This window comes from Miscanthus floridulus, chromosome 3 (assembly GCF_019320115.1).
Source record: "Miscanthus floridulus cultivar M001 chromosome 3, ASM1932011v1, whole genome shotgun sequence".
NCBI lineage: Eukaryota > Viridiplantae > Streptophyta > Magnoliopsida > Poales > Poaceae > Miscanthus > Miscanthus floridulus.
The window spans coordinates 38,066,463-38,138,551 of record NC_089582.1 but is presented as its reverse complement, the minus strand read 5'-3'; the positions used below and the strand labels follow the sequence as shown (position 1 = coordinate 38,138,551).

The 72,089-nt window shown below is 43.4% G+C and overlaps 2 protein-coding genes and 1 pseudogene across 2 annotated transcripts; 2 read left to right on the top strand and 1 right to left on the bottom strand.

Moving 5' to 3' along the window:
- Positions 1-33,464: 33,464 nt before the first annotated feature.
- LOC136543556 (cytochrome P450 76M5-like) lies at positions 33,465-39,075 on the top strand (annotated as a pseudogene).
- On the top strand, positions 35,278-36,797 carry LOC136542882 (ferredoxin-dependent glutamate synthase, chloroplastic-like). Its single transcript, XM_066535517.1, has 5 exons — positions 35,278-35,328; positions 35,431-35,536; positions 35,727-35,823; positions 36,504-36,616; positions 36,696-36,797. The coding sequence occupies exons 1-5, from the start codon at positions 35,306-35,308 to the stop codon at positions 36,795-36,797; spliced, it is 441 nt and encodes a 146-aa protein (XP_066391614.1). The 5' UTR covers positions 35,278-35,305.
- A 20,293-nt stretch (positions 39,076-59,368) lies between the features above and the next one.
- LOC136545483 (sugar transport protein 8-like) lies at positions 59,369-61,373 on the bottom strand. The gene is made up of 2 exons (XM_066537502.1): positions 61,091-61,373; positions 59,369-60,998 (listed from the first exon to the last, which is right to left on the bottom strand). The coding sequence occupies exons 1-2, from the start codon at positions 61,227-61,229 to the stop codon at positions 59,599-59,601; spliced, it is 1,539 nt and encodes a 512-aa protein (XP_066393599.1). The 5' UTR covers positions 61,230-61,373; the 3' UTR covers positions 59,369-59,598.
- Positions 61,374-72,089: the final 10,716 nt, after the last annotated feature.

The window sequence follows — 72,089 nt, the reverse complement described above, 5'->3', positions numbered from 1 at the left end:
TGTCCAAAATACGTTTTCAGTATTTACAGAAATGCCACTAGATTTGTTTTGCTCATAAAACTTCGTTTTAGCTCTGAATTGACCCGTTCAAATTGCATTAGCTTCGTAATTTCATAATCTATGTGTTAGTACCACTGTTAATCATGTTTGCAACTTTTAAATTTTATGGTTAGATTTAATTAAATAAATTGCTATAGAAAATCCCGTTTAAATCATAACTTTTGCGTATTAGCTCCGTTTTTCGTGAACTTCGCGTTGACATGATCGTAGCGAGATGTAGATTCTTTTCATAAACATTTTATCTTGTTTTCTATACTACTAGTGTATTGTTCTAACTATAGGATTGTTTGCTTTGCATGAATGCATTTGGAATGTTGTATGTTGCCGTGTTGGTCATGTTCAGACAGTGAGGAGAACGTTGGAGACCTAGAGTTCTTCGACGACCAGCAGGATGAACAGGAGTTTGTGAACCAAGGCAAGTATAGCATGGGCCTACCTTGATGTCGTATTCACTTTAATCATTTACTCATGTGCATGTGTCTAAATTTGATAACCATAAGGACATCCTAGCTACTTGATGACATGTTCCCTTGACTCCTTTGGGTTAATTGCATATGGTTAGATTGCTAGTGCTCTAACTGAACATGATCTAAACAATGGTTAAAGGTTCTATGGAACTAAAGGTAATACATGCTTTATAACAACTGATCCATAGAGCGAAGGTGCAAATGACTTTGATCATGTTGCTCCTAGCCCTCCATAAGGACTTATCTGTCGGCAAAAGCTGGGACTGACAGTGCAACTGTGAGAGTCATATGGCTCTGACTTTAGCTTAGTAATAGGACCTTTTCTAGCTTGTTAGAGGTTACCTTTATGGCGCAAGAGGGGCTTGCCACGTTGGGTATAGGACTGCCTCTGTTCCTATGTGTATAGCCACGATGGATATGTGCCATAGGAAAGGGGGTTTCCTACATCTGCCTGCCGAGGAAACCTAGCGGCCCTAACTTGTTAGAGAAACCTATGAAATGGCTTCATAGTGTACCCTGCCCGCTCACCTTGGTAGTGACATGGGAGTAATTAACCCGGGCATATGGGAATCACGACTCACGGTGAATGTGCACCACCTCTGCAGAGGGTTACAAACTGTTATAACAGCCGTGCTCATGGTCACGAGCGGCTCGGAAAACTCATAGAATAACTGGTTACTCGTTGTGGTTCATTTATGATGGTATTCGATGATAATATGATATCTGCTTATGTGGGTTTAAATGGGAGCTTAAGCAAAACTTGATTATACTTGTTAATAAAATCTAGACTTACTAAAAGTGCTAACTGCGTTGAACCAGTGTCATCCTTTTTGAGCTACATAACCCTATGTTATCTTGTTAAGTACGGGAAGTACTTACGCTTGTTTACTTTCTATATTTGGATAAAAATCCCGGATAGGTAACAGATGACAACGGGTATGAGGAGTTTCTTGAGGATTATTAGGCTTGTGGTCAACCAGTTGACCTTCCCTGTGATGGAGTTCCACGAGAGAATTTACATTTTATCTTCCGCTGTGTTGTGTAAGACTATGTGTTGTTATTAAACGTGATGTAAGATACACTATGATGATACTTTTTATAATTTGTCAACTTGTGTGTGTGACTGATCCCTGGGCACACATGAGTTTAGTGCATTTAATTTTATCCTTAAAATTAGGTGTGACAAATTGGTATCAGAGCCGTGTTGACTGTAGGACGCAAGCCTAGTTAGAAACGATCGTTTTAACACCTTTGCTCCTCTGGTTTCTTGCTTACTGTCTTATTCTAGTTATTTTATTAAAACATTTATGCTTTTCATACCTAAATCTATTATATAAAATTTTTGATTCTAATTCTATCTCACTTTAAATCTATAGATGTCTCATAACCCGAAGACCGCCCACCTCAGCACTGCTGGCTACCATGCCTTGTTCACCCCACGTGCTCCACAGGTGGAGAAGGAGATTGTGATCATCTTCGATGATGAGGAGATGGCTACCCCAACACCTGCACCTGCTCCTACTTCAGCTGTTGCACCGGTCTATCATGTTGTAGCTACACCCGAGGAGTCATCAGCTACTTCACCTACACTTGTGTCATCCCTAGCTGTCCCTGTGGTGGATGAGGAGATAGGCTGGAAGTGCAAGTACTACTTCAAGCCAGCCCCTGAGACGGCCTACTACCACACCCTCCTCACCCATGTGCTAGATGACTACTACCCCGATCTGCACGCCTCCATCAGCTATCATTGTGTAGAGTACTAGCATCCTTTGGAGGCAACCTTTTGGAAGGTAGAGCTGGTTGTCACTGCTTGGAATGATATAAAGAATGGACATGAGGTGGAGACTGTCCACCGTGCCACTGCCATGAGGGCCCATGCATTGGATGGCATGGAAGATGTAGCGCAGGACGCCTACATCTACTACCATGGCCGTCGTTTTGAGGCCATGAGGGAGGATCGTTTCAGGTTCCTTCCTCGCAATGATCATGAGGGTGTTTGGCTGGTCTTAACACCACCAGAGAGTGACTCAACTCTAGAAGCAACAGTGCAACATGTCCATGCCATGCAGGGGGTGGATCAAGAAGTCAAGGAAGAGCTGCGTGCATCACAGAGGGCCGAGAGATGCCTCCAGAAGCAAGTTGATGAACTACGTGCTCAACTTGGGCAGCCACCGATCTACAAGAAGAAGCGCCGGTCATTCACCATGATTGACACCGCCCCATAGGTGTTAGGTGCCTTGGTTAAGATTACAACGTTGTTAGTTCGTGAGTCATGTTTAGACTTGTTGGTCTTGTGAACTATGATGATTTGATGTTTTAATTTTTGAACTTGGTTGATTTGGAGTTTGGTTGTTTGCTGGAAGTTTGTGGGCATGTCTACAAATTCCTTAGGTTGGAACCTTAATTTTAGATGAAATCTTAATGCAGATGGTTGCTTTATCTTATCTCTGCTGTGCTGTTTTCTGGAGCAGCCTGTGATCTTTATTTTGTACCTCGAAATCTGGGCTATCAAAAATTCTGAAATTTTTGTGGAGATAACTAGACTTCTGTATCTTTCAAATGTCTCTGGAATCACATCAATATCTGTTCAGGTTTGTGAGATCTAGCTGTCACAAGTTGATGTTCCTGCACAGACTAGAACCCAGAATAGATTCGGTTTAGTGCTGTTTTTGACCATGTGTATGTCAGAATCTGTAGAAGTGATCTAAATAAAAGTTATAGCTGATCTCCTAAGATTTCCAACCATTATTGGTACACCTCTGTTGGATCTCTGAAACTCGAGATATGACAGATTTATTAAACTGCTGTATTTGAATCTTGTCCAGAAAATTTTTAGCATTGTTCCTTATCTTTATAAGCTCTGTATAAATGGGAAATCTCTAAAATTTTGCGCATTTGTTGGAAAACAGATGGCCGCAAGAGGAGGAAGAGGCAGAGGCCATGGTCGTGGATGTGATGCTCTCATAAATCCACCAACACCGCCACCAGTGACTATGAAACAATTGATGGGAATGCAAGCGCAGTTAATGCAAGCCATGATGCAACGCTTGGATAACGAACCTGCAAGAGTACCACCACTTGTTCAGGTCAGAGATAAGCATGGAGAGTTTATGAAGGGTCGCCCACCGGTGTTCACCCATGCCTCAGACCCTATGAGGGCAAATGATTGGTTGCGTGCTGTGGAGAAGTAACTTAACATAGCATAATGCAACGATCTTGAGAAGGTGTTGTATGCTTCTGGTCAACTCCAGGGAGCAGCTCTGGATTGGTGGGATTCTTTTCAGTATGGACGTCCCAACAACGCTCCTGTTATCTCCAGGCAGGAATTCAAGGACAACTTCTGGTCATATCATATCCCCGATGGACTGGTGGAATTGAAGCAAGAGGAATTCAGATCCCTTAAGCAAGGATCCATGACTGTGGCGGAGTATCATGACAAGTTTGCTCAACTATCATGTTATGCTCCAAATGATGTAGTTGAGGATAAGGAGAAGCAACGCCGTTTCCTCAAGGGACTTTATGATGGCCTGCAGCTCCAGCTGATGTCCAACACCTACCCTAACTTTCAATCCTTGGTGAACCACACTATTGTGATTGACGATAAGCGCAAAGAGATGGAAGCCAAAAAGAGGAGGCTTCAAGGGCAAGCTTCTGGAAGCAACACCCGCCCGCGTGCCTATCCCCAGTAGGGTTTTCAGCAGAGACATCAAGGACCATCTAAACAAGGAAACCATGGTCAGTATCCTCAGTGTAACCAGTTCCAGCAACGCCCTCAGTACCAGCAACAATATGGTAATCAGCATCCCCCGCAACAGACTGGCAATCCGGCAACACACCAGGGACCGTCCAACAATGCTCCTGTGAAGAGTGATGCACCCAACAACCCCAATGCATGCTACTGCTGTGGAGAAGTAGGTCACTATGCTCATCAGTGTCCAAAGAAGCAGAACTAGCAGGCTCCTCAGAACCAGACTGGCAATCCAAAGTTCAACGCCCGACCACCTTACACTACGAAGGTGAATTATGTGTCATCTGATGTAGCTCAGGAGACGCCCAAGGTCATGTTGGGTACGTTTAGCGTCAACTCTATCTCTGCTATAGTACTTTTTGATTCCGGTGCTTCGCATTCATTTATTTCCCAAGCTTTTGTTAGAATGCATAGCATACCTTTGTGTGCCATGAAAAACCCCATACTAGTAAATTCACCAGGAGGTAGTATGCCCGCTTCTTATTGGAGTCCCTCAACTAGCATTTCCTTAAGGGGGTAGATTTCAAAGTGAAACCAATTGTGTTGAGAACAGCGGGAATTGATCTTATCCTGGGAATGGATTGGATGAAACAACACCGGGCAGTGATTCAGTGTCAGGAGAAATATGTGGTTGTGACATCACTCAATGGAGATAGAATCTATGTAGAAGTGGTAGTGCAAGCTCTGCCTACAGCCATAGTGAACCAGTTGGATGGTGATGCCAATGAACAAGATCGTGTTGTGGAGGAATTCCCGGATGTCTTCCCCGATGACTTGCCAGGTATGCCACCTGACCGTGACATTGAATTCATTATTGAATTATTACCAGGAACTGCACCAATAGCTAAACGTCCATATAGAATGGGGGTTAATGAATTAGAAGAGCTTAAGAAACAACTAAAAGAGTTGCAAGAAAAAGGTTTCATACACCCTAGTTCTTCCCCATGGGGGGCACCTATGATCTTTGTGGATAAGAAGAATGGTAGCCAACGGATGTGTGTGGATTACCGTTCACTTAATGAGGTTAGAATCAAGAATAAATACCCTTTGCCTCGAATTGATGATTTGTTTGATCAGTTGAGAGGAGCCTATGTGTTTTCCAAGATTGATCTCCACTCAGGATACCATCAGCTTAAGATTCGAAACTCAGACATACCCAAGACAGCATTCACTACACAGTATGGCTTGTAAGAGTATACCGTTATATCTTTTGGATTGACCAATGCACCTGCATACTTTATGTATCTGATGAATAAGGTGTTCATGGAGTTTCTTGATAAATTTGTGGTGGTATTCATTGATGACATACAGATATTCTCCAAGACCAAAGAAGAACATGCTGAACATATAAGGCTGGTCTTGCAAAAGCTTAGAGAACATAAGTTGTACGCTAAGCGGAGCAAGTGTGAGTTTTGGTTGAAGGAGGTCTCTTTTCTGGGTCATGTTGTCTCCAATGGTGGAATAGCAGTGGATCTAGGCAAAGTACAAGATGTGTTGAATTGGAAGCCACCAACCAATGTAAGTGAGATTCGTAGCTTTTTGGGATTGGCTAGATATTACAGGAGGTTCATTGAAGGTTTTTCCAAACTTGCTAAGCCTATGACAGCACTGTTGGAAAAGAATGCTAAGTATGTATGGTCGGGTAAATGCCAGGCAAACTTTGATGAGCTAAAGAAGAGATTGACTACAACTCCAGTATTGATTTTGCCCGACTTGAGCAAGAACATCTCTATATATTGTGATGCATCCCGTTTGGGCCTTGGATGTGTGCTTATGCAAGAAGGAAGAGTGGTGGCATATGCATCTAGACAATTGAGGAAGCATGAGTTGAATTACCCTACTCATGACTTGGAATTGGCAGCTATGGTACATGCTTTGAAAATCTGTAGACATTATCTAATTGGGCATAAGAGTGATATCTATACAGATCACAAAAGTTTGTAGTATATCTTTACCCAATCAGATCTGAATCTAAGACAACGTCGTTGGTTAGAATTGATCAAAGACTATAACTTGGAAGTGCATTATCATCCGAGAAAGGCAAATGTCGTAGCTGATGCACTTAGCAGGAAGAGCTATGCTAATGGACTTGGGATGACATTTATGTCAGCAGAGTTGTGTGCTAAAATGAAGTATCTCAACTTGAGTCTTGTCACTAATGCAATGGAATTGGTGATAGATCCTACATTAGAGCAAGAGATACGCAGAGGTCAATTGGAGGATGAAAAACTAAAAGAGATAGCGGGGAAGGTAGTGCTTGGAAAGGCACCAGGATTCAGGATGGATGAGAATGGTACTCTTTGGTTCGAGAAAAGGATATGTGTACCTGAAGTGAAGGCTATCCGTGATGCAATTCTACAAGAGGCACATGAATCCGCTTATTCCATACATCTCGGAAGTACCAAGATGTATTTGGATCTCAAGGAGAAGCATTGGTGGTATGGTTTGAAGAGAGATGTGGCAGAGTATGTGGCTTTGTGTGACACTTGTCAAAGAGTGAAAGCTGAGCATCAAAGACCTGTAGGGTTGTTACAACCAATGAAGATTCCTGAATGGAAATGGGAAGAAGTTGGTATGGATTTTATCATAGGTTTGCCCCACACTCAAAGAGGTTATGATTCAATATGGGTAATAGTGGATCGACTCACCAAGGTTGTTCACTTTTTACTAGTCAAGACTACCTAGATGGGTGCAAGGTTAGTAGAGTTGTACATGGAAAGAATAGTGTGCTTATATGGTGTTCCCAAGAAAATTGTGTCGGATAGAGGCACTCAGTTTACATCGCAATTCTAGCATAAAGTACATAGATCTTTGGGGACAAAGTTGAATTTTAGTTCTGCTTACCACCCAAAAACTGATGGGCAGACTGAAAGGATCAACCAAATTTTGGAAGATATGTTGAGAGCTTGTGCACTACAGTATGGTAATAGTTGGGATAAGAGTCTGTCATACGCAGAGTTCTCGTACAACAATAGTTACTAGAAGAGTCTCAAGATGGCACCTTTTGAGGCGCTGTATGGACGTAAATGTAGAACGCCTTTGTTCTGGAATCGGACTGGTGAAACTCAAGTGTTTGGACCCGATGTCCTTAGAGACGTGAAAGAACAAGTGAGAATAATTAGAGACAACTTAAGAGTGGCTCAGTCCCGATAGAAGAGTTACGCTGATACTCGTAGAAGAGAGCTAACTTTTGAAGTTGGAGATTATGTGTACCTAAAGGTGTCACCAATGAGAAGTGTGAGAAGATTCAATATGAAGGGTAAGCTGGCACCAAGGTATTTAGGACCTTTTAAGATCCTAGAGAGACGTGGAGAAGTAGCCTATCAATTGGAACTGTCTGAAAGTTTATCAGGTGTGCATGATGTGTTCCATGTTTCTCAATTGAAAAAGTGTTTGAGGGTACCAGAAGAGCAGATTCCTTTAGAAGAGCTTACTGTTAAGGAAGATCTTACATATGAAGAGTATCCGATAAAGATCTTGGAAACTGTAGAAAGAGTTACAAGAAGCCGAACTATAAAGATGTGCAAGGTGCAGTAGAATCGGTATACAAAGGATGAGGCCACTTGGGAAAGAGAAGAGGATCTGATAAAGTCTTATCCCTAACTATTTGAGTAAGCAATCACCCGAATCTAAAGGACAAGATTCATCTTAAGGGGGTAGAATTATAACACCCAAAAATTTTAGTCTTTTGAAATAAGAAAATTCGATTTAGTTATGTTATTATGTAGGCATTGAAATATAGGAAAGAAATATTTTTTGTGAAAATAAAATCAAATATAAGGTTAGTAACATGTTGATGCATTCATGCTGCTACACATTTGTTTTTGTAATGATTGGCTTTGACTAGAGTTTGAATTGAATTCAAATTCAACTTGAAAATGAGATTGGAAAATGTATTTGGAAAAAGAAAAGGAATTCTTTTCCCTCCCCTTCCTTTCTTCACTTTCGGCCTGGCTCCATTTTTTTTCTCAACCGCCGGCCCGCTCTCTCTTCTCTCCCTCCGCGCCAGCCGCCAGCCCAGTCGGCCCAGCACCGCCCGCCCTCAACGCACGCGGCCCAGCATCGCTCGCCTAGGCAACCGCTGCCGCCACGCCTCCCTTCCCTCTCTGCAGCCGCTGCCAACCTAGCCCCACCTGTCGGCGCGTCCCACACTTCCCGCAATCGCCCTGCGCCAGTCAAGCCACAAGGCAGCAACCGCCGCCCCGCTCCCGCTCCTCGCGACTTGGGCGCGTCGCCCCACGCCTGGCCTCTACAAAAGGGTGTCAAACCCCTCGCCACTCCCCCTGCTGCTCTCCCCATTCCGATTTCGCGCCCGCCCGTGCACGAGGAAGCCACAACCGCCGCTCCGAAGTCGCCGGGATCCGCCGTCCGCCCCTCCGCGCGAACCGCCATCTCCGAGCCACCGTCGACCCCGTTTCTCCCCGCTGTGAGCTTCACCGTTCTCTCCTCTCTCCCCGTGTAGTTTTTTTCTCATTTTGTGGCCCGTAGACCCCATTTTGCGTGTGCCCGTGAGCTTTTGGCCACCGGCCATGGCGACCGCCACCTCGGACGCGCCCTCCGACCGCCGTATCGGCCTTGGCGAGTTCCCCTTCACCCCCGCCATCTCCCGGTGCCCTCGGTTCTTCGAACCATGGCCCGTGGGCCGTGTTCTGCACGCTTCGGCCGATGTCACTATGCCCGGCCGGAACACTTCTCTTTCTTCCCCAGAGCCAATCCAAGCCATCCATCTCCAGATCTGTGGCCACCAGAAGCCGAACCCCTTCGCGGGTAGATTTGCTAAAGAGCCCTCCTGGTTTCACCTATTGGAACCCGCCGTCCCTAGCGCAGTTTCCAGAGTACGTTTTCTCGTTTTGAAAATGTAAAGTACACTATTTTAGTCCAAAATACATTTTCAGTATTTACAGAAATGCCACTAGATTTGTTTTGCTCATAAAAACTTCGTTTTAGCTCCGAATTGACCCGTTCAAATTACATTAGCTTCGTAATTTCATAATCTACATGTTAGTACCACTATTAATCATGTTCGCAACTTTTCAATTTCATGGTTAGATTTAATTAAATAAATTGCTATAGGAAATCCCATTTAAATCATAACTTTCGCGTATTAGCTCCGTTTTTCGTGAACTTCGGTTTGACGTGATCGTAGCGAGATGTAGATTCTTTTCATAAACATTTTATCTTGTTTTCTATACTGCTGGTGTACTGTTCTAACTATAGGATTGTTTGCTTTGCATGAATGCCTTTGGAATGTTGTATGTTGCTGTGCTGGTCGCGTTCAGACGGTGAGGAGAACGTTGGAGACCTAGAGTTCTTTGACGACCAGCAGGATCAATAGGAGTTTGTGAACCAAGGCAAATATAGCATGGGCCTACCTTAATGTCCTATTCACTTTAATCATTTACTCATGTGCATGTGTCTAAATTTGATAACCATAAGGACATCCTAGTTAGTTGATGACATGTTCCCTTGACTCCTTTGGGTTAATTGCATATGGTTAGATTGCTAGTGCTCTAACTGAACATGATCTAAACAATGGTTAAAGGTTCTATGGAACTAAAGGTAATACATGCTTTATAACAACTGATCCATAGGGCAAAGGTGCAAATGACTTTGATCATGTTGCTCCCGGCCCTCCATAAGGACTTATCTGTCGGCAAAAGCTAGGACTGACAGTGCAACCGTGAGAGTCATATGGCTCTGACTTTAGCTCAGTAATAGGACCATTTCTAGCTTGTTAGAGGTTACCTTTATGGCACAAGAGGGGCTTGCCACGTTGTGTATAGGGTTGCCTCTGTTCCTATGTGTATAGCCACGATGGATATGTGCCTTAGGAAAGGGGGGTTCCTACATCTGCCTGTCAAGGAAACCTAGCGGCCCTAACTTGTTAGAGAAACCTATGAAATGGCTTCATAGTGTACCCTACCCGCTCACCTTGACAGTGACATGGGAGTAATTAACCCGGGCATATGGGAATCACAGACTCGCGGTGAATGTGGTCACGGTCACGAGTGGCCTGGAAAACTCACAGAATAACTGGTTACTCGTTGTGGTTCATTTATGATGGTATTCGATGATAATATGATATCTGCTTATGTGGGTTTAAATGGGAGCTTAAGCAAAACTTGATTATACTTGTTAATAAAATCTAGACTTACTAAAAGTGCTAACTGCGTTGAACCAGTGTCATCCTTTTTGAGCTACATAACCCCATGTTATCTTGTTAAGTACGGGAAGTACTTACGCTTGTTTACTTTCTATATTTGGATAAAAATCCCGGATGGGTAACAGATGACAACGGGTACGAGGAGTTTCCTGAGGAGTATTAGGCTTGTGGTCAACCAGTTGACCTTCCCTATGATGGAGTTCCACGAGAGAGTTTACATTTTATCTTCTGCTGTGTTGTGTAAGACTATGTGTTGTTATTAAACGTGATGTAAGATACACTGTGGTGATACTTTTTATAATTTGTCAACTTGTGTGTGTGACTGATCCCTAGGCACACATGAGTTTAGTGCATTCAATTTTATCCATAAAATTGGGTGTGACAGGGGAGCCGAGGACCGTCGGCTGCTCTTCTTCCGAGATCTGTCCGTCACCTCCTTGAACTCGATGTGGGCACCATCTTCTTCGCTCTTCGCCATGATCTGCTTGCTGACCTAGCTTTGCTCCTCGCCCCGGGCTGCTGCATCCGGTGAACTCCACACACTGACGAGCCTCCATTCTCCCAAGCAGCAATGAGATATTGCGCTGAAAGTGCATATTGCAAGCGTATGTTTTAAGTGTTTCAGATGTTTTGGAGGTATGTTGCAAGTGCTTCATACGGAATTTGCAAAAGTAGATCAGGATGTTGCATATGTTGCAATGGTTGTACATGTATGTTACAAGCGTCTATACCCAATGTTTCATCTATTTTTCGGACATATGTTGCAAGTTTGTTTATCTAGATGTTGCATATGTTTCACACATATGTTGCAAGTGTTTTATCTACATGTTGCGTATGTTTGCAATGGTTGTCAAGTATTTTTGGGTGTTTTTGCAAGTGTTTCAGATGCATGTTTTCAGTGTTTCATCTGTCTTCTTTCTTTCGTATGTTGTAAGTGTTGCATCTGGATGTTTCAAAAGTAGATCGTGTATTGCACATGGGATGTGTGTGGAAAGCAGGAGGGGGCGTGAGCGGTCCCCATGCGGGCGACGTCTGGGTGGCTCGGGCCCCCGCATGGGCATGTGAAATGCAGGTGCGTGTGGCCGATGTTCGGGCAGCGCGGGCCATGCGTTGACATGCGAAGTGGGGCGTAGAAATGGACTGTGGACTGCAGTCATGGGTGTCCATCCGGGCGTTCGGGCGCTAGCAGTACCAATGAACAAAAGACTACGAAATTCACATTAGATGTAGAGTCTAGTAAGGCGGTTGTCGTGGAAGAGCCCTTCAGCTTCAATGCGACCCCACACACAGGAACCTGGTGCAGGGACGAAGCTGGTGAGGAGGAGATACAGGGAGCTAGATTTTGTCCTATTTGTAGAAGAAGTGTCGAAGGATTGTTCAACTATTTGGAATGGCCTAACACCACGAACGACTGAAGCATTTCTAACCAACAAATAGATAAACAATCAATTGAAAGAAATTGTCATAGGAGTTGTTATAAGCCGGACAGTTGTAGCTCGACGAAATAGATCTAAGAATGTATTTTCATGTTTCTTAGTAATGGTAGAAGTAGTAACTTAGATGTAAATTTAAAGGTCTTACTTAGATTATATTTATCATATGGCAGAGTGCCCGGGGAATTTTGATATAAATTTGGGTCTATTATATTATGTTTCATAATGGTTAAAGTGGGTAGCTATAAATTTAGGAGGTTAATTTAGAATATATTTCAAAATGATGTGGTATGTTTTAGTTGTAGATTTAGTCGTTACTTTATGTACCTTTTTATAATGGTGTTTTTGTAATTTTTAAGAAAACAAAAGTTATCAATGACCAAATCTTTTTTTTATTTTTATAAGAATTTATATGATTTTTATCCTTTTTTTAGCGTGTCTCATAAGGATTACTCCCTCAACATTTTAAGACAACTTAAGGGAATCCTCAAATGATGCATGTACCCATAGATTAATACCAATTAAGGTTTTTGTCCTCAAATTATGGTTTCTTTTTTAATAAACTTTGCCAAATCTAGGCATTGACACCTGTAGAATGCACTATTTCAATACAAATTTTAGAAGTCAAAATGCACTATATTTTAGGACGGAGGGAGTAGCATGGAAGTCCAAATAATAATATATAGTAAGATACTTTATACTTATAGAACTATACCTAGACAGAGCCTCTAATGGTCTCGGAAATTTGTTTGACCTACTGTAAACTAACATAATCCCCTATATATCTAATTGGTGTACATGTAATTTAAATTAAGCAGTAGCATGGCATTTAGCTAAATACTACCTCTGGTCAAATGATGTTGTCGTTTTAGATAATGTAATAGAGTTTGGTAGCATGTCATGTTCACTTGTTTTAGACATTCTAACCAATGGTAGAATGTTCTTACTTATTATATTGGACTATCAGGCTTTATATGGTAGCATGTTCTTTGGCTTTCAAGAGGAAAAAAAAGAGAGAGAGTTTCCAAGATGGCAACGTATCAGGTGCAAACCAACCAACCTGTGCAAACTTATAAACTACCAATCAGGACCACTAGATGCTGATCCAATGAATGGGATAAGAGGTGAGATTTCTTTGCCCTTAAGCCCCCCACCCGCTAGCCTTTTTTGCGCTTAAGCCCCTCACCCCATCCATTGGATCAGCATCCAGTGGTCCTGATTGGTAGTTTCCAAGTTTGCACAGGTTGGTTGGTTTGCACCTGATATGTTGCCTTCCAAGATTCTGTCACACCCAATTTTAAGGATAAAATTGAATGCACAAAACTCATGTGTGCCCAGGGATCAATCACACACACAAGCTGACAAATTATAAAACATATCATCACTGTGTCTCTTACATCAAGGACCATAATATAACTTAGTCTTACATCACACGGTGGAATATAAAAAGATAACTCTCTCGTGGGACTTCATCACAGGGAAGGTCAACTGGTTGACCACAAGCCTAATAATCCTCAGGAAATTCCTCATACCCATTGTCATCTGTTACCCATCCGGGATTTTCGTCTAAATAAAGAAATAAACAAGCGTAAGTACTTCCCGTACTTAACAAGATAACATGGGGTTATGTAGCTCAAAAAGGACGACACTGGCTTACTGCAGTTAGCACTTTTAGTAAGTCGGAATTTTATTACCAATTATTATCAAGTTGTGCTTAAGCTCCCATTTAAACCCACATAATTAGATATCAGAATTATTTGCATCATATTATCATCATAAACCATCGTAAATGAACCATAATGAGTATCCAATTATTCTGTGAGTTTTCTAGTCCGCTCGTGACCATGAGCACGGCTGTTATAACAGTTTGTAACCCTCTGCAGAGGTGGTGCACATTCACCGTGAGTCGTGATTCCCATATGCCCGGCTTAATTACTCCCATGTCACTGCCAAGGTAAGCGGGCAGGGTACACTATGAAGCCATTTCATAGGTTTCTCTAACAAGTTAGGGCCGCTTGGTTTCCTTGGCAGGCAGATGTAGGAACCCCCCCTTTCCTATGGCACATATCCATCGCGGCTATACACATAGGAACAGAGGCAGCACTATACCCAATGTGGCAAACCCCTTTTGCGCCATAAAGGTAACCTCTAACAAGCTAGAAAAGGTCCTATTACTGAGCTAAAGTCAGAGCCATATGACTCTCACAGTTGCACTGTCAGTCCTAGCTTTTGCCGACAGATAGTCCTTATGGAGCGCCGAGAGCAACATGATCGAAAGTCATTTGCTCCTTCGCCCTATGGATCAGTTGTCATAAAGCATGTTTTACCTTTAGTTCCATAGAACCAGTAACCATTGTATAGACCATGTTCAGTTAGAGCACTAGCAATCTACCCATATGCAATTAACCCAAATGAGTCAAGGGAACATGTCATCAAATAACTAGGATGTCCTTAAGGTTATCAAATTTAGACACATGCACATGAGTAAATGATTAAAGTGAATAGGACATCAAGGTAGGCCCATGCTATACTTGTCTTGGTTCACAAACTCTTGCTGGTCCTGCTGGTCGTCGAAGAACTCTTGATCTCCAACGTTCTCCTCACCGTCTGAACGCGACCAACACGGCAACATACAACATTCCAAAAGTATTCATACAAAGCAAACAATCCTATAGTTAGAACAGTACACCAACAATATAGAAAACAAGATAAAATGTTTATGAAAAGAACCTACATCTCGCTACGATCATGTCAACGCGAAGTTCACGAAAATCAGAGCTAAAACGCGAAAGTTATGAATTAAACGGGGTTTTCTATAGCACTTTATGTAATTAAAACTAATCATGAAATTTAAAAGTTGCAAACTTGATTAATAGTGGTACTAACATGTAGATTATGAAATTACGAAGCTAACGCATTTTGAACGGATCAATTCAGAGCTAAAACGATGATTTTATAAGCAAAACAGTACAAATGGCATTTCTATAAATACTGAAAACGTACTTTGGACTAAAACAGTTTAGTTTACGTTTTCAAAAGAAGAAAGCATACTCGGGAATTTGCGCTATGGACTGCGGGTACAATTAAGCGAAAACAGGGGGGCTCTTTAGCAAATCCACACGCAAAGGGGTATCAGCCAACGGTGGCCGTTGGATCAAGATCGGACGGCCCAGAACAGATGGGAGGGAGAGAGAAAGGGGCGCCGGCGGCCGGCACAGTGACAGCCACGGCGGCGCAGCCATGGCCGGCGGCAAGGACTCGTCGTAGCGCATGGTTCAGGGGCTAGGGGCCATGGTTCGGAGAACCGAGGGCACCATGGAGTTGCGGAGGAGCAGGGGATCTCGGCTAGGCCTATACGGCGGCTAGAGAAGAGGGCCGACATGGCGGTCGCCATGGCCGGTGAGCAAGAGCTCATGGGCGCACTCGTCTAAGGCACAAACGACCACGAAATAAGAAAGGAACGGCACTGGAGGAGAGAGGGGAGCATGGGGATTCTCACTGTGGTGCAAAATGGGGACGAAGGCGGCTCGAGGACGACAGACGACGCGGATGGCGGACGGTGGACCTCGGCGTCACGACGGTTGCATCTTCTGTGCACAGCGAGCGCGAAGGAGGGAGCGGGGGCAGCAGGGGGCGTGCGGGGGGGTCTCAGCTTCATTTTAAAGAGGCCGGGGAGCGGGCGACGCGCCCACGATGCGCGAGGAGCGGGCGCAGTTCGACAGCGGTTTCTCCAGGCGTGTGTGGGCGGTTGCGGGACACACAGAAGGAGTGGGGGGGAGCTGACAGGCGGGGCCGGGATGTCAGCCGCTGAAGAGGGAAGAAGGCGCGGCGACAATTGCCTGGCTGAGATGGGCCGGCGCGGCGACGGTTGCTGGGCTGGCACGCTTGCTGGGCTCGGCGGGGCTGGGCTGGCGCGGAGGCAAGGAGGGCCCGTGGCCAACTAGGCCAGCGGGATGGAGAAAGGCCATGGGCCAAATTGAAAAAGAAGAGGGGAGAGAAATGAAGAAACCTTTTTCTTTTTATTTTTAGAGTTTTTCAAAAGTATTTTCAAATGGATTTGAATTCTTTTGAGTTTAAATCAAAAACCACTCAACATATTAAATACAATGCTCCAGCATGAGTGCATCAACATGTTACTAACCTTATATTTGATTTTGTTTTCACAAAAATTATTTCTTTCCTATATTTCAATGTTCACATAATATCATAATTAAATCGAGTTTTCTTATTTCCAAAAAGGCTAAAATTTTGGGTGTTACAATTCTACCCCTCTTAAGATGAATCTCGTCCTCAAGATTCGGATGATTGCTTACTCAAACAGTTGGGGACAAGACTTTCTCAGATCCTCTTCTCCTTCCCATGTAGCTTCATCCTCTGTATACCGATTCCACTGCACCTTGCACATCTTTATAGTTCGGCTTCTTGTAACTCTTTTGGCAGTTTCCAAGATCTTTATCAGATACTCTTCATAAGTAAGATCTTCCTTAATAGCAAGTTCTTCCAAAGGAATCTACTCTTCTGGTACCCTCAAACACTTTTTCAATTGGAAAACATGGAACACGTCATGCACACCTGACAAACTCTCAGGTAGTTCCAACTGATAAGCTACTTCTCCATGTCTCTCTAGGATCTTAAAAGGTCCTATATACCTTGGTGCTAACTTTCCCTTCATATTAAATCTTTTCACACTTCTCATTGGTGACACCTTCAAGTACACATAATCACCAACTTTGAACGTCAGCTCTCTTCTACAAGTATTAGAGTAACTCTTCTGTCGGGACTGAGCCACTCTCCAATTGTCTCTAATCATTCTCACTTGTTCTTCCACGTCTCTAAGGACATCTAGTCCAAACACTTGAGTTTCACCAGTCTAATTCTAGAACAAAGGCGTTCTACATTTACGTCCATACAGCGCCTCAAAAGGTGCCATCTTGAGACTCTTATGGTAACTGTTGTTGTACGAGAACTCTGCGTATGGCAGACTCTTATCCCAACTATCACCATACTGTAGTGCACAAGCTCTCAACATATCTTCCAAAATCTAGTTGATCCTTTTAGTCTATCCATCAGTTTGTGGGTGGTAAGCAGAATTGAAATTCAACTTTATCCCCAAAGATCTATGTACTTTATGCCAGAATTGCGATGTAAACTGAGTGTGTCTATCCGACACAATCTTCTTGGGAACACCATGTAAGCACACTATTCTTTCCATGTACAACTTTGCTAACCTTGCACCCGTATAGGTAGTCTTGACTGGTAAAAAGTGAGCAACCTTGGTGAGTCGATCCACTATTACCCATATTGAATCATAACCTCTTTGAGTGCGGGGCAAACCTACGATAAAATCCATACCAACTTCTTCCCATTTCCATTCAGGAATCTTCATTGGTTGTAGCAACCCTGCAGGTCTTTGATGCTCAGCTTTCACTCTTTGACAAGTGTCACACAAAGCCACATACTCTGCCACATCTCTCTTCAAACCATACCACCAATACTTCTCCTTAAGATCCAAATACATCTTGGTACTTCCGGGATGTATAGAATAAGCAGACTCATGGGCCTCTTGCAGAATTACATCATGGATAGCCTTCACTTCTGGTACACATATCCTTTTTCCGAATCAAAGAGTACCATTCTCATCCATCCTAAATCCTAGTGCTTTTCCAAGCACTACATTCTCCGCTATCTCTTTTAGTTTTTCATCCTCCAATTGACATTTGCGTATCTTTTGTTCCAATGTAGGCTCTATCACCAATTCCATTGCATTAGTGACAAAACTCAAGTTGAGATGCTCCATTTCAGCACACAACTCTGCTGACATAATTGTCGTCCAAAGTCCATTAGCATAGCTCTTCCTGCTAAGTGCATCAGCTATGACATTTGCTTTTCCTGGATGATAATGCACTTCCAAGTCATAGTCTTTGATCAATTCTAACCAACAACGTTGTCTCAGATTTAGATCTAACTAGGTAAAGATATACTTCAAACTCTTGTGATCTGTATAGATATCACTCTTATGCCCAATTAGATAATGTCTCCAGATTTTTAAAGCATGAATCACAGCTACCAGTTCCAAGTCATGAGTAGGGTAGTTCAACTCATGCTTCCTCAATTGTCTAAATGCATATGCCACCACTCTTCCTTCTTACATAAGCACACATCCAAGGCCCAAATGGGATGCATCATAATATATAGAGAAGTTCTTGCTTAAGTTAGGCAAAATCAATATTGGAGCTATAGTCAATCTCTTCTTTAGCTCATCAAAGTTTGCCTGGCATTTATCAGACCATACATATTTAGCATTCTTTTTCAATAGAGCTGTCATAGGCTTAGCAAGCTTGGAAAAACCTTCAATGAACCTCCTGTAATATCCAGCCAATCCCAAAAAGCTACGAATCTCACTTACATTGATTGGTGGCTTCTAATTCAACACATCTTGTACTTTGCCCGGATCCACTTCTATTCCACCATTGGAGACAACATGACCTAGAAAAGAGACATCCTTCAACCAAAACTCACACTTGCTCCGCTTAGCGTACAACTTATGTTCTCTAAGCTTTTGCAAGACCAACCTTATATGTTAAGCATGTTCTTCTTCAGTCTTGGAGAATATCAGTATGTCATCTATGAATACAACCACAAATTTATCCAGAAACTCCATGAACACCTTATTCATCAGATACATGAAGTATGCAGGTGCATTGGTCAATCCAAAAGACATAATAGTATACTCATACAATCCATACCGTGTAGTGAATGTTGTCTTGGGTATGTCCGAGTTTTGAATCCTTAGCTGATGGTACCCTGAGCGGAGATCAATCTTGGAGAACACATGGGCTCCTCTCAACTGACCAAACAAATCATTAATCCTAGGCAAAGGGTATTTATTCTTGATTGTAACCTCATTAAGTGAACGGTAATCCACACACATCCATTGACTACTATCCTTCTTATCCACAAAGATCATAGGTGCCCCCCATGGGGAAGAACTAGGGCATATGAAACCTTTTCTTGCAACTCTTTTAGTTGTTTCTTAAGCTCTTCTAATTCATTAACCCCCATTCTATATGGACATTTAGCTATTGGTGCAGTTCCAGGTAATAATTCAATAATGAATTCAATGTCTCGGTCAGGTGGCATACCTGGCAAGTCATCGGGGAAGACATCTAGGAACTCCTCCATGACACGATCTTGTTTATTGGCTTCACCATCTAGCTGGTTCACTGTGGCTGTAGGTTGAGCTTGCACTATCACTTCTACATAGATTCTATCTTCATTGAGTGATGTCACAACCATAGATTTCTCCTAACACTGGATCACTGCCTGGTGTTGTTTCATCCAATCCATTCTCAGAATAAGATCAATTCCCGTTGTTGTCAACACAATTGGTTTCACTTTGAAGTCTACCCCCCTTAAGGAAATGCTAGTTGATGGACTCCAATATGAAGCAGGCATACTACCTCCCGGTGAATTTACTAGTATGGGTTTTTTCAAGGCACACAAAGGTATGCTATGCATTCTAACAAAAGCTTGGGAAATAAAAGAATGCGAAGCACCAGAATCAAAAAGTACTATAGCAGAGATAGAGTTGACGCTGAACGTACCCAACATAACCTCGGGCGTCTCCTGAGCTGCATCAGATGACACATAGTTCACTTTCACAGTGTGAGGTGGTTGGGCGTTGAACTTCTGATTGCCAGTCTGGTTCTGAGGTGCTTGTTGGTTCTGCTTCTTAGGACACTGATGAGCATAGTGACCTACTTCTCCACAGCGGTAGCAGGCATTGGGGTTATTGGGTGCACCACTCTTCACAGGAGTATTGTTGGATGGTCCCTGGCATGTTGCTGGATTGCCAGTCTGTTGCGAGGGACGCTGATTACCATACTGTTGCTGGTATTGAGAGCATTGCTGGAATTGATTACATTGAGGATACTGACCACGGTTTCCCTGGTTAGATGGTCCTTGATTCCTTTGTTGAAAACCCTACTGTGGATATGCACGTAGGCGGGTGTAACTTCTAGAAGCTTGCCCTTGAAGCCTCCTCTTCTTGGCTTCCATCTCTTTGCGCTTATCGTCACTCACAATAGCGCGGTTCACTAATGACTGAAAGTTAGTGTAGGTGTTGGACATCAGTTGAAGCTGCAGTCCATCATAGAGTCCCTTGAGGAAACGACGTTGCTTCTCCTTATCCTCAGCTACATCATTTAGAGCATAGCGTGACAGTTGAGCAAACTTGTCATGATACTCCGCCACAGTCATGGATCCTTGCTTGAGGGACCTAAATTCCTCCTGCTTCAATTCCACGAGTCCATCAGGGATATGATAAGACCAGAAATTGTCCTTGAATTCGTACCAGGTGATAGTAGGAGCATTACTGGGACGTCCATACTGGAAAGAATCCCACCAATCCTGAGCTGCTCCCTGGAGTTGACCAGAAGCATACAACACCATCTCAAGATCGTTGCATTGTGCTATGTTAAGTTGCTTCTCTACAACACGCAACCAATCATCTGCCTCCATAGGGTCTGAGGCATGAGTGAACACCGGTGGGCGACCCTTCATAAACTCTCCACTCTTATCTCTGACCTGAACAGGCGGTGGTCCTCTTGCAGGTTCATTGTCCAAATGCTGCATCATAGCTTGCATCAACTTCGCTTGCATTCTCAATATTTGTTCCATGGTCACAGGTGGCTGTGGTGGTGGATTTATAAGAGCATCATGCCCACGACCAAGGCCTCTACCTCTTCCTCCTCTTGCGGCCATCTGTTTTCCAAATTATAGAGAGCTTACAAAAGATAAGAAAACAATGCTGAGAATTTTCTGGATAAGATTCCAGAAACAGCAGTTCAGTAAATCTATCATAACTTGATTTTCAGAGATCCAACAGAGGTGTACCAAGAACAGTTGGAAAGCTTAGGAGATCAGATACAACTTTTATTTAGATCACTTTTACTGATTCTGACATATACATGGTCAAAAATAGAGCTAAACCGAATCTGTTCTGGGTTCCAGTCTGCGCAAAAACCACAACTTGTGACAGCTAGATCTCACAAACCTGAATAGCTATTGATGTGATTCCAGAGGCATTTGAAAGATACAGAAGTCTAGTTATCTCCACAAAAAATTCAGAATTTTTGACAGCCCAGATTTTGAGATACAAGATAAAGATCACAGGCTGCTCCAGAAAATAACACAGCAGAGATAAGATAAAGCAAACCATCTGCATTAAGATTTCATCTAATCTTAAGGTTCCATTCTAAGGAAGTTGTGGACATGCCCACAAACTTCCAGCATACAACCAAACTCCAAATCAACCAAGTTCACAAATTAAATCATCTAATCATCCAAGTTCATAAGACCAAACAAGACTAAATATGAAACATGAACTAACGATGTGATAATCTAAATCAAGGCACCTAATACCTATAGGGCGGTGTCAATCATGGTGAACGACCGATGCTTCTTCTTGTAGATTGGTGGCTGCCCAAATTGAGCACATAGTTCATCAACTTGCTTCTAGAGGCGTCTTTTGGCCCTCTGTGATGCACGCAGCTCTCCCTTGACTTCTTCATCCACCCCCTGCATAGCATGGACATGCTGCACTGTTGCTTCCAGAGTTGGGTCATTCTCTGGTGGTGCCAAGACCTACCAAACACCCTCATGATCATTGCGAGGAAGGAACCTAAAACGATCCTCCCTCATGGCCTCAAAGCGACAACCATGGTAGTAGATGTAGGCGTCCTGCGCTACATCTTCCATGCCATCCAAGGCATGGGCCCTTCTAGCAGTGGCACGGTGGACAGTCTCCACCTCATGTCCATTCTTGATGTCGTTCCAAGTGGTGACCATCAGCTCTACCTTCCAGAAGGTGGCCTCCAATGGATGTTGGTACTCTGCACATTGATAGCTGATGGAGGCGTGCAAGTCGGGGTAGTAGTCGTCTAGCACATGAGTGAGGAGGGTGTGGTAGTAGGCCGTCTCCGGGGCTGGCTTGAAGTAGTACTTGCACTTCCAACCTATCCCTCGTCCACCACAGGGACAGCTGGGGATGGCACAGGCATAGGTGAAGTAGATGATGACTCCTCAGGGGTAACCACAATAGGATAGACCGGTGCAACAGCTGGAGTAGGAGCAGGTGCAGGTGTCGGTGTAGCCATCTCTTCATCATCGGAGATGATCACAATCTCCTTCTCCGCCTGTGGAGCACGTGGGGTGAACAGGGCACGGTAGCCAGTAGTGCTGAGGCGAGTGGTCTTCGGGTTATGAGACATCTATAGATTTAAAGTGAGATAGAATTAGAATCAACAATTGTATATAATAGATTATGGTATGAAAAGCATAAATGTTTTAATAAAATAACAAGAATAAGATAGTAAGCAAGAAACCAGAGGAGCAAAGATGCTAAAACGATCGTTTTCTAACTAGGCTTGCATCCTACAGTCAACCTGGCTCTGATACCAATTTGTCACACCCAATTTTAAGGATAAATTGAATGCACAAAACTCATGTGTGCCCAGGGATCAATCACACACAGAAACTAACAAATTACAAAACGTATCATCACGGTGTCTCTTACATCAAGGACCATAATATAACATAGTCCTACATCACACAGCGGAATATAAAAAGATAACTCTCTCATGGGACTTCATCACAGGGAAGGTCAACTGGTTGACCACAAGCCTAATAATCCTTAGGAAATTCCTCATACCCATTGTCATCTGTTACCCATCCGGGTCTTTTGTCCAAATAAAGAAATAAACAAGCGTAAGTACTTCCCATACTTAACAAGATAACATGGGGTTATGTAGCTCAAAAAGGATGACACTGGCTTACTGCAGTTAGCACTTTTAGTAAGTCAGAATTTTATTACCAATTATTATCAAGTTATGCTTAAGCTCCCATTTAAACCCACATAATCAGATATTAGAATTATTTGCATCATATTATCATCAGAAACCATCGTAAATGAACCATAATGAGTATCTAATTATTCTGTGAGTTTTTCGGTCCGCTTGTGACCGTGAGCACAGCTGTTATAACAGTTTGTAACCCTCTACAGAGGTGGTGCACATTCACCGCAAGTCGTGATTCACATATGCCTGGGTTAATTACTCCCATGTCACTGCCAAGGTGAGCGGGCAGGGTACACTATGAAGCCATTTCATAGGTTTCTCTAACAAGTTAGGGTCGCTAGGTTTCCTCGGTAGGCAGATGTAGGAAACCCCCTTTCCTATGGCACATATCCATCGCGGCTATACACATAGGAACAGAGGCAGCCCTATACCCAACGTGGCAAGCCCCTTTTGCGCCATAAAGGTAACCTCTAACAAGCTAGAAAAGGTCCTATTACTGAACTAAAGTCAGAGCCATATGACTCTCATGGTTGCACTGTCAGTCCCAGCTTTTGCCGACAGATAAGTCCTTATGGAGGGCCGAGAGTGACATGATCAAAAGTCATTTGCTCCTTCGCCCTATGGATCAGTTGTTATAAAGCATGTTTTACCTTTAGTTCCATAGAACCAGTAACCATTGTATAGACCATGTTCAGTTAGAGCACTAGCAATCTACCCATATGCAATTAACCCAAAGGAGTCAAGGGAACATGTCATCAAATAACTAGGATGTCCTTAAGATTATCAAATTTAGACACATGCACATGAGTAAATGATTAAAGTGAATAGGACATCAAGGTAGGCCCATGCTATACTTGCCTTGGTTCACAAACTCTTGCTGGTCCTTCTGGTCGTCGAAGAACTCTTGATCTCCAACGTTCTCCTCACCATCTGAACGTGACCAACACGGCAACATATAACATTCCAAAAACATTCATACAAAGCAAACAATCCTATAGTTAGAATAGTACACCAATAGTATAGAAAACAAGATAAAATGTTTATGAAAAGAACCTATGTCTCGCTACGATCATGTCAACACGAAGTTCACGAAAATCGGAGCTAAAATGCGAAAGTTATGAATTAAACGGGGTTTTCTATAGCACTTTATGTAATTAAAACTAATCATGAAATTTAAAAGTTGCAAACTAGATTAATAGTGGTACTAACATGTAGATTATGAAATTACGAAGCTAACGCATTTTGAACGGATCAATTCGGAGCTAAAACGACGATTTTATAAGCAAAACAGTACAAATGGCATTTCTGTAAATACTGAAAACGTACTTTGGCCTAAAACAGTTTAGTTTACATTTTCAAAAGAAGAAAGCGTACTCAGGAATTTGCGCTATGGACTGCGGGTACAATTAAGCGAAAACAGGGGGCTCTTTAGCAAATCTACCCGCGAAGGGGTATCAGCCAACGGTGGCCGTTGGATCAAGATCGAACGGCCCGGAACAGATGAGAGGGAGAGAGAAAGGGGCGCCGGCGGCCGGCATAGTGACAACCACGGCGGCGCAGCCATGGCCGGTGGCAAGGACTCGCCGGAGCGCGCGGTTCAGGGGCTAGGGACCACGGTTCGGAGAACCGAGGGCACCGGGGAGTTGCGGAGGAGCAGGGGATCTCGACTAGGCCTATACGGCAGCCAGAGAAGAGAGCCGACGCGGCGGTCGCCATGGCCGGTGAGCAAGAGCTCAGGGCGCACTCGTCTAAGGCACAAACGACCACGAAATAAGAAAGTAACGGCACTGGAGGAGAGAGGGGAGCACGGGGATTCTCACCACGGTGCAAAACGGGGACGAAGGCGGCTCGAGGACGATGGACGACGCGGATGGCGGACAGCGGACCTTGGCGTCACGGCGGTTGCGTCTTCCGTGCATAGCGAGCGCGAAGGAGGGAGCGGGGGCAGCAGGGGGGGCGCGCGGGGGGTCTCGGCTTCATTTTAAAGAGGCCGGGGAGCGGGCGACGCGCCCACGATGCGCGAGGAGCGGGCGCAGTTCGGCGGCGGTTTCTCCAGGCATGTGTGGGCGGTTGTGGGACGCGCGAAAGGAGGTGGGGGAGGAGCTGACAGGTGGGGCTGGGATGTCAGCCGCTGAAGAGGGAAGGAGGCGCGGCGGCAGTTGCCTAGCCGAGATGGGCCGGCGCGGCGACGGTTGCTGGGCTGGCGCGCTTGCTGGGCTTGGCGGGGCTGGGTTGGCACGGAGGCAAGGAGGGCCAGCGGCCAACTGGGCCAGCGGGAGGGAGAAAGGCCATGGGCCGAATTGAAAAAGAAGAGGGGAGAGAAATGAAGAAACCTTTTTCTTTTTATTTTTAGAGTTTTTCAAAAGTATTTTCAAATGGATTTGAATTTTTTTGAGTTTAAATCAAAAACCACTCAACATATTAAATACAATGCTCCAGCATGAGTGCATCAACATGTTACTAACCTTATATTTGATTTTATTTCCACAAAAATTATTTCTTTCCTATATTTCAATGTTCACATAATAACATAATTAAATCGAGTTTTCTTATTTCCAAAAAGGCTGAAATTTTGGGTGTTACAGATTCCTTCCTAAAATATGTTCAAAAATACTTCAACCCGCAATACCTCCCTACGGAAGGTACTGTTGGTGGCATCCTGGTAGGATTTAGTGAGAGAAAGTTTGAAGTTCTGGCCTGGAAATTAGGAGTTTATAGTGTTGCTGCTATAATTAGGAACTACCATGACAACTTTGTGTGGAGGTTGATTACGATCTATGGTTCACCGTATGAGGAAGGAAAACAAGAGTTCATTAATGAACTAGAGAATTTACTAGATGAGTGGGATGGTTCTACTGTGATAGATGGCGATTTCAATTTAGTCTATAATGCTAAGGATAAAAGCAATGGAGTCATTAACCACAAATGGGCAGATTTGTTCATGGACTGGATTAATAAGTTTGGTTTGATTGAATTAAAACCTTCCTCTAGAGCTTTCACCTGGACAAATAATCAAGAGCAGCCTATTTTGGCTGCTATTGACAAAAAAATTTGCACCATCAATTTTGAACATAAGTTCCCGTTAGCCTTTGTGTCCACTAGCTCTAGAGCAAGTAGTGATCATGTTCCTCTACTCCTTAATTTTGGCTTGGAGGACAGAAGGAAACCAAGTATTTTTATATTTGAGAAGTGGTGGTTACAACAACCTGATTTTAAGGAGCTTATTGCCAAATTATGGAACACTCCTTGTGCCTTCACGGATCCTTTAGACATTTGGCAATTTAAAATTAGATTGGTAAGGAAGAAGGTCAAGGGATGGGCCTTAAATATTAATGCCCAAGTTAGAAAACAAAAGCAAGAACTCCTTAAGGAGTATGACCTGTTAGACTTGAAATATGAGAACTCGATTATTACTGAGTTGGAGAGATAGAGGATGAAGGAGATTGTTAAAGATCTAGAAGCTATCTGGAAATTCGAGGAGATCAAAGCTAGACAAAGATCAAGGGATAGGAATATAAAGGAGGGAGATAGAAACACAATGTATTTTCAAGCTGTGGCCAATCAAAGAAATAGGAAAAAGCGCATCTCCGGGTTAGAAGGGCCTGATGGATGGATAGATGATAACAAAGGCATGCTTGAGCATGCTCATGACTTTTACAAGAATTTATTCGGTAAGAAAGAGAATAGTGGTGTGAATTTATGACAAGATTTTTTGGAAACAGATGAAAAAGTGACTGACTTAGAAAATGAGCTGCTAGAGGCTCCTTTCACTGAAAATGAAGTTAGAGAGGCTGTCTTTAGCTCTTATGCTAAAGGAGCCCCTGGCCTAGATGGTTTCTCTTTCCTTTTCTATCAAGTCTTTTGGGATCTGATCAAGGATGATCTGATGAGCCTAGTAAGAATGTTTGAGCAAGGGGATTTGAATCTAGATAGGTTAAATTATGCCATGATAACGTTGGTCCCTAAAGAACCGGAGGCAAAGGTGCTAAAGAAATTTAGGCCTATTAGCCTGATAAACTGTACCTTTAAAATTTTCTCCAAGCTGCTGAATAATAGAATGGTTAAAGTGGCTGATAGGTTAGTGGCTTCCAACCAAACAACCTTCATTAAAGGCAGGTTTATATTAGAGAGTGTTGTGGCTACTCATGAAATTATTCATGAGGTCCATAAACAAAAACACAGGAAGGGGTGGTGCTGAAATTGGATTATGAAAAAGCATATGATAGGGTCAGCTGGTCTTTCCTTGAGGAGATGCTTGAATCCAGGGGTTTTGGTGGAAAATGGAGAGGCTGGTTACAACAGGTAGTTAGAGGAGGTTCTATCTGTATTTGAATAGTACCTTCTCAAACCTAGAAAAGGTCTGAGACAGGGAGATCTTTTATCCCCTCTATTATTCAATTTAGTAGCCGACGTTTTCTCTAGAATGCTTATGAAAGCAGCTAGGCATGGCCTTATTTCTGGTCTGTTACCACAAGTGATAGAGGGTGGCATCATCAGCTTGCAGTATGCTGATAATACACTGCTCTTCTTAGAAAATAATTTGGAAAAAGCTAGCAATTTGAAATGGCTGCTTATTTGCTTTGAGCAAATGTCAGGCATGAAAATTAATTATGATAAGAGTGATTTGTTGACATTGGGTTTGGAGGAAGATCAGGCTAATGAGTTTGCTAGGCTTTTCTGTTGTAAGAAAGGTGATTTTCCTATTAAATACTTGGGGGTTCCCCTTCATTATAATAAGCTGACAAGGAAAGACCTCCAACCTGTGGTGGACAAAATTATAAAAAGGATCACAGGTTGGAGGGGTATGCTTCTGTCATATGTTGGTAGGCTTGCTTTACTCAAAGCTTGTCTGGCTAGTATTCCAGTCTTTTTGCTGTCTATTATAAAATTTCCTTAGTGGGCTATCAAAATGATGAATTCTCATATGGGGCATTTCTTGTGAAACAATACCGAAGACAAACATAAATACCATTTAACCAGCTGGCAGTTAGTAGCTCAAAAGGAGGAGGAGTGAGGTCTAGGTATCCTGGATTTGAGGAGCCTAAACTTAGCCCTGCTAGCTTCTTGGATCTTTAGATACCAGCTTCATAAGAATTTTATTTGGGTCAAGATTGTAGACTTTAAGTACAAAACCAATGATCCTAACATCTTTTGCTGCCCGAATCTAGGATCCTCCCCTTTCTGGAAAGGGGTTCTCTGGGCAGCTCAAGCAACCCATATGGGCATCAGATGGGTAGTAGGGAATGGGAAGAAATTAAGGTTTTGGGAGGACCAATGGGTTGGAAATACAAGTTTGGCCATCATGTTCTGGCCATTGTATGTTATTAATGAACAGCATGGTAAGTCTATAAGCCTGGTCTGGGATGGGCATGAGCTCATGCTCACTTTTAGAAGAAATGTATCCGAGGCTCTTATGAGCATGTGGTGGGATCTGTGTGGTGTAATTGAGGGAACCATTCTCAACAATGATGAGGACCAAATAATGTTGAGCTATACCTCTCATGGCACGTACGCAGTCCAATCTCTCTATGCTGTGATCAACTATAGAGGTGTGTTTCCTGTTTATACTCATGTTGTATGGAAGTTGGTGATTCCACCTAGAGTACAGTTTTTCTTGTGGTTGTTGTCTCACAATAGAAATCTTACAAGGGACAATTTACAAAAGAGAAGGGATGTTACTGATCCCACTTGCCTGTTCTGTAATGAACTTGAGTCCATTACACATTTATTTTTTGAGTGTTGCGTAGCTGTGAATGTTTGGAAATTGGTTGCTGAGGTGATAGGTGTGAAATCGGTTCTGACTATGAAGTTGTAGCTAGACTGTGGGTTGCTAACAAGAAATTTTTTGTTACTAATGTGATTTCATCTGCTGTTTTGTGGTCTCTGTGGAAGTTAAGAAATGAAATTTGCTTTCAGGGAGTGGTTTGGCTAGGTATGAGGATGGTGCTGATCAGAATTACGAAGATGTTAAGAGGCTGGCTTTCGCTGTTCAAGCAAGAGGTTGCAGTGGTGCTGGAAGGGCTAATTGTCAAGATGGAAGAATTGTCAAGGCGCCCGGCACAGATCGAGTGGAAGGAGGAGATAGCAGCGGCTACAACAATTGGAGTTTCGGTCTTCAACAGATGTCAGGAGTGAGCTAGATGTGCCAGTGTTTTGTAATAAGCAAATGGGCTAGACTGTATGCGCTGTGTGCGCGCTTGTGTGCCTAAACTTGTCTGAACTCGAACCATTATTTGCTTTTTGAAATATAAAAGCAGGAGAGACCTTTTGTCTAAAAAAAGGATATATATGCACGGCAATGACATAATGATCTTCTGTGCAGAATTTACTGACAACACAAAGCAGCAGCAGTAATCTTTTCTACTCTTCTCCGGAAAACATAAATGTGAAGCACTGTTAGAAACTTAATTGTAGAACAAATGTCCACAGCTACCTACCTATCAGGTATCAGCTATCACACCCATCCAACATATAAAGAAATCTCCACCCCTGGCACGCTTCCACTCCATAAACATTCCACCTTTTCACCTTTCCTTTGCCTACCCACAAAATGACACAATCTCATCTACCTAATAATCATCGATTATTTCCAGTTATATATCGGGATGGGACGCACTGTGATAGAATAGACGAGCTTGAAGAATGAAATCTGTATTTGTAACAGAAATGATCTCGTTGACCATGAACCAGCTGCCCAACTTCACGAAGCTGATCGGCCAGCGATCTGAGGAGAATGCATTGCTTTAGATGTAAATTATTTAAGGTGTTACTTGGATTATCAATCATAATGGTATAGTGGCCAGGAAATTTTGGTTAAATTTTGGTGCTATTTTAAATTATGTTTCGTAATGGCATAAGTGGGTAGCTTTAAATTTCTTAGGTGGTTATTTTAGGTTATGTTTCAAAATGGCACAATAGGTTTTAGTTGTACATTTAGTGGTTACTATGTGTTGCTTTTCATAATGGTAAATATTTATTTGTAGTTTTTTAGAAAGCAGAACTGATCCGATGCCTACAAGTATCAATGAGTTTACAAAATTGATGACCAAATCTTTTTGGTTTTTATGAGAATTTGTACAATTGATTTTTTTAGCACGTGTCAGGACTAGCATGGAGCCTCCAATTAATCTATCCCTAATACTAAAGTGGTAAAATTTCTACCTCAATTTTTTCGTCCGTTCCTTCTTCTGGCCTCCGCAATATCTTTAACCATCCCCACTCCCAAATCAACTAGATTTCCTTCGGTCTAAAGATTTTCCAAATCTGTGAGCAAGGTGCAAGGGACCAAACCGAGACAGAATGGAACCACCACCTCGATCCAAATCCAAACCCAAATCAGATAACTATAGAAAGACAACTTATAAAATCAAATTACTCCAGGCCTCCAAGCCGAAATCAAAGAAAGAATCAAATCGACGAAATCAGAGAAAGGATCGAATAGATGAAATCAGAGAAAGAATCCAACAGACGGGGTCACGCCTCTAGGGCGCCAGCGCCACCACCTCTGCACTCGCCGGCCAGGGTGCCCGCGCCGTCGCCTCCCCACAGCAGCCCTGAGGCCCTCTATTAGCGTTTGTTTGGCAAGCTGCTGTAAGTTTTCGATGAAATCTTTACTATTCTGCCTGCCAAATTGAATGATGTATTCATTCCAAAAAAAAAAATGGATAAGAGCCATCCCGTCCGCACACAGCGCCTCCGCTTCTCCCGCCAAGGAGCTCGAAGCAAGGAAGAACGGAGATGGATCATGGCCGCAGGCCGTGATGGCGAGGCGTCGTTGGAACGGTCGCCCACGACGGCGAGGCGTCGTCGGAGCGTGGCTCGCTGCTGTTGGAGTGCAGTCATGAGCCGCAATGGTGAGGTGTCATCGGAGTACGGGCATGTGCCTCACCTACGAGGCAGAGTGCGGGCGTGGGCGTGGCTGTGGATCCTCCGTGTGTGTGGGCGGGCACGAGCACGCCGGGGCAAGTTGGAGGCGAGAGAGGCGAATGAAAGAAGACTCGATTTCTGTGGACTCAAGGAAGAGGAACAGTGTACGGATGGAGGCGCGCGTCCGTGTCCTAGAGGACAAGATAAGGAGGAGAGAGGAAGAGGGAAAAAGAAAATAAGTAAGGAAAAAATAACGATGAAAGATAAGAAAAAAGAGAAAAAAAAATAGAAGGGTATTATAACATTCACCGTTCTAATTTACGAGAAGTTATTTTTCCCAACTTTTTTTCTTAGAAATAAGATTTCTTTTAACATTGCTAGCTTCGTGCGAAAAAAGTTAGTCAATTCAGAATTTACATTGCACTTTACAAAATTAACGACAATAGGTATAGATATAGATATAGACAATTGTAACTTATTTTTTTGGCTTTCTGTCTGTGCTTGTTTGTTTCCAAATGTTCACAATTTCATTTTCGATCTCGGCTTTTTCAATCCCCGATCCCGTTACTTATGTTTAAGGTAAAGAGGATACCACAGTTAGTATTATACTGTAGCAAGACACGGGCATATTTCCTAGTGATAGTAAGATATGGTGAACTAGTTTATACTTCTAGAATTAACCGAGATGGAGCCTCCAATGCTCTCAAAATTCAGTACCTACTATATATAAACTAATATAATCTGCTATCTCATAAACTCGATTTCCCCTTTCTCTTTCACCCACTCCTCCCGTCCCTTAGGTGGCAGGCGGCGTGGGCAAGCCGCAAGCCGCAGCAGTGGTGGCGCAAACAAGAGCAGAGACAGGGGATGGCTGGCGGGTATGGGCACCCGGTGTGGCAGCTGCGTGTAGGCGACGTGTGGCGCGGCGACAGCGGGAGCACCGGTAGTGATGGCTAACAGCATGGGCAGCTGCTACATTTATTTATGCTTAGTTCCAAGAAATGGTCAATTCAATATTACATCAAGAGCGAGAGGACTCGAGTTTGAATCTTGGACAGTGCAATTAATTAAATTGATGTGGAATATGAGTACATTTTTAGCATCTCGGAAACAATTCTATTACTGGAATGATATGCACTGCATTATTTTAGTTAAAACAAGGAAAAAATCTGGCTTCATCCCTTACCAGCAAGGGAATCAGACTAATTATTACAAACATTTGACATATATATATACTCACAGCTCAAAGTAGCACTTCTAGCAATCTTTTCTACAGTTTTAGTTGTAGAATAAATGAGAGAAGCTCTTAGAAACTTAATTGTAGAATAAATGTTACTAGCTACCTACCGATCATCAGGTATCATCCATCACCCATCCAACATATAAAGAAAGCTCCACCCTTGGCACGCTTCCACTCTATAAACCATTCCTCCTGCTTTTGCCTTTCATTTCCAAACCCACACAATAGAAATTCGTCTACCTGATAACCATATGGCTGATTTCGAGTTATCCTGTATTGGGATGGGACGCACTGGGATACAAAAGAGTTTGGAATTCGTCGACCTGATAGCCATATCACTGACTGTGTGTTTAGTTGGGTGAAATTTGGGAATTTAGCTACTGTAGCATTTTCGTTTTTATTTGGCAATTAGTGTTCAATCATGGACTAATTAGGCTCAAAACGTTCGTCTCACGATTTCTAACCAAACTGTGCAATTAGTTTTTTTTCGTCTACATTTAATGCTCCATGCACGTATCGTAAGATTCGATGTGATGGTTATTGTAGCACTTTTTGGGAAAAGTTTTTGAACTAAACATGGGCTGATTTCCAGTTATACTGTATTGGGATAGGACGCACTAGGATACAAAAGAGTCTCAGAAATAAGACCAGTATTTCTTACGGTCATCATTGCTCTGATGGCTGATCCTGAACGTGAACTAGCTTTCAAAATTCAGCAGGTTGATTGGCCAGCAATTTGAGGCAACTGCAGTACAAAGACTCCAAAATTCAGATTAGATGTAGAGTCTAGTCAGTGGTTTTCGTGGAAGAGCCCTTCAATGTGACCCACATAGAGGAAACTGGTGCAGGGACGAAGCTGGCCTGGTGAGGAGGAGCGAGAAGAGGAAGCTGGATTTTGTCCTAATTTGGAGAGGAAGTGTTGAGGGATTGTCCCACTATTCGATACACTGCTGTAACACCATGAACGAGTGAAGAATGCATGAAACCGGAGAGGGACACATGAGCCAACAAGCCTGTTGTGTATTGATCTCAGGTGTTTATTCATGTTATGGAGCACATTGTTCATTGCACACCGTAGGTCAACTAATAGCTGCCAGCAGAGATAAGCCTGTTAACAGTGACATTTGTACTGATTGCTACAGATCAGCTTTTTTATTCATGTAAACCACTCCATCTCGTGGTACTATCAGTAGGTAAAACTATGTACACCTTCAACAGTTGGTTGCGGTAATTGTAGTAACGGATGTGATTAGGTAAAGAGTAAAATACACCGGAGGTACATTAACTTTTGGTGAAGTGTCATCTAGGTCCATCAACTTTGAAACTGCATGTTTGGGTCCATTAACTTTCGTTTTGTGTCATCTAGGTCCATCAACTTTGACTCATGCATTTTTGGTCCATGACCTTTTAAAATGGTTCACTGTAGGTCCACACATGCATGCACGCACGTTGACTTTTTACGTCGGTGGAGCCATGCCTGCACTCGCCGCCGTCGCTCGTCTACCGAGCATGCATGTGTGTTTTCCTGCTCGAATCATGACAGGGCCGCTTAGCCGGGCCGAAATGCACTAACCCTACCGTATAGGACCATGCATTAACGAACACCATCGTCTATCCAACATACCATGAAAATGGAAGCTCCGACCCTACCATGGCTCATCTGCAGCGTAGCACTCTCCACCTGCGTCCTCTACAAACTGCTCGTTTCCACCAAAAAACGAGCCGAAGAGGAGGATCTCCGGCAAGGCAGCACGACGGCCGCCGGGCCCCGCGGCGCTGCCATTTCTCGGCAACATACACAACCTCAACGGCGAGCTGCATCAGGTGCTCTCCCGGCTCGCGGAGACGCACGGCCCCGTCATGTCCCTGTGGCTCGGCAGCAGCACCCACGTCGTCGTGGCCTCCACCGCCGCGGCCGCGCGCGACGTGCTGCACAGGTACGACCACCTCCTTTCGGGGCGGTCGGTCACTGATGCCGCGCGCGCGCTCGGGAACCACGAGTGCTCCATCCTGTGGCTCCCCGACACCAGCCCGCTCTGGAGGCGGCTCCGCGCCGTGTGCACCAACCACCTCTTCTCCGCGCGCGGGCTCAGCGCGACACGCGCCGTGGGGGAGGAGAAGGTTCGCGAGCTCGTCCGCTGCCTCAGCCGCCGCGCCGGGCGTGTGGCGCGTGTTGTTCTCGGGAGTGCTCAACCTCGTGTCCAACGTGCTCTTCTCCGAGGACATAGTGGACCTGAGCTCCGACCGCGTGCAGGAGCTGGAGACGCTGGTCAGGAACACCGTGGAGGAAGTCGTGAAGCCCAACCTGTCGGACCTCTTCCCTGCACTCTCCGTGCTCGACTTGCAGAGCCGCCGCCGGCGCACCGCCGAGCACGTCAGGAAGTTCTACGACTTCTTCGACCCTATCATCGGCCGCCGTCTGAGCGCAGGCGACGGCGACAGGAAAAATGATTTCCTGGATGTGTTGCTTCAGCTTCACTCGGCGGATCAACTCAGCCTTGAAACGATCAAATCTTTTCTTTTGGTACGTGACACTACGTGAAAAACGGTTTGCAGCAACGGTATAAAATTTTTGTAGGGGCGGCTAGTGATGGAGCCGCCCCTACAGTGGAGTGCTGAAGATCCACGAGACCAGCCGCCCCTATAAATAGAACAGTAGGGGCGGCTGATGATACGAGTCGCCCCTACAAATAAATCGGATTTGTAGGGGCGGCTTACTCACCAGCCGCCTCTGATATTATTATTTGTAGGGGCGGCCGGTGATTGAGCCGCCCCTACAAATTCCCACCATACAGTACGAGCCACCCCAACCAAACCCACGAGTCGCTCGGCCGAGCACAGAGAGCATCGCAAATTCACCACCAGCGCGACGAGTTTCTCAGCCGCAGCCGCCGAACCACCCGGCGCCGAGGCCCTAGGCGCGCTTGCTTCCCCCGCCGCCCCCATGGCACCGAAGCGCCCAACGGCGGCGGCCTCAGGGTCGGCATCCGAGACATCCGACGCGGAGGCGGACGCGGGCCACCACCAGCCGTCCTCCCCGTCCCCGTCCAAGACGCCACCGCCCAACCCTAACCCTAAGTCCGCCGCCGCCCCGCGTCCCGGAAGGCGGCGGCAGCGTCGTCGCCCTCGCACAAGCCCAGGAGCCCCAGGCCGAGCTTCCGCTCCCCGGACGCCGCCTCGTTCTCCGACGTCGCGGCCTCAGACGCCGACGCCGACGCCGACCCCGCCGCCGAAGACGGCGCTCCGGATCTCTGGCCTCCGGATCTCCTCCCCTTGCTCGACGACGGCCCAAATCTGCCCATAGCCGCAGCTCTGAAGGTGGAGCTTCATCTCCTAGGTGAGTGGCTGGCGGACCCTGTCTCCCTCTTCCTAACTCTCCCTCTCCCTCTCCCTCTCCCTCACAGATCAATCCTGGTGGGGCTTCCAGAGGCAGCTATTGTGGAGCTCAGATCTGCTCAAAATTCTTTCAAAAATGGGTATCTCACTGCTCTCAAGGTCTGTCTATCTTTGCTATCCAGTTAACATAGTTATACTGTCGATATTATGAAGTCTGAATTTCCACTACAATTGTTTAATCCGTACACATTGTTCGGACAGCTATTGTGGAGCTCAGATCTTTGAAATTTATGGTCTTGGTCAAGAAGTTGTTGATCTTGCCTTCTGTGGAAGTGTATCAAAAATTGGAGGTCTCACACTTGACGAGGTAGTTAAAATCAAGTAGCAAATGCCACAAAAATTGTCTAGTATTCCTATCTGCCCTTTTTTTCCACTTTAGCTCTTTTTTTTGTTCTGGCACACTGTTTAGAAGGCCTCTCCCCTCTCCTGTAGTGTTGATTTACGTCTTATATCTTTGTGACTTACTAACACTTCTAGCACTATCGATCCTTGTAAAGCTGGGTAGAGAGACCTTATCATTCTGGGTGAAGGCATTCTCTGAAGATACTGCGAAGAGGCTAGAAAACTTTGGATTTATCCAATCCAGACCTGGAGGTAGTGTCTATCCTATAACTCATGCTAAATTTTATGTTTTGGATGCATGTAACCTGGCGTTTTCTTACGGGACTACATTGTTTTATCATGATGTGGTTTTTTCATGATCTTATCTGGTTTTGGTGTGGTATTGTATGCTATAACACATACTGTTGCATCACTAGTTTGTGAATTGTGATCTAAGTTTATTTCAGCTTTCCTAGAGATTTATCAATAAAGAAGTGTCTCCGTGCCTCATCCTGTCATGTAGCATGACAATTTTAAGCTGTACTCTAGCACATTTATTTTACTTGTGGAGATCTCTCTCCAGCAGTACTTCCTAGAATCAACTGCATAGCTACGCTTCTCTTAGTCTAGATTTAATGCCACCTTCTATCTTTCCCTCAAACATACTATCTTCTAGTTAGTACAGCATAGTATTTGTTAGACGACATGCCTTGGGCCTTATGGCCCAGGTATAGTCGCCAGGCAATGTGCCTTGGACTCCAAGTCTGGCATGTATTGTAGATTGACTTGTATTTGGTAAGGGATATCGGAGGACGGCTCTGTTTCTATAAGCTGTCCCTGTCCCTACCTATATATATATATATATACATGTACCATGTATCTCTCTAATCAATATATTAATTCTTGCCGTATACTCTGGTTTCAGTACTGAATTATGTTTTTCTTTTGAATAGGTGAATACCATGCGAATAATCCTGAGATGACCGACCTGCTGCACAAAGCAATTCGTGAGAAAAGAGATAATGCGTACACTGTCTACCAACATCTTGCAAGCCGTCCTGTCAATGTAAGTAGTGATCCTTCAGGTTGCTAATTATTGAATTTTTTTTGGTTACCACGAAGCTCATAGTGTCTTTTTTCTGTAGGTTCTTCGAGATCTTCTTGAACTGAAAAGTGATCGTGCACCTATTCCTATTGGCAAAGTGGAGCCTGCAACCTATTCCATGAAATTATTTTCTGTTTTGTAATGCTAGTTAACTTCCTCCAGACACTTATACAAAATGGTTTGGTAGTACTTAGGGTGGGGCTGATGAATATGGCTTTGGTTCTGTAGCTATGATAGCTACTGGGTGTGTCATGGCACGCATTTGCCACACAAATAATTGCCCAGTTGGAGTGGCTAGTCAGGGAGTAACAACACAAGTTATTTTATCTTCCTCTTATTGGACTACCTCTTACATTCTTTGCTCTTGTAGAGAGAAGAGCTTCGTGCAAGGTTTCCTGGTGTTCCTGGTGATCTTGTTAACTACTTCCTCTTTGTTGCCGAGGAGGTATGTCATGATTCTCATTACTGATGCTGTTTGTCTTAGCCTTGTTCCTTGATTGTTGCAAGACCTGCCTATTTTTTAGGGATAATTGTAACTTTTGAAAATTGGTTAATTCATTTAGGTTCGAGCTGCATTAGCTCAGTTGGGTTATGAGAAGCTGGATGACATCATTGGACGAACAGATTTGCTTAAACCAAAGCATGTCTCGTTGGTGAAAACGCAGCACATCGATCTTGGATACCTCTTATCAGTATGTATTAGCGGTCATTATTATTTGAAGCATTAGCATATCTTCCATGTGCTTTCTATTTAAATCAATGGTTTTTACATCAGAATTCTGGATTGCCCGAATGGAGCAGCTCCCAGATTAGGAGCCAAGATGTCCACACTAATGGCCCTGTTCTTGATGAGAGAATCCTTGCAGATCCTGAGGTAGTGTTTTTGATAAGTTCTCTTAGTTACATGGACTAACTTGACTAATGGCTGTCCACTAAACCTGATTTTCCAGTATCATCAATCAAAGCAACTCATGATTCCATGTTCATGAAACTAGAAATGTATTTATGGTCCATGCACAGCCTTAACCTGTCTAAAATGAAGTGTGGTTGCCAGGAACCCAAGTTTTATCTGCTTGGAGCACCATTATTTATATTATCTAATTTGCAGATAGCTGATGCGATTGAGAATGAGAAGGAAGTTTCCAAAGCGTTTCAAATCTATAATGTCGATAGAGCTATCTGTGGTCGGGTAGCAGGTGTGTCTGGAGAAGAATAAGAGCTCATAGTTTTTTTTTTGCTGATGTGTAGCTATTAGATCTAGTTGAGTACTTGACTACATTCATGTTTAGTCTTCACAAATCATCTGAAAACTTGTCTCAGATTTGCTTATCAAGCCTGACCAACGCCTGTCCTATATGTAGTTCAGACACAGATAAGTTATGATGGAGTTGTGTATGAGAAATATATGTTCTGGTCAAATTTGAACTATAAATTTATTTTTTTTTGGCGGAAAAATGATTTGTAGGGGCGGTTGGTACTGTAGCCGCCCCTACAAATCGATTTGTAGGGGCGGCTGGTGTTCTCAGACCGCCCCTATAAATCGATTTGTAGGGACGGCTACAGTACGAACCGCCCCTACAAATCGATTTGTAGGGGCGGCCTGAGAACCGCCCCTACAAATGTATGATTTGTAGAGACCCTTGCGTAGGGGTGGCTGGGCAAACCGCCCCTACAAAGCCTCTGAAGCCGCCCCTAAAAATCATATCCTACGTAGTGTGAGCAATCAGCTCACTTGGAATTGATACTCTCAACTAATCAGCCAGGAGCATTTATTTTACTTTTCCATCCACGCGCAGGATCTCTTCGCCGCCGGGACGGACACAAACACGATCTCGGTGGAGTGGACGATGGCCGAGCTGCTCCGGCACCCGACCGTGATGGCCAAGGTCCGTGAAGAGCTGCGGGACGCGCTGGTCTCCAAGCCTCACCCGGACGAGTCGGACATCGACAGGCTGCCGTACCTCCGAGCCGTAGTGATGGAGTACATGCGCCTGCACCCGCCGAGCCCGCTGCTGATGCCGCACGAGGCCATGGCCGACGGCGCGGAGGTGGGAGGCTTCACGGTGCCCGCCGGCACCAAGGTGATCATCAATCTGTGGGCGATCATGCGCGACCCAGGGGCGTGGCCACGGCCCGAGGAGTTCGTGCTGGAGCGGTTTGTGGGCACGGGCGTGGACTTCCGTAGCAAGAGGACGGGCGGCTGGAGTTCATGCCGTTCGGGGCCGGGCGGAGGGAGTGCCCGGGCCTGCCCATGGCGACAAGGGTGGTGACGCTGCTCCTGGCCTCTATGCTGCACGCCTTCGAGTGGAGGCTACCCGAGGGGATGCAGCCGGCCGACGTGGACGTCACGGACCGGTTTCGGCACGTCGCTTAGCATGGTCACGCCGCTCAAGGCCGTGCAAGCACTAGCCCTGTCATGATTCGAGCAGGAAAACACACATGCATGCCCGGTAGACGAGCGACGGCGGCGAGTGCAGGTATGGCTCCACCGACGCAAAAAGTCGACGTGCGTGCATGCATGCGTGGACCTACAGTGAACCATTTTAAAAGTTCATGGACAAAAAATGCATGAGTTAAAGTTGATGGACCTAGATGACACAAAACGAAAGTTAATGGACCCAAATATGCAGTTTCAAAGTTGATGGCCCTAGATGACACTTCACCGAAAGTTAATGGACCTCCGATGTATTTTACTCTTAGGTAAATATGTGAAATATATTGCGGTGTAAAACTGATGTCGATATATTGTATTCAAGACACTTACACTGACTACAATGGTCGGTTGACATAACTAACATTATATTAACTCACTAGCTATCACTAAAGCAATCTTTGTCGACGTACTGAGTCACATCAACACATGCTACAACACGGAATCTCAAAAGCTACAAGCATTAGAAGTTCTTGTTTAGTAATTGCAACTGACAGAAAATTATATACTCACGGTGTGACGAATCTAAACTTTGAATCTAATAGTTTGTTAGTGTTATTGATATATGGATTGTTAAGGGAAAAAATCCATGATTGCTAAAACATAAATTTCTCATGCATACATGCATGTATATCGCTCCAACATATATATAACAAATTGGTAGTAATTATCAGTTTGACCTAGTGGTAACTAATATAATCCCCTATATATGAAATTGGTGTGCATGTAATTTGAGTTAGGTAGCATGGCATGTTTGGCTAAATACTACCTCTGGTCAAATAATATTGTCGTTTTAGACGAACTAATTGAGTTAGGCAGCATGTCATGTTTACTTGTTTTAGACTTTCTGGATGGTGGTAGTACCATATTCTTACTTATATTGGACTATCCAGCTTTATATGGTGCTGGAGTAGAATAAAATGTCACCTTTTGAAAAAAGAAATAAAATGTCAGAATAATATGACTGTATAAAAATGTGAGAAGGAAATATGAGTACATTTTTCTAGCAACTCGAAAGCATATAATTCTATCCCTGAATGGATACATATCCACTACACTAACATAATCATCTTTTGTGCAGAAATACTGACAACATAAAGTAGCAATAGTAATCTTTTCTACTCCCCTCTGGAAAACATAAATGAGAAGCACTGTTAGAAACTAATTGTAGAACAAATGTTCGTAGCTACCTACCTATTAGGTATCAGCTGTCACCCATCCAACATATAAAGAAAGCTCAACCATTGTACACTTCCACTCCGTAAACATTCCTCCTTTTTGCCTTTCCTTTGCATACCCACACAATGAAACAATCAAAGTATGACTACCTAATAACCATCGATGATTTCTGGTTATCATACATTGGGATGGGACGCACCGGGCAGAAAAGATGAGTATCAAGAATGAGAATTATTGTCAATGGTTTACATTACATTTAACATTATTCTCAATGGTTTACGTTACATAATTGTCAATCAGGCTGAAAATGATTGTGTTAAATACCCTTCATGTATTCCATGTGATATAACTGCGCCCACGTCCTGTGAGTTCTGTAATACTCCCTATGTCTATTTAGGAATCCAGATGTAGCAGAGCAGGTTATATAATGGCCATTGTAGCAACGTACTCTCGGTAGCTCATACGTGTATGTATATGCAGGGCCGGTCCTGAGTTTTCTTGAACCTAGAACGAAACTAAATTTTGTACTACTCATTGCTAGTATATATACACACATATACAAAATATTACTAATAAGCAGTTAACTGACTTAAATGCATGCTCATGATCACTCACATTATATTCATGTGGATGATCTCTTGAAGTGCTTTGTATTACTCGTTGTGATTTTATCATATCATCCATTCATTTTTTTCTTCTTTCTTTTGTCATTGCCAGAAGCATACTTTCTTGATGACATGATCCTGTTAACAATTAGAGAAACAATTATTAACTGCAAATCTGCAATTTCATAAAATAGGGTAACTGCAATTATTAATGACTATACACGATTAGGGATCATAAGACATACGACAGAGATAAAGATACCTTCCTGACAGCCTGCGCCCTGCCTGAAGCCTGATGGCGATGGAATTGGAAGCCGGCTTGCCCAGTTGGCAGTCGCCCTATGCGGATCGCGATGGAATTGGAGAGGAGTGCGCGCACGGTCGCGGACGTGCCCGGCCGGGCGGCCGGCGGGCGGGCGGGCGGGCAGCGACTCGCTGGCTCGCTGCGACGCTACCTCGCGGCTCGCGCAGCGGCGCAGAAGGAAAGAAGTCCAATAGTGTTGCGTGATCACCGGTGTGGAAGGAAAGGAAGCCGAGAAGTTGCGTTTCATTGAGTGAGCGCTGGTGTCGACGTCGATTCATCTGCTCTGGCGTATCACGTATGTGTTGAGTTGAATACAGAGTACTAGTACTGTGCGTATACATGGGGAGGGGTCCATCGGCATTCTGGGCCTGGGTGGACAGGTGAATAATCAACGAGAGCGTATAATCTCAGTTTACTTATTATTACACCTATACGGAGTATTTAGCTAGCTGCCCACCCCACGAACGGGGTGTGATCTGAAATCACTTGCTTCCTGGTTCAACAGAGACTAATATCCAAAATAATGAGGAGGTGTTGATGAGCACAACAATATAGCTTGGCAATGGGAATTCAGTGGCGACCTCGCCGCAAAAGGATTCTAATTCGTGGGGATGGGTTGGATCAGGAGTTTTAGATCCAACCGAGCTAAGAAACATGGAGCCACAATACATCCATATTGTTGTAAATGTTTCAAATATTTAATTGTACTAAATATGTTACACACGAGTAGAGAACAGATCTTTCATCCGAGGCCAAAATGAACTCTAGTCCCAGCATTTTTTGCGCCCGGGACTAAAGAGACCTTTAGTCCCGGTTGGTGTATCCAACCGGGACTAAAGGTCCCTGTCCAACGGCTACTACGCTCAGCACAGTGGTAGGGGACATTTAGTCCCGGTTAGAGCCACCAACCGGGACTAAAGGTATACTTTTACTCCCGGTTGGTGTATCCAACCGGGACCAAAGGTCTCTGCCACCTCTGTCTGGCGCAGGAGCCGTTGGGAGGAACCTTTAGTCCCGGTTGGATCCACCAACCGGGACTAAAGGTCCCCCCTTTATATATCGGCCGTCTCCTTCTTTCTCCCCGAGCCCGAGCTCAGCACATTTTGAAGCTCACTGCAAGTGTTCTTGCTTCCTCCCTCCATTGTTCCTCCATCCATTCTTCGATTCCTCCATCGATTTCTTCGATTCCTCCGTCGATTCTTCAGTTGTAAAGGTTACAAATCTCATATTCTTATTTTTCATCATTGTCTTATCTCATTTTGTTCACTATATATATATGGTTCACTATATATAAAATCACTTCAAGCTTGCATATTTACATGAAGGAAGGTTAAAGTAGCTATTAAAAACTAGTATTCACCGTTCATTTGTAGCATGCATAGCACACTTCATTGTTTAGAGATATAGAGAATTTTAAAGTTTTTAATTTTATTTGTTTATAAAATGAGAAATTTATAGTGTATTAAAAATGAGTATAGGGACTAGTGCCTCCGACTGGTATGACAGATGCAATGCAAGGTCGTGCAATAGAAAGCAAATCCGTTCTCTTTTGACGATACGCCCGAACAGCCGGGCCTGACAGATTTGGTGGTTGAATGGGTCCGTCGGCCGTCGCCGTGCGACTGTACGACAAAGAATGGCATCGATCGACCATAGTATTTTATTGTCTGGAGTCCGGTCCGGGGTGCAATGCAACGCAATGACAATTGACAATGCGTTGCTAGGTCAAAATATGGTCATTTCTATGGACTCCGCGACTAAATATTTTATTTTAACTTTTTATGAAATGAAAAATTTAGAAAATAGTTAGAAAATTATAGAAAATCCGTACTAGTTGAACTTGCGGACCGTGTTCAGCTCGGCCAGCATGTTCTCTGCCGAGCGGTAACGGACATCAAGGAGGAGCTTTGATTCTACGAGGGAGAGCGGCAACGGTCGTGGAAGACCGTGTTCCCTTCCTCGTAGAATCGGAACTCTTCCTTGACCAAGCACGGTGCCGTCCGGTGGAGAAATGCTCGCCGAGATGATCACGTAAGCAAGGTCAACTAGTACGGATGGTTATTTATTAAAACATGTTTTTGAGCTATAAATCCTGCTGGCCGTCTTCTTCCTCCCCGAGCCCGCCCGAGAGCTTAAGTTCAAATTTAAGCAGTGTTCTTACTCTTTCTCCATCCATTCTTCGATTTCTAGTTAATTTGCGGAAATATCATGTGAATTACTTACCTGCCACAGTAAAAGACGAGAACACAATGACCATTAAAAATATCATTGTTTAGAGATATAGATAATTTTATAGTTTCTTAATTTTATTTGTTTATAAAATGAGAAATTTATAGTATATTAAAAATGAGTATAGAGAGTAGATGGCAACTACTTCCGGGTCCTCGGCCTCTCATGGGTTTTCAAAGCGACTTATGCCGGACCTCCCTCTCATTCCATGCGGCAAGTGTCGTGATGAGACGAAGATTGTGATGGAGTACCGAGTGAAGAAGGAGGGTCCCAACAAGAATCGTATCTTCTACGAGTGTCCGGATCACAATGTGAGTTATTTTATCGTATTTAATGATTATGGTTAGTTTATACCTATTTTCATGATGATTGTGATTAAAGTTCTAATTTTTTTATTTTAATTTCAGCGGGATGGCAGTGGACGATGTTCAGGCTTCTACTGGGAAGAAGAGTATGTTGAACTCGTGCAAAAATATCTTGCACAACAGGCAGATACGGCGGCTAATGAGGCAGTGATCCAGCCGAAGAAGCCCAAAGATGTTGCACAATCAGGAGATCTATTTGTTTTAGTTGAGATTGATCGTGAAATCCTTGTGCTCCAGAAATGTATTTTAGCTTTAGTTCTTTTAGTTGTAGTTGGGATTGTCTACATTGTAGCGATGCTTTCATAAATTTGTACCTTTTGTGGTGGCACACATATTGTATAAATAATTAATTATGATCTAGGTTTTAATATGGTATTTATGTCATATATTGCAGATGAGCCGGTATTGGATGTACAATGCTGATCGCCGCTCCCAAGAGTTCATTGACGGCGTGCATTCTTTGTTACGTGCGGCCGAGGCAAACAAACGCGATGGTTTCATGTGCTGCCCATGTGCCATATGTAAGAATACGGTGGAATATCCTTACTCAAGGACTCTTCATTCACACTTGTTCAAGTCGGGTTTCATGCCAAACTATATTTGTTGGACGAAGCACGGAGAAACCGGCGTTGTAATGGAAGAAGGTGAAGAAGAACAATGGGACGACAATGATATTATTCTCGATGGTGCGTGCTTCAATGATACTGTAATGGGAGAAGCTGAAGAAGAGGTAGCCATAGAAGATGAGCCTGCTGATGATCTTTGTTAGGTTATTCATGACACACAAAGAGAATATGAAAGTGAAAAGGAGAAGATCAAGTTCGAGCGGATGCTAGAAGATCACAATAAATTGTTGTATCCAACTTGTGATGTAGGGCAGAAAAAGTTGGAAACCACACTAGAATTGCTGCAATGGAAGGCAAAGAATGGTGTATCTAACAAGGGATTTGGAGAGTTACTAAAAATCCAAAAGAAGATGCTTCCAAAGGACAATGAATTGCCCGCCACTACCTACAAAGCAAAACAAGTTGTCTGTCCTATGGGGCTAGAAATCGAGAAGATACATGCATGTCCTAATGACTGCATGCTATACCGTGGCAAAGAGTATGAGAAATTGGATGCATGCCCGGTATGCCATGCATCGCGGTATAAGATCAGGTGAGATGACCCTAGTGATGTTGAGGGCGAACGTCCATGGAAGAAAATCCCTGCCAAGGTTATGTGGTATGCTCCTATAATACCATACTTGAAACGTCTGTTCAAAAACAAAGAACATGTAAAATTGTTGCGATGGCACAAAGAAAACCGTAAGGTAGACAATATGTTGAGACACCCTGCTGATGGGTCCTAGTGGAGAGCAATCGATAGAGAATTCCCGGAGTTTGCAAATAACGCAAGAAACTTAAGGTTTGCTTTAAGTACAGATGGTATCAATCCTTTTGGAGAGCAGAATAGTAGTCATAGCACTTGGCCTATTACTCTAAGTATCTACAACCTTCCTCCTTGGTTATGCATGAAGCGAAAGTTCATTATGATGCATGTGCTCATCCAAGGCCCGAAGCAACCTGGCAATAACATTGATGTGTACTTGAGACCACTTATTGACGAACTTCTCATTTTGTAGAATAAAGAAGGTGTACATGTGTGGGATGAGTACAAACAGGAACACTTTGATCTGCGAGCATTGTTGTTCGTAATAATCAATGATTGGCCTGCTCTAAGTAATCTTTCAGGACAGTCAAACAAGGGATATAATGCATGCACACACTGCTTCAGTGATATTAGAGGTGTATTCTTGAAAAAATGTTGAAAGGTCATGTACCTTGGCCATCGTCGATTTCTTCCTGCAAATCACCCCGTAAGAAAGAAAGGCAAGCATTTTAAAGGGAAGGCAGACCACCTGACCAAGCCTCGCAACCGAACCGGTGAGGATATACTCGATATGGTCAATGATGTGAAAGTCGTCTTTGGAAAAGGACATGGCAGCCAACCTATTCCGAACGACGCTAACGGTCACGCACCCATGTGGAAGAAGAAGTCCATATTTTGGGACCTACCCTATTGGCAAGTCCTAGAGGTCCGTAGCTCGATCGACGTGATGCACCTGACGAAGAATCTTTGTGTGAACCTGCTAGGCTTCATGGGTGTGTATGGAAAGCCTAATGACACATTTGAAGCACGACAGGACCTACGTTGTTTGAGAGAAAGAGACAACCTGCATCCAGAGAAGACAGATGATGGACGCCATTACTTACGTCCTGCCAGCTACACTCTAAGCAAAGAGGAGAAGGAAATCATGTTTGAATGCTTAAACAACATCAAGGTACCATCTGGATTCTCCTCGAATATAAAGGGTATTATAAATATGCCAGAGAAGAAATTCTGTAACTTAAAGTCCCATGACTGTCACATTCTCATGATGCAATTACTTCTAGTTGCATTAAGAGGAATTCTACCTCTAAATGTACGTCTAGCCACCGTGAAGCTATGTGCATTCCTCAATGCAATTTCTCAGAAGGCAATTGATCCAACTGATCTAGCTAAACTACAGAATAATGTGGTTCAATGTCTCATTAGCTTTGAGTTGGTGTTCCCTCCTTCCTTCTTTGATATCATGACACACCTCCTAGTTCACCTAGTTAAGGAGATTTTCATTCTCGGTCCTGTGTTCCTACACAACATGTTCCCCTTAGAGATATTCATGGGAGTCCTGAAGAAATATGTTCACAACCGTGCTCACCCAGAAGGAAGCATCGCCAAGGGTCATGGAACAGAAGAGGTCATTGAATTCTGTGTTGACTTTATTCCCGACCTTGACTCGATTGGTGTTCCTAAATCGAGACATGAGGGGAGACTAAGCGGAAAGGGGACACTAGGGAGGAAAACATATATTGGTACGAAGGATGATTATTTCAATAAAGCACACTACACAGTTCTACAGAACTCCTCTTTGGTAGATCCGTATATTGAAACACACAAGGATCTCTTACGATCCGAGTTTTCAGGGAAGACTGAAGCTTGGATTACGCGTAAGCACATGGAAACTTTCAGCGGTTGGTTGCGAAAAAAATGTCAAGGTGATGAGAGCATCCATGAGCAACTGTATTTATTGGCTATGCAACCATCATGGCATATCGTAACATATAAAGGGTACGAGATAAATGGGAACATATTCTACACAGTAGCCCAAGGTAAAAGGAGTACCAACCAAAACAGTGGTGTCCGCATAGATGCCACAGACCCGAATGGGAATAAGCAGACATATTATGGCCGCATAGATGAAATATGGGAACTAGAATATGCACCTACTTTGAAGATCCCATTGTTCAAGTGTCAATGGGTCAAGGTGACCGGAGGCGGGGTAACAGTAGACAACGAGTATGGAATGACAACAGTAGACCTTAGTAATATTGGGTACAAAGATGAACCATTCATCCTTGCCAAGGATGTGAATCAGGTGTTCTATGTCAATAATATGTCTACCAAACCAAAAAGAGGGAAAAACGATAATGACTCAACCAAAGAGCCAAAGCGCCACATAGTTCTTTCAGGGAAAAGAGTCATCATGGGAATTGAGGACAAGTCGGACATGTCAGAAGATTATGAAAAGTATGACCGAATTCCACCCTTCAAAGTGAACAAAGACCCTAGCATCTTGGTAAATGATAAGGACACTCCATGGTTACGACGCGATCATAACCAAGGGACATACATAAAGAAGAAGTTCACTGTTGTGCCCACTTGATGATATAGTAATTTAATGTAGTGTGTTTGAGATATTATGTAATAATTGTGAATTCAGATGTTTATTATGTCATGTTTCAAATTAAATCAATGTTTGATTTGGTGGGATTTCTCTCTTGAAAAGTAAAATTAGGATATTGAGTGATGAAAAATTAAAATATTAACGTTAAAATGATGTGAAAACAAATTTCCTGTCCAAAACCAATAGTTTTAATAATTTTAATTAAACACTACATTTTTGCATTAATGAAATAATAAATATTAGTTATATTATGTTTTACAATTATAACAAAAAATAAAAAAAAAGTTAGGTTATAGACTTTTCCTATGTGCAATAAAGAAAAAGAAAATCCATATTTTTAACAAAATAATTTTATGCCTTTTATTTAATTTACTATGTATTTAACAAGAAAATCCATATTTCTATTAAAAAAGTTTGCTCAAAACAGTGGTGCATTCAGGCCCAACAGAGAGAAGGATGAACTGACATACGCCATCGGGACTATTGAACATGGTGGCTGAACTAGAGGCAAAGGAAATGTCTCGTGGGAGCATGGATTCCCTCAGGACAGACCTTCCTACAGAACCCGTCAGAGAAAGAAGGAAGAAGAGGCACAGCGGCTCCAGAGGTTGGAGGAAGCGGTGCGTGAAGCACAGGAGCGGGAAAAAAACCTTGAAGCGAGAATGCAAGAGGAAATCAGAAGGCAAGTGCAAATAGCAGTGAGTGCAAGCAAGCAGACATCAGAGCCAGGAATCAACATTAGCCAATCTGTTCAGTTGAAAAGCAGCTGCGCTTCCACAGAGATACCAAATCAAGGGGACACAGGACTGCGCTTCCCTGTGGATGACATCACTGAACCTTTTACATCGTGTGAGCTACACATTCCGAAGGAGAATTCCACAATCAAAGTGGCTATCGGTCTTGTTAATCCTATCGACCGAACCAAGACACCAAGGATTCATGGAAATATAATCCAAGAAGGATATGCTACCATCTCGGTAGATAAAGCTGAAAAAGGTTTTAGTGATTTACCTCTTGACATTCCTGGAGGTGATGGCAAGAAGACTCTAGGAGAAGCAGAGAAGACATTCATTCTATGGCGCAAGCGCTACATCATCATTCCCGGGATGTCGCCTCCACCTCCTCCTGAACTACCTCACCATAGGTGCGGATGAAAACACTACATCATTAATTTATATTGGCTTAAATAATTAACAATCTGCTCATAATAACATGTCATTCCTTTTTTTTGTAGCAGATCCTCCCCCAACCTAAATCCAATTGTTCAATCGCCAGATCATCTTAGTGCTCTGTACGATGACAATGTGTTGGAAGGCGAGGCTGCATCCACACCATCTCCAAGGAGGTCTACAACACCATAGCCGCCACCTCCAAGGAGGTCTCCAACGCCGCTACCACCACCTCCAAGGAGGTCTCCAACGCCTCCCCTGCCCCCGCCTACCAAGAAGCCAAGTACCAAGAGGCCAGCCCCACAAACGAAGAACTAGTCCCCGCCGGCAAAGAAAGCCACCGTGAAACCAAGGGCTATTCCCAAAATAATATCTGAACAGAAGGAAGAAGTAACTGATGCATATAAAAAAGATATGTCCAAATTCTATGACAAGCTTAAAAAGAATCAAGAAGCAAGGAGAAACCCGGAGAAACCATACTTCTTCGTAGCTCCAGATATTCTAAGAAAAAAGGTGGCTTCTTACCAGCAACAACAGCGAGAATCTCGTAAGCCGTCCAAATCAACGTTAACGAACTATGACCGCACTCTCACCAAGTCAATTGAGACGGCATAGAAAAAGAAGTGGGCAGGGAAAGGAGTTGCATAACTCGGACAACAATCGCACCAATCAGTCCCCCCGCTAGTTGTTGGTAATGAATATGGTTCGAATTTAGGATTAATGCATCAGGCAAACATACCTCTAGATGTCGATTTGGATCACCTTGGTGAATTTATTGATGAGACTGGTCTCGACCTTTACCAGATGTTTGGTGATGGAAACATTGAGAGTGCAGCAGAGGTTGATATTTGGAAAAAAAATTGTACTAGGCCAGAGTCTATACAACCCTCAAGCCTTATCTGATCTGGGGACGCAAATGTACCTGCTAAACAAGTGGTACATGCAGGCGTCTACCGGTGGAGACTTCTGCATTTGTGTCAGAATTAGAGACGAACATTGGTTCCGTGGCGATGATGTTATGTATGTTGACTTTGCAGAATTTCATCAACTTTGCCACCTGACCTCTCTGGACAAAGTTATCATAAGCTGCTATTGTCTATAAGTAATAATTCTTTCGATCTATTATTAAACTCATCATATGTGTGTATATGCATATAAAATATCCTAACAAGTACTATATATATGCAGATTTACAATGACAGAGCTCAGAAAGGAAGGCTGCAATGAAATTGGTTTTGTTGATCCCCATATAGTATTCAAAGACCCGGTTACTCTAAAGACTAATTAGAAGTCTGAGTCAGAGAGTAACCTCATGAACTTCTTAGTGAACCAACGCCACAAGAAGGATATACTCTTTCCCTACAACTTCAAGTGAGTGTTAATAATGTCGATCATCCTTAATGGCTCATATGTTGATTCTAGTTAATTAATGAGTGTTATGCGTTATATCCTATAAACACATGCAGCAATCACTGGATATTGATGGACATCGGTCTGGTGAAAAGTCACTTGATAATCTATGACTCGATGAGAAAACTACAACAAGACTACCAAGATATGATAGATATTATCTAGAGGTAATTTTGCTATCTCTAGCAACTATATATACACACAAACATGATGATTAACTATATCTGATAACGTGGCAATTTTTTTATTGGACAGTGTTTGGAAAACCTTTATTAAGAAGCAACACATGGAAAAATGCAAAGCGCCACTGAATGTAATCCCTTTGAAAGTAAGTCCCCTGAATCGCATCATCTTTATTAATTAAACATATAGCTTTCACCAGATCACCAGATTGGATGACAAATCTTTTTCTCGTAAAGTGATGTCTAAGGCAGGAACAGGGGAACAACTACTGTGGTTACTATGTTTGCAAGTTTATCAAGGTGGTCTCCCAAAGAACTCCTACAGAGAGACTCAAAGTACGTTAAAAATAAACTATATATTCATTTAATTATTATTATTGATTGTGTTACTATGTCTTTATATATATATATATATATATCTTTTTTGTACATATATTAATTTATTTTCCTTTAATTTAAACCTGTAGGCTCGATGGTTGGAGGAAAAGGTCATACGGCAAGACCAAATCAAAGCAATTCAAGAGTCTATAGCCGGATTTTTTAATGAGCAGGTCATCGATTCCAAGGGCGAGTTCTACTTCGACCCAACACTGCCATTGAAGCCAAGCTAGAGGATGAGAGAAAACTTGTTATATCACAACAACTGTAATGCAATCTTTTATAATATATGCACATGAAATAATATAATGTAAAATACACATATGCATGCATGCATGTAAATATATATATGATGCATGCATGCATGCATATATATATATATATATATATATATATATATATATATATATATATATATATATATATATATATATATATATATATATATATATATATGCTTGAATTGTGTAATTTAATATGTTCATTGTGCTTGAACCGAAACATACTATACGCGCGTATAGATGTATAATTAGCAGCGTACACTACGACTTCGAAAACCTATTTTGAAAAGAAAAGAAAAAAAGAAAAAGAAAAAAACCTTTAGTCCCGGTTCGTATTACCAATCGGGACTAAAGGGTGCCGGCCATCGTGGCATGTCAGGAGGCACCTTTAGTCCCAGTTGGTGTTACCCACCGGGACTAAAGGTCCCCTTTAGTCCCGGTTCCCGACCCGGAACTAAAGGACCCCCCTTTAGTCCCGGATGCTTGCTCCCGGGTGAGGAACCGGGACTAGAGGGGGTTCCCCACCGGGAGTAAAGCTCTGTTCTCTACCAGTGTTACAGTGGACTTAGCAGAAGAGGGGTAGGCAGAGCTAGGTGTTGGGCTCTTTTAACCATGTTGTAACCGAAGGGGAAAGAGAGGCAACACAATTAGTGACAGGCTCGCGGGCGGTGCTAGGGCTTTGGCCAACACCCTAGGCTGCTGGTGTCACAGTTTTGGAGAGTGTAAGGACCGTGACGCCTAAAAGGCGGAGGTGAATTAGGCAACTTAAAAATCTACTTCTAACTATGGCCTTTAATTTTCACCTTAGTAAAACCTATGCAAATAAATAAACTATCTAAACGTGTAACTACGATTTTGCTAATGTGTTGCTATCTCTCCCGTAAAAGAGTTATACAACCTAGATTCCAATCCTATCAACTAGCCTATCAACTAATGCTAGGAAAGGTAAAGCACATAACCAAGGTAGCAATATATATGCGGAAGGTAAGGATGAAGTATAGATGCAAACTCCATTCGACGACTCCGGTATTTTTATTGAGGTATCAAAAAGCACTCAATGTTCCCCCTAGTCCTCATTGGAGCCCATCGTAAGGAATCCCTCGTAAGGGCCAAGCTCCCTATCGGGTAACTCTATGAATAGCCCCAGGCCTTTCCCATGGGCAAGTGGGTCTCCGGTAAGGCTGGATAACGAGCTGGCTCGGCTTGGCTCGGCTCGGCTCGTTAAGATAACGAGCTAGCTCGGTTTGGCTCGTTATCCTAATGAGCCAGAAAGCCAGCTCGGCTCGGCTCGTTAAAAGCTCAAGCTGGCTCGTTAAGCTCGCGAGCCAGGTATAAAAATACATAAAATATAATATTTGCATTTATCTAAAGTTTGAGAATAGTAATAATATAAAAGAAATGCATCTAGACTAGTTACCAGTTAATTTATAGGGTCTAGACTAGTTACCAGTCAATTATAAAGTGCAAGACATGAAGTAATACAAAAACTAATATAAGTTTTGATACTTTTTTCCTGGAAGCTTGGCTCGTTTAGCTCACGAGCGGCTCGCGAGCTGGCTCGAGTTGGCTCGTTATAGCTAACGAGCTAAAATCTTGACTCGGCTCGGCTCGTTATCGTAACAAGCCGAGCCGAGCCGAGCCGAGTCGAGCCAGCCACGAGCCAAGCGAGCTAACGAGCTTCGAGTTTTTTGTCCAGCCTTAGTCTCCGGTGTGCCTTCCGGCAAGGCTCTCCTGGACTGCTCCCCGACATCTTCACTATTAAGGTTCCGGCCAAAACGCCACATGCCTTGTTCCCTCTGGTACACGGTGACGGCCACACCACAAACGCGGTTGGTGTGGTCTCGCAAGACTGCAAACCTCGCTGAGTACAACAATGGTGCGTGCAAGCACCGAGTAGTAAGAGGTGTGCAAACCTCACTAAATACTAGGCCTATACAAGAGCAAGCGCATAAGCAGTGGTCTAACTAACCTAAGCACTTCACAAAGCACCTACGCTAATCACCTAATATTTCGCTAAGCACTTTGGTAACTAGAGCAACTAAAATTGAGTCTCAACTCATATGTCATTTCCTTGGGCTCTCACACCTTAGTTTTGGCCGGCCATGGGGGTATTTATAAGCCCCGAACCAAATAGAGCCATTGGGAACCTTGGTGGGCTTTTCAACCGACTGTCGGACCCGCGGCTCGAGGCCATCAGACCATCCTTCCTCGGACCAACGCCCTAATGGTCATTGTGTCAGACAGAGCCGTTAGCCGACTGTTATGCGCACATGTGGGGCCACCTCTAGACTCTGGATGGATGATGGTCCGGCGCCCCTGGGCGGACTAAATCGAACGCATCGCGCGCTCTTTGGAACCTCTCTGGACACCTCCGGGCTCTACTCTCCGATGGTTCGGCCGGTCACTGTGTACCAGGGTCTGGAGCTTCCTGAAGTTAGGGTTTACCACCGGACTATGGTGCCATGGTCCGGCACCTGTGCATCAGGGTCTGACGCCCCTGCAATTCTTTCTTCACTTCATTTCTTCGTGACCTTTGCGTCCGGCCTGGTTTCATTCTCCATGCTTGGACTTTGCTTGATCTTTTGGGTCTTCCATGGTGCTCTAAGGTCTTGTTTGAGATGTTGATCATCGAATCACCACATCGCCTTTGTCCAAGTCACATTTGCACCCTATTAGACTACAAAACAAACACTTGTAAATTCATTAGTCCAACTTAATCATGTTGATCATCAAACACCAAAATCCAAACTAAATGGGGGTAAGGGTCTATTTTCCTTGCAGAAAGGAGCATGTGTAAGCATGCCCTAGGGATGTAGGCTTCGATTGAACCGTACCTCATTATCAAATCTTGAGTCTCCGCTGAGTTGTCTAATTTTTTGTGAGGATCGCTTAGGTAGATCCCAGCAATAGCTTAAATGTTAGGCGCCGGTATCACAACAATTGATATCAAAGTTGTACTGTCATTTTGAGGATCTTAGGAGGCAAGGAAAGAGGTCGAGATTCGAGGGTGGCCAACAGTACAGTTTGAGGTGAGATCTTGGAGTGGCCAAGCTGCATAGCGAACTATAGTTTGCACTCACTTTATTCACTGTTCAAGATAGAGTATTTTCTTATTAAATAAGTACATTTAGCAGTATTTTTTTGTAAAAATAGTTCTTCTTGATTTGTTTTAAATTGTATACATTCATCTAAAGTAACAACTTGATTAGCTTTTAAAAGCTTGTTGCTGACATTGGTACACGAATATTTAAGAGAATATTTTCCATAAATGTTGAAATATAAAATATATATTTATATAGCTCTTGCATGAATGTATACTAGATTGTTGAAATATAAATATATATTTATAGCTCTTGCATGCATGTATACTATATTACTATGATAGCACTACATGATGAATGTCTATTTTAAATGATTTTTTATATATTAATAGTATTAAAATTTGGTAATTGAGAAACATATGGGGCATTATCTATTATGTTTAAATATTTTTCATAATAGCACATGCTAGTAATTTAAATATAGATATGAGAACTTATCTTATTTTAGTTTATTTTTATTAGTTACAACGCAAGTTGTTTTAGGTGTTAATTTTAGTGGTTACTTAGATCAGTCTATCATAATGGCATAGTCGCTGGATAATTTTGGTATAAATTTGGGCTATATAAAACAGTTCCAATATTTTATATTACAAAAAAAGTGTCACTAAATTCATCATAATTTCATGGTATTATCTATTTGGTGTAATAAATCTTAAAATCTTCTCTATAATTAAACTTGGTCAAACTCAAAAGTTTGCCTTAAAATAAATGGTTGAGTGTTCTTTTTCGGATAGTAGGTAGTATATAGGAAGGCACGGTTGGAACATTCGTTCTTATTATCTCGGACTATCAAGCCATTCGTTTTTTTTTTAGAATTACACAGTACAGATGCTCACAACATTCATGCACACTCACCCCTATGAACACACGTACGCAAACCCTATCCCTATGAGCACTTCGGAAGGACTGAGCTAGCAGATCTCGAGATTCACGAAGTCACCACTGGCGCCTCGCTGTCGATTGGGACGTCGCCCTACCACTGAAAACATAGCGCCGTTAAATCCTGAAATAAATCCAAGAAAATACGAGCACTTTGTAGTCGAATAATAAATATCAAGAATCATAGATGACTACATAAAGTACCAAAGGAGCGAGCTATGATCTGTTACTGAAAAAGGAGGATATGCACCATATATATAACAATTGACAACTAATTACATTCGAAGTAGTAATTGAATCTTTTGTACTGTTCCTCATAAAACATAAATTGGAAGCATGTTACAAACTTAATAGTGCTCCATCCGTCCCTGAATAAATCAATTCCTAGAATCTGTGTCAGTCAAACTTTTAAAATTTGACTAACTTTATAGAAAAGAATAACCACATCTATGATATAAAATGAGCACCTTATGAAAATATATTCCATGATAAATCTAATGATACTAATTTGATACCATAAATTTTAACGTTTTTTCTAGAAATTCGGTTAAAATTTAAAAAGTTTGACTTAAGACAACTTTAGGAATCAATTTATTCAGGGACGAGGAGTAGTAGAACAAATGTTCGTAGCTACCTATCACCACCATCCAGCCTATATAAGAAGCTCATTCCACGCTCCACCATAAACATTTCTGCTTACTTCTTTCCCTTAGCGTACTGACACAAATTAGCAATTTTCATGGGATGGGTTGAAGAATGCTGAGCAAATTCGTCTACCTAATAACCATTGACGAGGTCCTGATATTACTTCATTCAGGGATGGGAAGCACTGGGATAGAAAAGAGGAGGATCAGAATCAGACCTGGTATTTCTGACAGACGAGGTCTCGTTGATCACAACTGCAAACCTGCTGCCCAACTTCACGAAGTTGACCGGCCTGCGATTTGTGGGACGACGCTAGGGTGGATTGGACGACTCAGAGAAACAAACGTGGTCTGCATTTCAGGGGGATGTGATGAGGAGTCGAGAAGAGGGATTGACCAACTATTCCAAACACTGCTCTAACACAACGAGTGAAGAAAGAAAGCCATACAGAGAGAAAGATGAGCCAACAAGTCTGTATTGTGTACTCCCTCAGTCCATGAATAAATATATTCCTAGAGTTGTCTTAAGTCAAACTTTTTAAACTTTGACCGAATTTATAGAAAAAAAAGCGTTAAAATTTATGGTGTCAAATTAGTATCATTAGATTTACCAAAGAATACATTTTCATAATGTGCTCATTTTATGTCATAAATGTTATTATTTTTTCTATATAGTTAGTCAAACTTTAAAATTTTTTACTAGCATGGATTCTATGAGTTGATTTATTCATAGACAGAGAGTATTGATCTCAGGTTCGGTCTTTATATTCGTATAGGCCAACTAATACCTGACAGCCTATACTAGCGGATAGGGGCACACAACAATACTATAGCAGATAAGCCTGCTGACCACGTAGCCTGTTAATTAACAGTGATATTTGTACTGATTGTTGACAGATCACCTTTTTTTATTCATGTAAACTATTCCATCTGGTGGTACTATCAGTTGGTAATTAAAACTATCTACCCCTTCAACAGTCGGTCAGTAATTGTCATAATGGATGCAATTCGATAAATATATGTGAATATGGGGCGGTGTAAAACTGGAGTACATTGTACTTGAGGCACTTACACTGACTGCAATTATCATCTGCTGACAACTTGACATAACTTTGTTTTAATTCACTAGCTGTCGCTAAAGCAATCTTTGTTGACGTAACAATGAATCATGCATGAATAACTCTGCTAAATATCAGATAATTGTGCTTCTCTTTTCTTATCCATCAACACATGCTACTGCATATATGGGATCTAACAGAAAATTACAGTCTCATGATGTGATGAATCTAAATTTTGTATCTAATAGTTTGTTAGTGTTATTGATATATGGATTGTTAAGGGGAAAAATTTCATGATTGACAAAAGATATATAAATATATATATTTATAGCTCATGCATACATGTATATATTTATCGCTGCAACATATAAGAAGCTCCATCCGTGGCACATTGCCACTTCACCTTTCCTTTGCATACCGACACAACCAATTTTCATAGAACGGTGGAAGAAAGCTAGGAAAATTCCTCTACCTTATTCATAACCATCATGATGCATGGTGTCCGGGTATTTGGGATGGGACACAGAGATAGAAAAGAGGAGTCTCAGGCAAGAATTTCAAATTAAGCCAGAGACATGATCTGTTCTATCTTATCCAGGTGGACTCTCAAATGAGTAGAGATTCTGAGCGCCTGTGCAAGTAGACTCAAGATTATTTCGTTAATAATTGAGGCAATGTGTTAGCTTCAATGTTTTAGGAATATAATTATCCATAGGCAACTCAATTACATCGCTTCATGATATTGCAACTTACAAGCATCAAACATCATTCTCAGTGTGCTTCAAGTTTGTATTCTCTCTCTATATATCTATCTATCTATCAAATGTGCAGCATGCAAGGCAACAAATTTGGTGACACAAGCGCAGGCGGTGAGCCAGGTAGGGCGGCGGAGGGAGGCCCGTCGGCGATAGGCCTGGACACACGGTGTGGATACGGAAGGGTGGGGCTGCCTCCCCGTCCTCTCCACTCTCTCATAATATCGGTTCCTCTTTCTCTCTCTCCCACCTCTCCCGTTCTTGGATTCATTTATGGGAAAATTTCGGAGCCCACCGAAATAGATGAAATTTCGGAAAAAAAAAATTGGACTGGTATTCACTTGTGTTGACCAGTCAAACAAATGAAATTTGAATGAAATTTAGGTAAATTTAAACAAAATGTGTCCCAGACGGCAAGACATGGCGGTGAGCATGGAGGGGGGCGTGTGCGGCGTCTTGGCGTCTTCTTGGAACGTGCAGGCGGTGAGGACCAGCTACCGTGCAACAGTTGGCGGCGGGGAGCAGCGACGACACATCGACAGTGGCAGGGAGCGGTGACGGCACGGCGAGGAGCTACGACGGAGCGGGCACGGGTGTCGAGGAGCTGCACCGGCGTGGGCTTCGGGAGGGGAGACGAGCAGCCATGGAGTGAGGGGTGGTAGCATGGGCGCTAGAGCAAGCAGCAGGGAACAGAGTTGGCGCTATTGGCGGCGACACAGGGAGCGGAAGCTGCTAGTTCGTGAGGAGGTTTCTATAGCTTCGTGGGCTGTTGCTGAATCCTGGAATGGGCTCGGAATTTAAGTTGGACTGAAATACTTTGGCCTGTTCGATTTTATCTCAGGCCTGGCCAAAATTGACGAATCTAACCAAAATTCGGCGACATAGGGACTATATTTGTTTCAGCTCTTTTGGACCTCAACGTACACAATCCTGTCTTCACCAATCTATGGTCAATATAAGGTACTTTTCATAATATAATTTCTAGCTAAAACAAATAAACAGGATCTAAACTTCTTGGTACTCGGCAAAAATAAGTATTCTTCTAATGAAAACCTAATTAATTAATCCGTGAAATGAGCATATCTCAGTTGGTTGGATTCAACCTTTCAGAGATGCTCATAAGGGTAAAGTGAGTATGTGTACATACTTATGTCTGAATCTGTACTATGACGATTCGCAAAAAAAGACCTAATTAACCCGTGTAAAAGCATAAGCTGATGTGTAGTTATCTAGAAAGTTATATCTACACTCGCTATGAGACTTGTGAGAGAGATGTAGCTGTTAGCGTTTTGGCGATCCTTGTCTCTCCTCACGTGCAACTGTTTACAAGTATATAAGCCACGATAAGCGGATCACGGTGCATGGATATGTAGCCACACACTTTAATTGCTGGTACTACACGTGTCACCACAAGCAAGAGAATAGCTAGGAAGCAACTCGATCCGATCCTACAGACGCGTGCATGCATGGCTTTATGCATCACACATTAAGAGATTGAAACTTATTTTAATCTTGAAAGAGATTTAAGTCTTGTTGTATGCTAATGACCTTTAATTTTCATGACAAAAAATGACATCTAAATTTGGTCGATTTCTCTCTAATCTTCACGACCCTCGGTCTCACAAAGATTGTAATTCTCATTTTTCGAGAAGTGAAACATTTTTAAGTATGACCAATTATATAAAAAATATTAATATCTATAATGCATACTTAGTATCATTAGATGAACCACTGAATCTATTTTATTTTCATAATAAATTTATTTAGTGATACAAACATTGCTAATATTTTTTTATAAATCTAGTTAAATTTAAAAAAGTTTAACCAACACCCCATAGCGTCATTGTTTTGGAGATTTTAGGACAACGGAAGGAGTATGCATGTATGGTGTGTTTGGTTGCAAGTCTGGAATTGCTGCCTGTGTAGCTTTCCTAAGATGTGAACCAAATATAGGTTCATAATGTGTAATGAAATAAATTCTGGCTGAACTTTGTGCCGGAGTTGCGAGATTATTATTTCATCTCTCATGATGAAAAAGATTCAATAACCTGAAAACTCGAGATACATATTAACGTCGGAGCAACAGTCAAATAGGTACACCTCGCATTGATCACCATCAAATCACAAATAATCAGGCCGGTTTTCTAGTAATTAAAATGACAATTAAAAAAATTTATAATCAACAATCCAAATATTGATCAGTACTACTAGCAGTTGTCGTTGACCCTGGCCTCGTCGGCGTTGGCGAAGCACCTCTTCCAGAACCAGTGGCGGCGCCAGACCCTGTCCACCATCTCGTCGATGGGCACGCCCTTGGTCTCCGGCAGCAGCGCGAGCACGAACGTGGCCATGGCGACGATCCACACGGCGAAGAAGAAGAAGATGAAGGCGTGCATGGAGCACATCATGGACAGGAACGCCTGCGCGATGAGGAAGGTGAAGAGCATGTTGGAGCTGACGGCGAACGAGAACCCCGCCGTGCGCGTCTCCAGCGGGAACGTCTCCGACGGGATGAGCCAGCCCAGGGGGCCCCACGACCAGGCGAAGCTGGACACGTAGACGCAGATGAGCACCACGATGGCCACCGCCCACGACCGGCTCGGCTCGTTGTCGGCGCGCACGTGCACCAGCATGATACCGCCCACGGCCGTCTGCGCCACCAGCATCTGCACGCACGCCTCCAGGAGGAGCTTCCGCCGGCCGACCTTGTCGACGAGGATGATGGAGACGACGGTGGACACCACGTTGACGCCGCCGGTCACGACGGCCGACAGCAGGGAGCTGTCCGTCCCCAAGCCCATGGTCTGGAACAACACCGGCGCGTAGAACATGATGGCGTTGATGCCCGTGAACTGCTGGAACACCTGCATGGCAACGGCGATCACCAGCGGCGGGCGGCTCTCGGGCCGCATCAGCCGGCGGTAGGGCTTCTCCTCCTCGCTGAGCGCGCGCGCCAGGTCGCACGCCGCCCGGATCTCCTCGAACTCGGCGTCCACGTCGGCGGTGCCGCGGATCTTCTCCAGCGTCCGGCGCCCGGCGTCGTCCCGCCCGCGCTCCACGAGGCTGGTGGGGGTCTCGGTGATGACGAGCGATCCCAGGAACAGCGCCGCTGCGGGGACGGCGGCGCCGCCCAGCGCGTACCGCCACCCGAGCGGGTGGACGCGCGACGCGAAGTAGTTGACGATGCTGGCGAGGAGGATCCCGATGGTGACGTTGAGCTGGAAGAGGATGTTGAGCGCGCCGCGGATGTGCGCCGGCGCGATCTCCGACAGGAACAGCGGCGCCGCCTGGTTGCCGAACCCCACGCCGACGCCGAGGCAGACGCGGCCCACGATGAGCATGGCGAGGTTGGTGGCGAAGGCGCAGAGCGCCGTGCCGCCCAGGAAGAAGACGGAGGCGGCCTGCATGGTGCGCTTGCGGCCGAACCGCGTGCACGCGCGCGACGCCGCGAAGCTGGCCACCAGCGCCGCCAGGTAGAGCGAGGAGGTGAAGAGCTGGAGACGCTGGTCGTCGAACTTGCAGTAGTTGTTTTCCTTCGCGCGGTGCTTCCGCGCGTACACGGATGGGAAGAAGAGCAGCAGGAAGTCGTCCATGGCCGTCACTCCACCTGCATATGCATGCATTGAACAACGACTTTGGTCAGATCAGATCTAGACGACCATCGATCCATATATCATCAGAACGCGAGCTCGATCTTACCGGAGATGCCGATGTCGTAGCCGAACATGAGGCCGCTGGTGGCGGCGATGATGCCGCAGATCCAGACGTACCAGGTGATCTTGCCCTTGAACTCCCGGATGTCGGCGCCGGACTTGGAGACGGCAAAACCCCCGGCCATTGTTGTATCTCTAGCTAGATCAGGCACAACGTACTTCTACTGAGTCTGAATTAGTGGATGGATTAACAGTGGATAACGAGGAGGACAACGAAAGGATTACGCGGTAGGGATCGAGGAGCTATAGGCGGCTTATATAGAGGAGGGAGACCGACGGATAAGGCTGGGGGGTGTTGACCGGGTTCATTGGAGTTGGAGGAGGCCGGGGGTTTAATTTGTTGAACGGAACCGGATAGGATAATAAAAGGATAGCATGCGGTTATTCAGGTAATGAGATCGATGCAGCCGCGTCATCAGGCGCCAAGGCTGGCGGAAACCACTTGGGTTACGTGTAAGCCAAAGGCTATCCGTGTGTATCTGTGATGTGTATTTGGATTGGACACTGTTGACGGGAAGAAACGAAACTTTAACTCCGGATCCACCATACTCTAAAACCGTCATGTGCAACCAAAAAAAAACGTCTTTTCTAATTTCCCAAAGTGCCCTTAAGCTCTCCGTATGTCACATATATAATCTGGAGTTATGACATGTTCTTATACGAGTTAGAACAGTAACCCATCCGTATACGAGTTAGAACAACACACGTCTAACGAAATAGTCCAATTCAAAAATGTGTCCGATGACGGTATATATACAATCCGATTCCGAGACACATTGGAATATATGACATGATCGCACAAATCATCTAGGTAACTGCGCAACAGGCTATACATTGTGCATTTGCCAAGGATATGAGTCTAATCTAATTCTAATACATACCGAAACAGATGAACCAGGTCGTCCAGGTAGCTGCAACAAGATATACATTTGGAGGAGCTACACGACAAGATATATTCCATTGTAATGTATGGATAAGTTTGCTATAGTATAAATAGAAAATGAAAAATAATAGATCTAGCCTTACCACCGAAATCGAAGAGTCCGTCTATTATACTAACATTCATTTATACGTATTATAAGATTCATTTATACTTATTGATTCTAGGCGGTTTTGCTCAAAAATATACAACGCCTCCAGGAAGACACATCGATCGACAAAGTCCACCTAAACGTGCACAAATCTCATCATGAAAAGTTTAGAATGGCATAATAACTGGGGTTTGGAGGAGATTAGGGTTTAAGATGTGAAAAAAGTATATCTATTTGTATTTTTGATCGATTGAATATCCTCGATCCCTCATGGGCGGCCTTATATTCTCCAGAACGCTCTTGGACATCTTGTCTGGACCTTCTCGATCAACTTGAAGACCACTTGCCAATTTTGTTTCTCTTTGTTTGGAGAAACATAACACTCTTCTGTGACAGAACCGTCCAATTTATACAAGATCAAGTACGGTTGTCCCCGCTAACACGTTGACACACTCATACTTTCACTCATATAAACCCGGTAGTCCGCCGAGTATCCCGAAAGACCTCGGTAAAACAACATCACAACCAAGATCGCGTGATTAAGCAAATACACATCACATACATCGGGTTGCAGCGGAAATAATATTACAAAGGGGTTAACAAATAATAGTACAAGTTTGGGTTTCAAAACCGCTTAGTGAAAACAATATAGCTTTCAAATGATTACATTAATATAAGTTCCAAATATATTGCTAGCATAGTGACATCATCCGACAAAAGCATAGAGATGAGAAGTAAGTATAGAACCACCGAGCCCACCAGCGGTTAGCCACCATCATCAACAGGTCGAGAACATCACCTACAACAAGGTGGGATAAACCCTGAGTACTCGAATGTACTCAGCCAGACTTACCCGTCTTAAACCAAAATAAATCGACACCAAGGATTATGCATGACTTTCTTTAATGGGCTAGCTGACTTGTTTGCGAAAAGCATAAGCTATCATGAAGAAACAATTTTAAGTACTTTGCATCATCTTTATTATGACCTATCCATCTAGGTAAGCACATGTACTATAGCAATCACTTGATTTAACCAATAACATCCAGTTATGAAAGGACCTAGGATGCCGCCTAGAGGGGGGTGAATAGGCGTTTCTGAAAATTAACACCTTTAAAAGCGGAAACAATTTGAAAGGGGAGTTTCCAAAATGGAAACTCCAAATTAAGAGTACTACCACCCCTCACAAGTTAGCCACAAAGTAAACAAGGTATAAAGAATATATCTAGAAGCTACAACCCTGCAACACCAAGTTAGAACACAGAATAAATATTTTCAGTGCAGGCAGGAAATACCGGACATGTCCGGTATGAATACCGGACGTGTCCGGTATACACGATTTCTGCAGATCGGCCCCGAACTTGCTCCTTTTGATTTCTATCTTCAAACCAAACTGCAGGCACCTAATGGAGATGACAAAATACACAGAGAACCTGCAGAATAGCTAGAGCAACACAAATATCAAATGAAATGCGAATTTAGACACGATATTTGTTTTACTGAAGTTCGGACTCATTCGAGTCCTACTCTCCGTTGAGGGGGCTGCGGGTGACCCAGCGAAGGTCAGCCCTAGAGGGTACCACGAAGGTCACTCTAGCCGGAGTCTTTTCCAACTCCTTTTCCTCCTTCCACTAATTTGATTCCGAGGCGGCGGAATCGACCGTTACAAACTTTTCGAAGCAACCACAATCTCTCGGTTGCTCTCCGGCGACGCCTAGCCATCTAGGACCGAAGAGTCCAAGAGTAACAAATGCGAATCACGAGATTGACAATATGCACAAGTGCTCAAGTGGTGGCTTGCTCTCTTTTTCAAATTCTCTCTTAACCCACAAATTGATTTTGCAATTTGGATCACACACTCACTAAGAGAGGGTTTAGGAGAGTTGGCAAGGCTCAAAAACGTGTGTCTATCTCAGCAGAATCAGCAGCCTCCAAAGGTGGAGGCTTGGGGGTATTTATAGCCCCCTTGAAAAACTAGCCGTTTTATAGCCGTTGCAATACCGGACACGTCCGGTATTCATACCGGACACGTCCGGTATGACTCATACTGCGCCAACGGTAACTAAGTTACAGTGAAGTTGTGAGGCGTCGGAACTCCCGAAGAACGCCGGGACTTCCGACCGTCGGAACTCCTGACTCAAGTCGGAACCCCCGACCCTCAGTAATTTTGAAAAACATGTAACCGAGTTAAAGTTAGTGAGGTGTCGGAACTCCCGACATATGTCGGAACTCCCGACCGTCGGAACTCCCGACTTACGTCAGAACTCCCGACTTACGTCGGAACTCCCGACCCTCACGGCTTTTGAAAACTAGCCGTTGGCTTCTGGTCATCCATACTGGACACGTCTGGTATGAATACCGGACACGTCCGGTATGACCAGGACAGTGAACCCTCCAAGTCAGATGAAGTGCGACACGTCGGAACTCCCGACCCATGCCGGGACTCCCGACCGTCGGAACTCTCGACCTACGTCGGAACTCCCGACTAACCAACCCGAGAACAACAAATTTACAGCTTGCCAGACCAGCAACAAATCAGTTAGCTCTTTTGTCGCTCAAATTCTCAAAACTCACATGGGTTGGCTTGAGCACTTATGAAACATTATCTATCAACATGATGCATCCCTCTTAATAGTACGGCATACCTATTAAACTCAAGATAAACGGGAATATGAATTTGTACCACTTGAGTTGTTCTTTTTGAATTGATGCCGTCCCTTCCAATCTTCATCAAGTAAGGGTGCTAACATGTTGATGTTGATCTTTTCACTTGAGCATAGCCATCTTGAGCATGTGACTTGATTCCATTCATCAAGTTTGAATAATCCCAAATGTATCAAGTCACTTCCATCAAATACTTCATTATAGATTTGATTCTTCACATCAATATGACCATCTTAGCTTGATTAGTACCTCAACTAAATGCAAGTACTTTCTTCTTCACCCTAGCTAGGTTCTTCGGCCGCTAAGCCATCGCTTGCCCTTCACCCTTGCTTAGTACCTCGAAGCCTTTCCTTGCTATCTTCACCATCTCAAGCCATCAAGTCACATCTTGTTGTTGAATCATCCATTCATATGTATTGTTATCTTTTTTATTTTTATTTAGCAAGCTTCAAATATGAGACCATTCCATATGCAATCCCTTATGTCTCATTAACTAATAATCATGAGCTTGCTTTCACATAGTACATGGAAATCCCACAAGAAATAAGCCTTCACATGAATTCTATTTGCATTGTTGTCTTGTGCTTGAACTAGATTGTTTATACAATAACACGTCATTTCGGCTTTCATTAAGTACCTGTGAGATAACCTATTATCTATTCACACTTAGCAAATGGGTTAGTCCTTTAATCACGTTGTCATTCAATCATCCAAAACCCACTAAAGGGCTAGATGCACTTTCAATCTCCCCCTTTTTGGTGATTAATGACAACTTGATTAAAGCTTACAAAATGATATAAACATTTAAACTTTTGGGTTCAATGATTTATGAGAGGCTCCCCCTTAATATGTGCTTATGATTAGAATCCACAAAATGACCTCAAATGTTAATTGCACATACTAAAACATATAGGAGACTCCCCCTAAATCATTGCATCCGTGGGGTGCATGTGTGTGTGACAAAGAGAAACTGTGATGCATATGACAAGATATATCATACAATAATAAATATAAAGGCATCACATCAAATATTTTCATTCTAGCATGCATAGTCCTTATGAAAATAAATATGACACATGTAATTCACACATAGCACTCATTACAAATTTTCTCAAGTCCAGAAACCACTGATATATATAGATAAAGATCATGTCTCAAGAGATACATAGATAAAGCATAAGTAAGTCTCATCTCTCACATGATACAATCTATCTCAAATCCAAGATACATCAATGAAGCTCAAAAACAAACTACAGCCTGCAGTACATATCTTCAGGTACAAAGATAAGCAAATGAAACTATCCTGAAGCTTTAATCAGTCTCTCTAGATAAAGATCATGTCTCAAGAGATACATAGATAAAGCATAAGTAAGTCTCATCTCTCACATGATACAATCTATCTCAAATCCAAGATACATCAATGAAGCTCAAAAACAAACTACAGCCTGCAGTACATATCTTCAGGTATAAAGATAAGCAAATGAAACTATCCTGAAGCTTTAATCAGTCTCTCTCCCCCTTTGTCATCTATCACCACAAAGGTCCAACAATGACATACTAAGGACAAAGGGGCTACAAGCTGTCACAAATCTCTGGCATCACTCATCATCATCATCATCTTTCCCAGCATCTTCGTCATTAGAGCGGGTAACACCAGCCGGACGAGAACCACCGGCACCAGATGGGTCGTAGCCACTAGAGCCGTAGTAGCCGCCACCACCTGTCAAGTCACTCCACCAATCTGAAGCATAGTCGTCGGCAGTGCTGGGACATGGCTGAGAGTGAGTAGGCACACGAGCCTAAAGTGGTAGAGTGTCAGGGTGCTCAGGTGCCTGCTGCTGCTGCTGTCGCTGTATGAACTCAGCATACTCTCTATCATATCTAGCCTGCTGCTGCTCCTCAGGCTCACTAGCTGCCTCATCTGATAGAGGAGACCTAGGAGGATCAAGCTCAAGATTAGAAGCAATTTGCTTCAAAGTCCGAGTGTCCTTCCTCCTAGCCTCCCTCTCCTTCTGCTGCCTAGTCTGGATGTCACGGCACATCCCAAATATGGAGCTGAAAAGCCTGCGGATAGGCGAGGGAGGACTGCCACGGCATGAAGTAGAACGTGAAGGAGCACGTGGTGAAGGTGAAGCTCCTACTGGTGCACCACTCCCAGGTGCATCTGCCTCTGGTGCTGCTGCTGCTCCTCCTGGTCCTGCTGGAGGTAACCCTGTCTCAGGCAAATCTGCAATAATCTTTAGGGCCTTGTGAATCTTATCATACTCAAATGTGTGCCCTGTCACCTGCTCAATCATATGCATGATATAAGGAGCAAAACCACAGCCCTTGAGGGGCCTCTCTCCAACACTCCTGATCTCGGACCAAACAAAGTCAAACACGCTGAAGGGCCGAGCATCAGGTGCCATCCTGTGGAGTAGGTTCCTGGAGTAATCAGCAATGGTACCCTTGTCTCCACCCTTGCAGTCAATAGTCTTCCTGAACATCCTGTCCAGGTACCTGTAGGTAGGGTGAAGACCTAGAACCTTCCCCACAGCTCCTCTCTCACCACCAGGAGGATACATATATGCAAGCTGCTCAGGGGGTAACACCTGCTCGGTGTGGATCCTGTCCCTCTGGAGATCATCCTCAGAGAAGCCAAGGTGGGTGGCAAATACATCATAGTCAACACTGTACCACTGGCCCTCAAGCATCCAGTGCATTCGCCTCTCATCCTCCTCAACAAACAGAGTAGCATAGAACTGAGCTACTACCTCTGTGTTCTAGTCATGCTGGAACTCCATGATCTCATAAACTCCTGTGCTCTGGCAGATGGCAATAGCATGATCAACTGAGGCCTTCTGCAACTCTCTAATATATTGCCAGTCAATCCACTGAGACCTGGCAATTACTGGGTTCCTGGTAAGAATCACACTGGAGTAGAAGTCCAAGTGAAAGGCTGTCTGGAAGCGGTGATCGTACTGAACCTTAGGTAAGCTCCTCGGATCAACCCTTCGCTCATCTCTAGCCTTCCTGGTCATACCCTTTCCCCTGTAGTCAACTCTGGGAACATAGGAGGGCACATTGGGCAGACGTGTCTCAAGAAGACCATAATGCATCCCCTGACCAGGCTGATGCTGAACTGGAGGAACTGGCTCCTCCTCCTCAATCTCCTGCTCCTCATCTGAGCTGTCACCATCTGATCCTCTATCAGTGCTCTTCCTCTTTCTTTCATCTCTAGACTCCACTCTGAACTCATTAGTGTCTGTGTCAGAAGAAGAGCTCCCGGACCCCTCTGCATACCTTAAGAGAAGAGAAGAGAGAGCGATGTGAAATCCAAATCCACGGGCTTTCAATCCTTGATCCAAGCCTTCTCCAATGCAATCTCCCTCTCTCTCTTTTCCTTGGTGAAATCCTTGGTCGCCCTAGGTGGGAAGAAGGGTGTCGGCTGGTTTGTTTGGAAGGAGAAGGACAAGTTTGGGCTGAAGGGGTACTTCTGTTTTTATAGTCCCGCTCATACCGGACACGTCCGGTATGAATACCGGACACGTCCGGTATACACGGGCTGGCCCAATTTATTCCAAAATGTGTTTTCTCTCTTCCAATCCCCTTTTCTGTTATTTCTTAGTCCAAAAAAGGTATATAATGTTGATCCAATCCGAGTATCATCACTTTCCTTATCCAATGCCGTAAAATGATTTTCTCTTTTCCAAATATATGGCATAATCACTAATTTGCTTGCTTGAGAGAGATAAAGTGAGACAAAGTAGATTGTGGACTTAAGAAGACCATGTCATGTGTGATTAGCCGATCAAACAATCAAGGAGAGCTATAATCACCACATGATAGGGCTAGGTCGCAAAGACCAAGATTCAAATAGTTTTTCAAATTCACACCACCTACATATGCTAGTTATGGGTTTTGAAAAACATCTCTCCTATGTCACACAAATGCACATTCTAACATGTAAAGGGCCTTAGATGCACTTACAATACATGTATGTAAAAACATACCTTTGCCTTGAGCCCACAAGAATACCACTAAGAAGATACATGGCATGACAATCTTTATGTTGACCTTGATTGCCAAGTAATCATGCTTGATACAAATTCAATTTTTCATCCAAAGGACTACAAAGAGTGCTAGATAAATTTGTTAGTCCACAATGGTGCAAAATAGAAATTTAGCTCCCCCTAAATAAGTGCTTCAAGTATTTTGAATGACTTTCAACAAGCACTTTTATTCTGATAAGAAATTGAGAGCCAATTTTCATTTTGACCATGAACCAAATAAGATTGCCATATTTAAAAGTGAGTTTAAGAGATGCTCACAATCCACTTAGATTTGATAAAACACAAGCTTCTGAGTATGTTAGGGATATATGAAAAATGTATGGATCGAATACTCAGTTGCAACACAATTAGTGTTCTGGTCCATGCAATACCGGACATGTCCGGTAGTATACCGGACACGTCCGGAATACACAGAACAGAAACACTGACTTTCTGTCCCTGGCCATACCAGACATGTCCGGAAGTAATACCGGACATGTCCGATAGGTGCAGGACAGAACCAATTAATTCACTGCATGTAATTTTAGCTCTAGTATTTATTGTAAACTTGCATCTTAACAAATGAATTGCTTTACTAGAGAGCCGTTAAAAGCATCATATGGCAAAGTAGAATTCCTTTTAATTTAATCTTATTAGCCACTTTCATTATTTCACAAATGTACCTATTTGTGAACTATCGAACATGAAACGAACAAAGTGGCTATCCTACAAGGTTTAGGTACTTGTTACCAATGGTGAGGATGAAATATATGAGATGTTCATTGAATTATCTTTGGGTCAACCATATAAGAGATTATGATAAGAATTGGTTGACAGATTGAGTGAATATAGTCAAATTTCTTGCTCAACCACCCCGAAGCCTTCATCCCATCACCAAGTACCTACATCATTAACCTAAGCACACTTTGGTACCCAACTCTTGTTGGGTCCTTTTGAGTTAGTCAATAAGTGCTTAGGCACCCAAATGGCTTTAGCATTAGTTTGTGGTGAACACATCACCTTACTAGTGCTAACTCCATTTGTGGTCTTCCTAAGCATATCATTATAAACAAATGTGTTTGGCTTAGGAGTTTTACCATTTGGGCATTCATAGCTTAGATGCCCCTTTCTTCTACAAGCATAGCATATGCGGCCTTTGTGTGCTCTATGCTTGCTTTGCTTGTATGGACATCTATCAACCTTGTGGCCCATCTCATTGCACCCATAGCATCTTCTAGTTGCAACTTGGGCTTCCTTTCTTGCTTCTTTGTACATTTGGCATTTCTTGGTAGAAGCCTTTTGATTGGCGGCTTCAACCTTGTCGGCCCAACTCTTGTGTGGACACATAGCCCACTCATGTCCATACAATCCACAACCATAGCACATCCTTTTTCCATGTTTCTTGCTCTTGGTTGTGTTGGCCTTGCTTGAGATGTGATACTTTTGTTGGGCTTTGGAGGAAGCAAGGTTTAAACCCTTCTCAAGCTTCTTCACCATGTTATCACGGTTATCTTGAGAAGGTTGTGCTTTCTCCTTACCCTTCAACTGAATCACATCTTTCTTTAATCTTTGCACTTCTTCTTTGAGCTCTATGTTTTCTATAAGATTTAGCTCAATCGAAGATTGGCTTGCTTGAGGAGCACATTCATTAGTACAAGAAATATTTAATTGAGATGGTGTACTAGTGAGCGGATGTGTGAGAGGTTGAGAGAATTTTACCGACGTAATCACAACCTCATGAGCCACCTCAAGCATGATGCTTGATTCTACTACTTCCTCATGAGAGCACTTTAGATGAACATAATTTGCTTGTAGCTCATTATACTTGCTTGATAGTTCATCTAGCCTTGCCTTGAGCTCGAAGTTTTCCTTCTCTAGTTGTGAAACACTAGAAGAGGAGTTAGTAACTAAAGCATGCTCAATTGACAATTTTTCATACCTCTCATTTATTGCCTTTAGCTCTTGCAATTTGGAGATGAGAAACTTTTCTTGATTTTGAAGCGATTGCTCTTGCTTCTCAATCTCCTCTTCAAGCTCATCATTCTTTTCAACTATCTTCATGATGATGAACTTGTCTTTATGGTTGAGATGATCAAGGTTGTAGTTGTCTTCAACTTCAACATCACTCTTATCTTGATCATCTACTTGTGCTTTCTCCTTTTCTTGATCTTTCTTGTTATTCTTCTTCTTGCTTTTCTTGGCCACGAGACACAAGTGATGAGTATCATGAGATATTGAGGTTGGCTCATCACTTGTTCGCCACCGGGCTTGAGCATCGTTGCAAACAGCAGCTTGCTGGTCTGCTGCCTCGGCCATATCGGACACGTCCGGTAGGCATACCGGACACGTCCGATATGTGCAGGCAGACAGCTGGTCATGCGCTGCTTGCACTTCTTGCTCCGGCTCGGTGCTCTTGAGGTCTTGTGAGGCTTCTTCACTGTATGATGACATAATGGACATACTTTCCATTGACTCAATCTCAAGTGCATCATCACATTTGGATTTTCCATACAAATCAAAAAGTTTAGTCCAAATGAGATGAGCACTCTCCGGAGGTGGTTGTCCATTGAAGATTGCCTCATTTTGAACCTCTACACTCAATGTACTCAAAATAATATTAATAGCTCGAGCATTGAGTTGCACGCATATCTCTTCCTCTTTTGACAAATTTTTGTAGTTGCTCCAATCAACTATAGAAAGAGGTATGCTTGCATCCACAATATGCTCAACAAGAGGACTAATATCTCTAAAAGCATTGAGTACATGTATTGACCAAGGTAGAAAGTTTGAACCATCATTTTGGAGAAGCACTGGCTCTGACTTGATAGGCGTTGACATCCTTTTCTCACGGCGGTGAAGCTTTAGGTGAGAACCTCGCTCTGATACCAATTGAAAGGACCTAGGATGCCGCCTAGAGGGGGGTGAATAGGCGTTTCTGAAAATTAACACCTTTAAAAGCGGAAACAATTTGAAAGGGGAGTTTCCAAAATGGAAACTCCAAATTAAGAGTACTACCACCCCTCACAAGTTAGCCACAAAGTAAACAAGGTATAAAGAATATATCTAGAAGCTACAACCCTGCAACACCAAGTTAGAACACAGAATAAATATTTTCAGTGCAGGCAGGAAATACCGGACGTGTCCGGTATGAATACCGGACGTGTCCGGTATACACGATTTCTGCAGATCGGCCCCGAACTTGCTCCTTTTGATTTCTATCTTCAAACCAAACTGTAGGCACCTAATGGAGATGACAAAA

Coding starts and splice junctions, on each gene's coding strand:
- LOC136545483 (XM_066537502.1), bottom strand. CDS start 61,229: ATGGCCGGGGGTTTTGCCGTCTCCAAGTCCGGCGCCGACATCCGGGAG. Junction 60,999..61,090: donor CTACGACATCGGCATCTCCG/GTAAGATCGAGC, acceptor ATGCATATGCAG/GTGGAGTGACGGCCATGGAC.
- LOC136542882 (XM_066535517.1), top strand. CDS start 35,306: ATGGGTATCTCACTGCTCTCAAG. Junction 35,537..35,726: donor GAGGTCTCACACTTGACGAG/GTAGTTAAAATC, acceptor ATCCTTGTAAAG/CTGGGTAGAGAGACCTTATC. Junction 36,617..36,695: donor TTGCAAGCCGTCCTGTCAAT/GTAAGTAGTGAT, acceptor TTTTTTCTGTAG/GTTCTTCGAGATCTTCTTGA.